This window comes from Lissotriton vulgaris, chromosome 8, assembly GCF_964263255.1.
Source record: "Lissotriton vulgaris chromosome 8, aLisVul1.2, whole genome shotgun sequence".
In the NCBI taxonomy this organism is placed as follows: Eukaryota; Metazoa; Chordata; class Amphibia; order Caudata; family Salamandridae; genus Lissotriton; species Lissotriton vulgaris.
In genome coordinates, this window is record NC_141696.1 from 1465552418 (window position 1) to 1465624506 (window position 72089).

Consider the following 72089-nt stretch of genomic DNA (forward strand, 5'->3'; position numbering starts at 1 on the left):
CAGTACCAACAATGACACCATCCTCACTCCTCTGTTGACAACCAAGCTTTTTCCACCTTTCCTTTTCCTCTGGTTCTGCGGCAGTCTGCAAATCTTTCAGTTCCTCCCAAGTTTGCACCTCCTCAAACACCATCAGTTGGCAGCTGTTTCTGATTCCCCCCAATTTTATATTGACTGACATTTTGTGTCTTGCACAATGTTGGGCTAATTGGTCAGCATATCTATTTCCGGCTGTCACATCATCATTGCCAGATTTGTGAGCAGCACACTTGACCACTGCCAATTCTTTTGGTAACTGTATTGCTTCCAGTAGGTTCTGCACCACTTTCCCATTTCTGATTGGGGTACCCAAGGAAGTCATAAATTCTCTTTGCAGCCACAATTGGCCGAAGTAATGCACAACCCTGTAACCATACTGGCTATCAGTGTATATGGTTACTCTTTTGTTTTTCCCCTCTTTACAGGCTCTTGCCAATGCAACCAATTCGGCTACTTGTGCAGACTTTACTCCATATAGATAGGATGCTTCTACTGTTTTTTCTAGAGGGACCACGGCATAGGCAGCACTTAGATCTCCATCCTTATGTCTCATACATGAGCCATCTACAAAAAATTCAAAATCTTCTATAGGCAGGGGCGTTTCCTTCATATCTGGGCGTGGTTTTGTACTAAATTCAGTCAGGTCAATGCAATTATGCTCGACCTCTCCCTTTTGCTTCTGCAACTTGTGAATCTGGCAATAGGGTAGCTGGATTCAGTATGTTACATCTTGTGATGATTACATTTGCTGCACCCACCAGAATTCTTTCATACTTAGTCAGCCGACTAGGTGTGAGATACTGAGTTTTGGTTCGGGTGAGTAGGATTACAACTGCATGTGGAACGTACACAGTTACGGGATGTCCCATAACAATTGATTCACTTTGTTCAAGACTCATGCAAGTCGCAGCTACTGCTTTCAGACATCCAGGTAATCCAGCAGCCACTGGATCTAAGGTAGCAGAAAAATATGCTACCGGACGTTTAGTCTGACCATGAATTTGAGTTAGGACCGAAAGTGCACAATTGTCTTGAGTGTCACAAAACAGTGCAAAATCTTTCGAGTAGTCAGGCATTCCCAATGCGGGAGCTGTGCATAGACAGTCTCGTAATTTCACAAAAGAGGTCATGCTTTCGTCATCCCAATCAACTGGGTCTTTGGCTCCTTTCTTTATCATTTTTATCAATGGTTTTGCTAGAACTGCAGATCCCACAATCCACTGCCTACAGTACCCTACTACTCCAAGAAACATTCTGATTTCTTTCTGAGTGCGGGGCAGATGCATGTTTTGAATGATCCTAATTCTTTCTGAAGTGACTTTCCTGATACCTTTTTCTATCTGGTGCCCCAGATATTTGACTGAATTTGTACAGAACTGTAGTTTGTCTGGTGATACTTTATGTCCTCCTTCACCTAAAGGGTTCAGTAAGACAATGGTGTCAATAACACATTCTTTCCGACTTGTAGACGCCACCAAAAGGTCGTCTATGTATTGCACCAGAACGGATTCTCTAGGCAAAACCAAAGATTCAAGGCACTTTTTCAGAATCTATTAAAGATCGAAGGACTCTCCGTGTACCCTTGAGGAACACGATTCCAGACGTAGACATGCCTGTCAAATTCAAATGAGAAAAGAAATTTGCTGTCTGGATGCAATGGGATCGAAAAGAATGCGTGACATAAGTCAATGACGGTAAGCCATGCAGCATTCCATGGAATTTGGTATAAAATCACTGCAGGGTTTGGCACAATAGGACAGCAAGGGACAACAATTTTGTTTATCTTTCGCAGGTCCTGCACTACCCTGTACTTCCCACTAGGCCTCTTAATTCCCATTATGGGCGAATTACAAGGACTGCTCATCACTTCTTGTATGATGTTTGCTTCCAATAATCTTTGTATTTCAATGGCAACCCCTGCTTTCACTTCTGCACTCATTTTATACTGCTTGGTATTTGGATAAACTGAATTTGCTTTTATGGCTATTTGGATCAGGTCTACATTTGCCATTAATCCTACATATTTTCCAGTGAAATCCCACACCTCTGGTTTCACTGCCTGTTGTAGCTCTTCAGGTAAGTCTTGTATTGCCAGTTTCTTAATTTCTGAGTCAGGCCTTATCAGCATTAATTTGTAAAGTCCATCTTCATCTGGGGTCTGTATTTAAACGCCTTTTGGTGTGCAAAAGATGGTACAGTTCATTTTGCACAGCAAATCACGTCCCAGTAAGTTTACAGGACTGGTATCACAGACGACAAATCTGTGCATCTCTTTAAAATTCCCTATTGTGATTTCCATTGGCTCAGTTACTGGGGTACTAATTATTTGATTCGAAACACCCACTACTTGGATCGCTTCTCCCGAGAGGGGTAGGTTTGGAACGTCTGCTGTTCTCACAGTAGAACAGGTAGCACAAGTGTCCAACAGAAAGGTGACGTCATTTCCTTCAACCTTTCCTTCAATGTATGGCCCTGTCTGGTCTACCGGTAAGGAGGCGACAAGCACTCCTCGTCCTCCCCCCTCAGGCCCCGTCAGTAAGGTTCATCACAGAGGAAAGTGTCATTCAACAGGAATTGCGAAGTTGCTGCATTTCTATCCTCCTTTCCTTCCCGTATCTCTATCTCCTCACCCTGCTGTGCTTTGCTCCTATAGTTTGGCCTAGGTGCACGAGGCAACTGATTCTGTTTTACCTGTTGCTGGGTCTTTCGTGGCCCCTCTTTCTGCACCTGCGGATTCAAATCATTATTTTGTATGTTACCACTCTGTAGCATGGGACACTAGTCTCTCCAGTGCCCTATCTGACCGCACCCGTGGCAGGGGAATTTCTTCCTAGCTTCCTCTCGACTCATTTTTACTCAGGGTTTCCCTCCTCCCCCAGAGCTTGTGTTCATGGTATTATTATTCATTTTATCTAACTGCTTTTCTTGCTGTTCTGCCAATTTTACTTGAGCCCACATGACCTTCTCTTTTAATGCTTTCCGTTTATTTTCCATCTCATCTTCACAATACTTGGCGTATTTCAAGACCTCATCTATAGGTTTCCCTTGCCAACAGATTTTATTGTCTCTAATCCACTGTGAGATTTCAGGTCTCAACCCCAACACGAATTGATAAATGAAATGGGTCATATCCTTCATTTCAAAGTTATTGATTCCACTGTAGGTTTAGAACACCTGTAACAGTCGTTCATATTATGAATGTACAGTTTCATCACGATTTTGGGTAGTTCTATCTATGCGGGTCCAATCAGTTTCTTTGGCTGGCACCTTTCCTTTTAGGTGCAGTATTACCTTGTCGTATTTCCTCATTACATCTGAAGAGGGAGGTCTTGTCCTCGGGTCTCGGGGGTACTCTTCGCTTGTCCAATCAACAGCAATTTTGCATTCTGTCCATAAATCTACGGGAACTACAATGTCAAAGAACCCATCTAGATCTTTCAGGAGGCATTTTTGAACCTTTATAAACCTCTCAACCTGTCTGTACCACTCTACAGGCTTCTCTCGTAATTTCGGGAAATCATTTGTAAATGACACAATATCCTGTCGGGACCATGGAACATGTACATATTTCCCACCTGGTACTTCTCTCATAGGATACAAAGTTTCTGCCTTGTCAACTTCTTTCAGAACATATTCAGAAGTCATCTGTCTGGACTTATTGTCTTCCTTTTTCTTGCCCATCTGGCTTTCCATTTTTCTAAATCTCCCCATTTCTGTAATAGATTCAGCAATTCTCTTATCTGTACCTTTTTCCCTGACACATTCATGTTTTCTAAATCCTTGTCAGAGAATTCTGCTCTGTAGGGCTTCTGCAATACTTTGGATCTGCTAACGTCTATTCCCATATTAGCTGCTGTGTCCATTAGTTTCTCATGGAACACTCTGGTGTTTCTAGTAATGCTCTTACAGATGAATAATAACTCTTCCTCACTAAGGGTGTTCAACCTGTCTAGTCCGACGTTTCCAGCCATTAGTTCTTCCAACTCTATTCTTAGCTAGTAAATATCTAATGGTTTGGGCTGAGGCGTTTCCTTTTCCAATTCTCGAGTCCATTGATCTATTTCTTCCGGAGTCACTACTGTGGCACTTCGAGTACCTGAAGCTGTTTCTATCAGAACTTCCCTTGCACTAGTCTGAGTTCTCGTCCGTGGTACACTGCTTTCCGGTTCCCTTATGGGCAGATCCATCAGGGAGATCACAGATTCGCATTCACTTGCCTGATTATCAACTATGAGAGGCTCTTTTCTGGGATGTGCTACAGCTGGTGTAATAACTGGAGTTTTTGGACTAGCCTGTCTATCCCCATAAAGAGGAACAACTGGACCAATAGTTACTAAAATTTTCAGAGCTTCAGGACTGGGATTTAACTGGGATATTTTCTGAATGAGTTCATTTCGCTGTTTAATTAGGGCATCCTTTTCTCTTTCCTGTAAAACTCTTTCAATTGATGCATCATGAATTACTTGTGCAACCAAAGGAGGGTACAGACTCGGGGCAGTTGGGACTGTCATACTGGATCTTTCATCACCAAATGGTCTATAATTTGGGACAGTCGTATCGGGCATGCAAAAGTTCCCTTTACTATTAGACCTATTACCTATACCTGCTGTATCTGTTTCACTGGCCATTCTACTTCTAGGATGTCTGGAAAGTGGATCTTGCGAGCTCCGGGACCTAGGCTCCTCATCATACGGTGGCGAATTTTTCATAAATAAATCCCCCAGGTATTCATCTTCTGAATCACCCGCAGCCATTAGGTGTCGGGTTTTCTCTGTCCTTTTTCCTCCTACTGGTTCTTCTACAGGAAGTACTGGAAATAGTCCCTCGACCATCATATTCTGTCTCTACTGTTACATCTTTTTCTCTTTGGTCTCTCTCTGCATTTTCGGGTACCATTTACTTATTCCCTTATCCATTCTGGGTCTGTCTCGCTCCAAGGCCTCAATCTCCCATTCTTCTAAAGCCTCATATTGCGTCAATCTTGGTCTGGGGTATAAGTCATTCATTCGGGTCCTTAAATTAAACAAAATTCTACTGTTAAAGGTACCATCTAGGGGAAATGCTAAAATTCCGTAATCTTGGGTGTATCTCACCCAATTTTCCAACCATACACAGGTATGATACCCTTTGTCAAACATCATAAATGATGCGGGAGTATTAGGAGGTGGTATAATTACACCTTCTCTGGTTTTAATGGGCTTGTCTTTCTTGAAATAATTCTTGACTTTGTCAGCGAAAGTCATTTTTCTCTTGCTTCCGTACATATTGTAAGGTCTGCCTCTTAGCATCTGATCCTTACCAAAGCCTAAGTATTTCGGATTAGGTAAAAATTCTGGATGCCACATATACTACGTAAACTTGGTTTGCGTGTAAATTACGTATTTCTTTGTTTACAATCCTCTTCCAATGCTAGCGCGTCTTTCAATTTTCAACAACCAATCAACAATGTGGTTGCAAATAATTTCGACCAATGGGTGCGCAGCCTTTTTCGCGAGATGCGGTCTCACGCTCCGGCACTCACCCCTCCTTTACAATACCAGCTCCGTTACACACCCGCTGTTTCGACCAATACCAGCGCGGCTCAGAGTGACGTCAGCGCAGCTTCGCGACTGACTCCCTCCTTCACAAGGTAACGGACACTTCTGTCTACTTTTCATACACTGCGGATAGACCCTTCTGCCTACCCTTCACACAAGCATTAGAGAACCTGCTACTTCTTTGACTCATCCATTCTTTCCGGGATATATACTAAGTCTAAAGTTTCACCAGCGAACTCCTTTGCTATCATCCAAGCTCAGATGAACCTACTACTCCTTCCTCGTGTGACCCTTACTAGGTAATATCACAACTGAAGTTTCATTAGCAAACTCGTTACTATCAGTTATTCAATTATGCATATGAAAAACCCTAATTAGCGCTTCCAGTTCTACCTAACCATGCACTAATTTTCCTCGAGCCACTGACCTCACCGCGCAGTGGATTCTCCTCACCACTCGCTATTCTTTTCCCCGGGGACTTCCAGACAACATATAACACTCACTAACAATTTGTTAATAAACACTTAATATAGTAACATTTCATGAAATTTCTAAAACAATTTATAACATTTAAAGCAATATCCGATCTGTTTTGAAGAATAAACATTTTTAGCAGCAATAACATTTTTAGCAGCACTTTTAATTTTCACAGTTTTTATCAGCAAGTAATTTATCTGCCTGTCTTAACTAGTCCTAACCATCCTCTCTGCTACCAGAAAATTACTGATAGAGCGCACAGGTCACCCGACTCTTATTTACCAAATATGCACACTTGGGCCCATAACGTGTTTATCACTGTATTTTATAAATCAGGTAACCTACACGCCGCTATCAGTAATTGTTGTATCTTTCTATTTATTTCCGTATACCTGAGTTACCAACCCTTGAAACAGGTACCTAAAATCACAATGGATCAGGAGCTAAGATTTAAGATTAGGTAAACAGCACAATACCATATACATTTGAATTATTTGTACTTTTGTAATAACCACACACGCAAGAAGTTTAAAAAAACCTTTATCTAATCATCATTGTCTTCATATGCCATGAGAATGAAATTTACACAGATTAGACTATCAATAACTAAGATCAGAAATATAGTGTAACTATGAATCAAGGTAAGAATCATTGAAATTCGAAATATAAAGGAAAAGGGAAACAAGGAACACGCTATTTATTCTAATTGACCTTCACAACGTCACTAAAGGCGGGTAAAGAAAGGGGACATTCTAATCAAAGTAAGCTTTTCCTAGTCTGCTAAGAAAAAGTGCAACTCATAAGGTTTCTATATCAACAAGTGCTTATTTTTTATAGGGAGGGTAAGACTGGAACATACTATATATGTGAACAGTTCAGTGGTTTGACTAAAGGTAGGAAGAAAATATGGAACATGCTAATAAACACTTTGCATGAAAAGTCAAATTTATATAAAGACAGGGAAAATAACATAGGCAAGTTTGCTTTATTAAAGATAAGAGAGAGAGAGAGAGATTTTGAGAGATAAACACCCACACAGATTATATTTACCTAGGACAGGATGGAGACTAACCCTGGCCACGGGTCATTTGGGAAAGGCGGGAAAAGGACCCTCAAGGACTTAGGATGCCAGTAGGCGTGAAGGTACAGCTCATGGACAGTCAGGACAGGATAAGCCCAGGATTTAGATCGGGACCGGGCTCATCAAAGGGTACGACCAACACCTGCAGCTTCAGATACAACGCCTGCACTACTCCCTCACTGCAAGGAATCTGCCAAAAACCCCGATTGGGTTCTCGAATCTCCCAGCAAAGTGCTTCGCCAGCACTTAAGGTTTCTTCCACCCCAGACTGAGTTTGTGGAAATTACAGACAGAGTGCTCCGCAGCTCTCTGTATCAATCAACTATAGAGTTTGTAGGGTCAGTGACAGGTCAGCTATTCAGACAAGTCGGACAATTTCTCTAGCTAAACCTAGGCTAGTTATACAATTTCAGGTCAGTGTACCACCCACAAATGTTGCAAGTGGAAGGATCCCCAACTTCTGATTGGACACGGGAGGTGGGTAGCTCATTGTACCTCCTTATTTAAGACAGTCTCATAATGAATATCTAATATTTTGAACCCACCCTCTATATTCCGGTTCCCATGGCACATGAGTTTAAGAAGACAATAGAGCACACAGTACAGTTTTACAATGTAACTAATGCAGGTATGAGTTCGAGTCTTCTCGCTGGGGCGTAGGTCAGTTTCCCAGGAGCATCTCAGCTTCGGCGGGCCAGCTGGCAGGTTTCCACTGCTGAAAAACTCTCTTTTCCTTCATCACGTGATTAGTACCACACGGCTTTAAAGATGGAAAGGCGCACCTCTCCCTGGCCCTCATATATCGATACATGAAAAGTAAGCGAAAACAATTTAGAAACACAGTAAAAATGAATACACTGTATACCATGATTGGCTATACTACACCCCTTACTTTATAATATCTATAGCATTAGGAGTTAAGCAGAACAAAACGGCTGAGCAAAAGCAGCGGTGGCAAGCGAGGAGCATGTTAGAAACAAAGCAGCCATCTTTAGCAGTACTGCGCATGAGCGAAAAGTTCCCTCCAGAACTGCGAGTGCGTCACATCACATAGGTATGACCGACGCATGCGCAGACTAGAATCCCGCATAGCAGTGACCATTTTAGAGGCAAGCGTAGTTAGGATTAGTAAACACATAGGCAAGCGTCACTGGGACACCCGCGTGTAGTGTGAAAGTGCAATATTAGCAAGACAAACATGTTTGTTATGGCGTTAATGTTTATTCGAGGTTCATGAGTACAAGCAAGTCGCATAACGTGCGAATCCTTGCTCCATCACTTACACCCTCCAGAATGTTAGGACAGGATTTACAAGTTGAACAGTTAACTGTTCCTTTAATTGGTCGATTCGTATCAATTGATTTTTGCACGAAGGTTTCCTAGTTTGACAATCCTGTGAAACGAGAATGAACGATCTGATCTTTAATGTTCTTGTTCCGCCGGTGGACGAACAAAGGCTTATCTAATTTCTGATCACGGGTACAGTTGCTATTTAAAATGTGCCAATTTGAGTTTGTTTCACTTTTGCATCCAAAGTGGAGTGTCTAGTGATACAGACTAATTGCTTGTTTTCTTTATTTACCTTAGGTCTCAACAGGCAATCCCTGTCGAAATATCTGGCCCTTTTATAGGAGTCCCTCACCAGCCGGTGAGGGTATCCTCTGTCTAAAAATTTCTTCCTCATCTCGCTGGCCTGCCTATCAAAATCACTCAGGCCAGAGCAATTCCGCCTGACTCTCAAAAATTGAGAGAAGGGGATACTCTGCTTTTGGTTGCAGGGGTGGAAACTCTGAAAGTGTAACAATGTGTTCCTTGCAGTGGGTTTCACAAAGAGGTCCACCTTCAATTTCCCCTTGTCATGGAAGATAAGAATATCCAAAAACTCCACTTTCTCATCACTTACATGGGCTGTAAATTTAAGGTTGTTATCGGTGGCATTTAGCCAAATCAAAAACTCGGAGAGAGTCTCTCTCCCATTGGTCCAGACAAAGATAATATCGTCAATATATCTTGAACAATGGGAGACAGACTCGTAAAAAGGGGCAACTTCATTATAGATAAATCTCTTTTCAAAAGCAGCCATATATATATTGGCCACAGATGGAGCCACGGATGCGCCCATACTTACGCCTTTAATTTGGCGGTATAATCGTTCTCCGAATTTAAAGATGTTCTCAGTAAGGACTATCTTTAGGCATGCAAGAACGAAAGTTTTTGGACAAGGTATCTTCTGTTCATCAATGAACCATTCAGTGGTTTCCATGGCTTCAATCAGTGGAATATTACTATGAAGAGATTCAACATCTAGGGTAACCAAGAGGTCTCTCGAAGGATTAAAATTCAAATTTTCTACCTTCCCAATCATGTCTCCTGTGTCTTTAACATATGAGACTATGGGACCCATTATGATTGCGGATAATCCACATCCTCCGGGCCGGCGGAAGCCACCGCCGGGCCGGAGGATGCGGATTAATCGCTGCGGACTGAAGACCGCCGGTCAGATTAGGATGGCGGGGGGATTTTTTTTCAGTCCGCAGCTTTTCCGCCGCAGTCGCCTTCCGACCGTGGCGGAAAAGCTCTAACATGTCTGGCGGTGTCTATCAGGCACTGCCAGGCATATCAGGATGTCTCCAGTACTATGCCTTTCCACGGCGGCATTTCCACCGTGTGAAAGGCATACGGTCTTTTGTTTGGGGGCCCGTTGCGGGCCCCCAAGGGTGAAGGCGGGGTGGGGGTTGCACATGGGGGGGTACCTATGGTACCCTCCTGCCTTTGCTTGCACGAAGCGGCAGGCACCACACGGTGCCTGCCGCGTCGTGCATGCAAAGGTCAATATGCATTTTTTAACCTTGAAGCAGCATCCGCCGCAATGTTAAAGGTAGGGGATGTGACCGCCAGGGTGGCGGTCACATCCTAATTGCCATGGAGGGACCGCCGCTGCCCATGCGGACGGTCCCTCTTCCTCGGGGGTGGTGGACGGACACCATCATAATAGGGCCCAAAGTTTGGGATATAAGGACGAAGGTGAAAGTCAATGTACTTAGATAGGGGCTCTGTGATGGTACCTATAGTAGATACTATGGGTCTGTAGGGCGGGTTCGAAAGGTCCTTATGTATCTTTGGAAGCCCATAAACACAAGCCGTTTTACCTTGATTATAATTGAGGTATTCATATTCCTTCTGGGTAATGTCGCCCATTTCTAACGCCTGATGGGTCAGGCGCTGAATCTCCTTACTAGTACTATTTATGGAATTAGATCTAACATTCATATAGAAGGAAGGGTCATCTAGCATCCTGTATTTTGTTCATGGTCCAAAGAGACGATTACAACTATACCACCTCCTTTATCAAAACTTTATATAGTTACTGCTTTATTAGTTGCTGGAGATTTAAGAGCACTCTATTCATCTTTGTTTAGATTGTAGAGCGGTTTAGGAACAAAGGTGAGAGCTTGTTCTAATTTTTGTAACACTACTAACTCAAAAGTCGCTACTTCAGGTCCTAATTGATCTAGCGTGGGACTGAAAGTGGAGGGGAGAGATAAACTTTTGATGTTATTGGAGATGGATTCTGAAACCTCATCACAATTAAAAAACTTTTTTAGACATATTTTCCGGAAAAAAAAAATAATGTCACTATGTAATTCAAATATGTTAGCATTAGAATGCGGAACATATGAAAGACCTTTTGAAAGGAGGCTGACATTATGTTCATCCAAGGACAGTTTAGACAAGTTAAAAATGGGGATTACATCCCTCATTTCCATTATTGGCGACTGCGTGCCTCCCTGAAGAATTGGGGTTCTTCCTGTAGGTAATGATGTGGTGGTTTGTTACCCCCTCTGTTTTGAACCTGGAAACATACTCTCGGAAGTCCCGGTTCATCACTCGGTTGCCTAAAAAAGGTTGAACCTGATTACGTTTTGCCTGCATGGAGTTGAAGTTACCATCAGGTTCATAGTAGGCCTCATTAACATCACCATCGCAATCTGACGTTTCCAAGAATGTATTAACCCTTTGTTGTTGAGGTCTATTCTCATCTACGTAATGGTTTTGTTTATAGAATTCCAACCTTAAGTATGGATACGTATTCTCGATGGAATAAAATCTTTTATCTTTTGCAAGTTTGTCATTCTTGCGCTTGTCCAAATAATTGGAAAAAGATTCCAGTTCTTTATTAGATTCCTCCAGTTTTTTTAGGGCCTCTTCTATGCTACCTACCTTTTTGATTTTTTCCTCTAATTCTTCTACTTCTGTTTTCATTTCTATAACTAACTCCTTAGCAGTTTCCACAATGAGGATCATTAAATCACGCGAGCAAATGCTCGCGATCATACTCCACTTTTCTAGGAAAGCTCTATGGTGAACAAATAATCCTGGGATGTTACGTACTCGAAGACCGGTTGGTATCATACCTGATCTTAAATACGCCAGCATAAATTGACCATGTGCTTCCATCCTCTTTAACTTCTTTTTAAGGTCTATTAATTTCTTAAGATTATCTTGATTGTGACTGGTTTCATTTGAAACATTTCCAAAAGAGCTAGAGGTACCCACTAGGAGGGCAAATTCTTCATCCGTAAATCTGAATGTTTTCAGTTGGGCCATGCTGAATAGGGCGAGGAAGAAGAAGGGTTATTATTAGTGGCATTTTATCAAATGAGCACTGAAGTAACTGTCAAGATAGCACAAACAGTTGTTGATACAAAAGAGAAACAGCCCTACACAGACAAGCTGTGGGTATAAACAGTGTATATAACAAGGACCCCCTGAACAATAGATAGTTCAATTCCTAGGTCAGGGATAAATATTTGTGTGAAAAAGCAACCTAGGCAAATATATTTACTTGTCTATTCAATGATAAATGGGAGAAAAAAACACTTCCAAGGTTAGAGTTCAACTTTTATTGTCATTACTTCAAGACTTTTTTTCCTCTAAAAAAAAATATATATAAAATAAGGGAACACTTTTTTATACATACATCATATAAAAAATTGTATAAACATACAATCAATAACAATAAAAAACACAATATATAAAAACGAAATACATCAGATTTTGATCATAATGAGCATTGAAGTATAATACCTATAGACTTGATCTGATATAAAGTCTTACTTGTCCATGTATGGGAGAAAATATATATTTTCCAGGCTGTTTATTTATGAGTTCTTATGTCAAGTATATTGATACATGTATCTTATATGGATTAGGTGTTTTTCCATCTGTTTGCTTGCGATGAGAATGTTTAGATGTTTAGGTAAATTATTACAGGTATCGTCATTTGAATAACTGTACTTCATTATGTATTTTTTTGTCTAGGTAATTTAGTGGCTTTTCCTGAAGAAGGCGCTGGTTCGCCGAAACGCGCGTCAAATGTATTATTGTGCCACATTTTGTTTTTATATTTCCCTTTTCTGATGTATTTCTTTTTTATATATTGTGTTTTTTATTGTTATTGATTGTATATTTATACAGTTTTTTATATGATGTATGTATAAAAAAGTGTTCCATTATTTTATATATATTTACTTAGAGGAAAAAAAAGTCTTGAAGTAATGACAATAAAAGTTGAACTCTAACCTTGGAAGTGTTTTTTTCACCCATTTATCATTGAATAGACAAGTAAATATAATTGCTTAGGTTGCTTTTTCACACAAATATTTATCGCTAATGACATGCAAAGTGGGCGTACCCAACCTGTTAGCGACTGAAAGCAGTCGCTAACGTCGCTATCGCCTATTAGCAAGGCAGGCGTAGCGATGGAAATATTCCCGCTATCGCCAAAAACCAACGCCTGCTCAGACCAGTTCTTAGCCATGTTATCCAATGAGAGGTGGATAACATGGCTAAAAGCATTTCGTCGCTAATGCGTGAATATCGCTGCATTCTCAGCTATATTTACGCATTTCGCCGCTATCGCTGGATATTTTAGCACAATGGAGAAAAACGTTGCTAATAGCATGTTTTCTCCGCTAACATATCCAGCAATAGACAGCGATAAAAAAATCGTCGCTAAGCCTATTTAGCGCTAAATATTGCTACTTGTTGGTAATATGCCCCCAGTCTCTTTAATATATACATGTCACCTCTGGATCCGTTGGCCGAGAGCTTAGGGGCTAAGGTTCTTACCTATGCCGATGACTCACAACTTCCCACCCGAATCGGTAAATTTACAGAATCGGTAAAATACCGAATCGGTATTTTTACCGATTCGGTAATTTCTGAATGTAGGTGGGACTCTTCTGAGTCCCAAAGGCCTTTCATATTCGGTATTTTACCACCCAATCCAATTGGGTGGGAAAATACCGAATCCAGCACACCTATGCCATGTGACAGACAGACATGCCCTTAGGGCATGTCTGTGTGCCACATGGCACACATGCCTGTATTTGGGTTGCTAGAGGGTGTCAAAGTGACACCCCCTGCACCCTTGCAAAAATCGGTATTTACCGATTCTGTAATTACAGAATCGGTATTTCCCATTGATTCCTGTGGGCTGAAGCCCACAGGAATCAATGGGAAATACCGATTCTGTAATTACAGAATCGGTAAATACCGATTTTTACAGAATCGGTATTTCAAATACCGATTTTACCTACATCTCCCACCTTCTATTTTACCGATTCATAAATACCGAATCAGTAAAATTCGGTATTTATGAGTTGGTAAAATAGAATTACCTACATCTGGCCCAGAGTGGCTTTTAAGTCGCTTGTGTTGGCCTTCAGGGCTCTGCATAACAGGGGGGCTCAGTATATCAGGAAAATAATCTTGCCCTATATTACAGCCAGGGCCCTGAGGTCATCAACACAACATCTGATGTGGGTGCCTAAATTCTGCTTGGCCAGGAAGGGCGGACTCTCCTTCCAGGTGGTAGTGAGCAGAATGTGGAACAGGCTTCCGTTGTCTCTGAGACAAGAAGCAGAGCTCCTGAGTTTCCGACGCCAGCTGAAAACCTGGTTGTTCCATCAATAATTTGAGTTTCGTATGAGTAGGAGTAAACGTTGGTCTCTCTCTTCTGGATCTTTTGCTTAATCTTCTTCAGCATCGGGACACTCCTTGAAGTAGCCGTGCGCTTGTACAAATACCCTATACCATTAACATTAACATAGCCTGCATACACCAAAGCAGACTAACAGTGACCAACTCCAATGCCCCCGCCTTATCCGCTTGCGAATACCTATGCTTAACCATCGCCAACAACAACAAACAAATATGCTCTCTACACACTAGAACAAAAACAATACCCCAACAGGTAATATTCTAAAGACAATTAAGTGTGTGTGCAGGAAGAATTACAGGTACAGAAAAAAAGGAGACTTGAATCAAATTAAGTTTTGGTTGTTATTCATCATATATTTTTACAAGAATCACGTAGAGGCAAGTTTATACAGTTATAGCAGCACTGTAAGCGAGAATTCAATAACAACCCAATTGCACTTGGTGCTAAGGTATGTGCAAGTGACATAAGTGGCGACGCAAGTGACAAGGTGGACAGCGTGAATGGTGCAAGGTGAACAATTGTGTAAATAATATACAGCGAATGGCTCAAAGCTAGTATCAATTTCAAAAGAGACTGCATAGGATAACTAGCAATTCATAATGAGCCTTTGTGAAGGGTGCGCCTTGTATTGAGATGTGTTGTCAACGATGTTTCGATCCTCATCAATTGGGTTTGTCTTCAGGACGGGGTTGTCTGGTTTGAAGGGTGCTGAAGGAATTGCAGTGAAAGATAATGCAAAACCATAAGGCGGAGGCGAGCGGCGGTATAGAGACAAAATATCGACTCCAAAATATCGACTGGACATAATATCGAGTTTTAAATATAGACTGGACAAAATATTGACTGGACATAATATCGACTACAAAAATATCGTTTTTCAGGTAAGTGAAGTAATATCGACTGTATAAAATATAGATAGCAAAAATATCGATTTATTAATAATATATAATATTTTATAGTGTATTTTTATGTAATAATATGTGTGAATAGTGTGTATTAATGTTATAAAATATTTTATTAAATGAATTTTGTTTTTATAATAATTGCGTAATGTAATTCTGTAGCGGGTTGTGGGTTTATAGGGGAATAGGGTGGGAAGTAATTTAATACTAATTAATTAATTAATATATGTTTGTTAATATTTTTAATTAATAATTAATTGATAAATAATTAATATTAATTAGTTAAATAATTAATATAATTTTGAACATATTTTGTATTAGTAAATAATTGTTAATTAATTAATTGTAATTAGTTAATTACATTAATTAGAGTACATTTTTAATATATATAATTTTGTGTTATTTTTAAGTAATTAATTTGGAAAAAATAATATTAATTATTAAAATAATTACTGCTAATGTTCTAATATATTTACTTTATTGTTATTGTTAATTAATAATTAATTGGTAATTAAATAATATTGATAAATTTTGGGTAAAGGAGCATTTTTAGGGTTCAGGGTCAGTTTTCAGTTCAAGGGTAAAGGGGTATTTTTAGGGTTCAGGGTCAGTTTTCAGTTCATGGGTAAAGGGGTATTTTTAGGGTTCAGGGTCAGTTTTCAGTTCATGGGTAAAGGGGTATTTTTAGGGTTCAGGGTCAGTTTTCAGTTCATGGGTAAAGGGGTATTTTTAGGGTTCAGGGTCAGTTTTCAGTTCATGGGTAAAGGGGTATTTTTAGGGTTCAGGGTCAGTTTTCAGTTCATGGGTAAAGGGGTTTTTTTAGGGTTCAGGGTCAGTTTTCAGTTTTTGGGTAAAGGGGCATTTTTAGGGTTCAGGGTCAGTTTTCAGTTTTTGGGTAAAGGGGTATTTTTAGGGTTCAGGGTCAGTTTTTGGTTTTTGGGTAAAGGGTTTTTTTTAGGGTTCAGGGTCAGTTTTGGGTTTTTGGGTAAAGGGGTATTTTTAGGGTTCAGGGTCAACAAATAAGATTGTAAAAAATTATTTTTATTATTTTCATTTATTATTTAATTATTATAATTTAATTTAAGTAGTTTTAAGTATATTTTAGTAATTAAAATTTAATATTAATTTAATTTAACACTGTTTTTAATAAAGTCGATATTTTTTACATCTATATTATTGTTAACGATATTTTGTACTCGATATTTTTGTACTTACCTGTTTGTAGATACAAACTCGATATTTTGACTGTCGATATTTTGTCCACGATATTTTGGCAAGTCGATATTTTGTCCCTCGATATTATTTCAGTGATCCGCGAGCGGCGTCTACCGATAAATTTGGGAAAATGCGAGATCGGTGAATAGAGCACCGTCAGAGGACGTCTCCAGTTTAGGGGATCTGAGACGTTCGCGGGGTCGAGGCTGCAGATCCTGAATGGATCGTGGTGTCTGCCACGGAATGAATCCTGCTGTCGTTTCAGTTTGGCGGCAACTCACGACAAAGGTGCAACTCTCGACATAATAATCTCCAAAGTTGACGCCACTCTGCTCGACTCAATCCTCCCCTGCGACTGGTCTGACCATCATGTCAATACATTCCATACCCTGGAAACTGTTAAACGTCTCCCAATACAACCCCCTGAGAACTAAGATATTGAAGAGGAACCTGAATAATGTTGGCTCTGACCTTATAGGATCAGCTAATTCAAACCATCTTTGTCCCCCGGAAAACCTTGACGATGCACAGGGGCTTACCAATCACTACTTTCATTCCATGAACATCCTACTAGACAAATAGCCTACTTCAAATGAAAAAAACCCTACAAAAGACTCAAAACCTTGGTATGATGGGAGACTAAATGAAGACTGATGCTCTCTTAGAGTCATTGAATGACGATGGAGAGCTGCCCCCTCAGCTGACCACCTCAAGCTTCTTAGAATTTCCAGAAACACTTATTTTAGAAAGATCAGAACATCTAAAACCATCTTCTTCAGGTATCAACTAGACCTAGCCAAGAACCGCCTGGAAAAGCTATTCGATCTTATCAAAGCCCAGACCAAGAGCCTACCAAGTCTCCCTAATGCTTTACTACTTTCTCTACCCAATTGTGATGAATTTGCCTCCTTCTTCGCCTCTAAGACGGAATCCATTAAATCAGATCTACTCAAAGACCTCCAATACTTCTCAGACTTGGAAAAGAACCCATCACTGCCCCGGGCTGGTGACCAAGCTAATGACCTCACAAAATTTAAAGTAAAAAAAGAACGCTACTTGGTCCCACTCAAACACCTACAGTGAAGATACCATTTTAAAGACGCTAACCGTTCTGAAACCCTCAAATCATTTCATACACCCGCTCCCGGCAAATTACCTAAAATGCTTCATTCCTCTGTTACTACCCCTCTGGACTAAGATCATTAATATGTCCCTCCTTCGAGGATCCATCCCAGACATCTTCAAATCAGGTCAGGTTTTGCCTATCCTAAGGAAACCAACTGCTGACCCCTCGGACCCTTATAAATATCTTTTGATTAATAACATTTCCATGCTAGCCAAACTCCTGAAAAAATGTGTTAACATACAGCTGAACAGCCACATTAACCAATTCAACCTACTTAACCAATTCCAATCAGGCTTCAGATCAGGTCACAGCACTGAATCAGGCATGACACATGTATTAGACGACGCCCTAAAAATCTTACATCAACACGAAGCTTGTCTACTAATTCTACTCGATCTGTCTTCAGCCTTTGACACCGTTAAGCACGGCAACCTGCTCGATCTCAAGAAACACAGAATGGGAATGTCTGGAACTTTATTTAATTGGTTTGCCTCTTTCTTCCATAATAGATCCCAAAGAATCAAGGTCAACAAATTCCTTTCCAACCCCATGCCAGTCCTTTTAGGAATTACGCAAGGCTTCTCCCTCTCACCCACCCTTTTCAACCTTTTTATGGAAACAATTACCGATCTTCTCAGCCTCGCCAAGATTCACTTCCACATGTATGCAGACGACACCCAAATCTACATCAAGATCCACTCACTTGATGACATCAAATCACTCAACTCCACACTACAAAAAACCCAAACATGGTTGGCCGAAAACCATTTGAAACTAAACTCCCTCAAAACGGAATTCCTCTTAATCGCTCCCCCTAACAAAACTCCCACTATCCTGGAGTGGGTGAAACCCTTAACAGACCTTAATGGTCAACATCTCATTGTGGACTCAGCGAAATCGCTAGGGGTAACGCTTGACAGTAACCTAACCATGCAGAAACATATCAGCACCTCAACCAAAGGAGCTAACGTCTACCTGAAGACCCTGCGAAAACTGAAACCCTTTCTGCCCGTCTATGATTTCAAACAAGAATTTCAAGCCCTAGTAATCCCTTGCGTGGAATATGGGGCGGTAGCCTTATACGGCCTCCCAACGTCATCGACAGCCCCGCTAAGAGCCACAATCAACTCAGCTGCAAGACTCATCAAGGGCTCTAAGAGAAACTCTCACATATCCCCAGACTTGAGAGCCCTCAACTGGCTAACATTTGAAGCCAGAATCCATCTGAAAATCGCATGTAATACGCACAAGGCCCTCTACCACAGCACCCCATTCTACCTAGCTCAGAAACTAGTGCTCTCTGCGGGCATTAGAGCCTCCAGGAGTGCCAAGACTGTTCTTCTCAAACCAGAACGATTTGCCAAGAAAAAAACCTATAACCAATCCTTTTCTGGTATGGCTCCTAGGATCTGGAATGCTTTTCCCAGTTAAACAAAAATGAACCCTTCCTCTGCCTCCTTCAAAAGAGAAGTGAAAGCGATCCTCATGGCTAAATTCACGTGAACTCTTTAACTGTTTACTGTATTGTATTTGTATGCTGTTTCTACGCTCCATAGTCAACCTTCTGTTAGCTTAGTCTGTACGATTATTAGCTTTGTATAACTTTTTTTACATAGATAGTGTTATGTTACTCCGTTCTTTCCACGTATGACTTGTAAAGCACTCTGCTACTCATAAGAGTCTTGTTCGCGCTATATAAAACCTTCAAAATAAAAAAATAAAAAATAAAATAAATTAAACCACGTAAGTCATGCCATATTGGTCTGATGCTGGGAGCAGCCCTCCAAACCATTCTCTTCAACTGGAGTATATAGAAACTCCCATCCCACACTTAATGGCATATCCTTGGTATGAAACAGTTAACACTTGACTGACCAGATGAACTCATATAGGAAGCTGTCGGTACCATACATTGCATTCCTCTCTACTGAATTCAAAGACTTATCTTGCTCTTGATACCTTCGCTTTCTGCACTTGACTGCGGGGGTATCGGATTAATGGATCAGAGCAAAAGGGGCCTCTATTTCCCTCAGGCACAATCCGTTGGAGTGAGTACCTGAGGGAGAGGGTGTAGGAGTGGGGTGGTTGAGGCTCTTTTACCCCTCGTTGGTCCAGTTTACTGTCCAATACCACCATTCGAATTAACTCCCGTCAGCTGTCTTGTATTTTATTGTTCTGTGATACTGAAATACAGTAAAAATAGATTTGAACCATTAAGAAATTCACAAAATATGTGGAGAAAAATCTAGGGGTGAATGGTAAACTCCACTCTATCGGTGGAGTTTGAAGAGCATTGCCACTCTGCTTGGAATGCGGAGGATGGCAAAAAATCTGCCAAACTGTTGGTGGAGTGGAGTTTACCAGCGGGCTTACTCCTAGTCTGAGCAATACCACTGTGGCATTACTTGTGGCAAAAATAGGGGTTCTTAGCCCCCAACGACCCTCAGCAACTAAGGAGACAAGAGGATGTGGTCTAATGTCTAGAGCGGTCAACTTCGAAGCTGGGGAACTGGGTCCGAGTCTCGGCAGGGACGCTCAACATCCTGTGATTCTGGGCAAATCACTTAATCTCCCAGTGCCTAACAAAATGAATGTGTCCGTCTGCAACGCAACTGGTGCTCATGTAAAGCGCTCTGATATCTTTGGGTTGAGGGACTTACTTGTAGCAACAATAGGGGTTTTTGAACCCCAATTACCTCAGTAGCCAAGAGGACTTCATCCCCCAACCAGTAGTGCGCAAGGAGGCCCACTTGTAGAGTGGTTGAGAAAGGGAGGTGGGGTCTCTGACGACATCTCAGCAATCACGCTGTGGAGGACTTACTTGTGGCAACAATGTGGTTTCTTGACTCCTAATAACCCTCAGCAGAGAAGGGTACTTCATCCCCCAACCAATTGTGAACCAAGAGGCCCCTTTGCAGAGTGGTTGAGAAAGGGGGTGAGGCCTCCGACAATTTCTCAGCAATCCCGCTATGGGGGAGTTATTTGTGGCACCTGCTCAACTCCACAGAATTCCGCAGAGTGAAACTCTGAGAGCTTAACCTAGGTCTAGCGATAATATCACAACACTCAGAACAATACAACTTTACACAAATTGTTATGTAGGGAAAAGTAAGTGACTTAACTGACGATCAGTGAAGTAATTGTAACAGGAAAGGACGTCATGGATATAATACGGACATGGAAGCGTGTTGTGATTGGAGGACTGCTGTTATGGACACTCTTGCTCCAGTGGTTGTTGAAGGTTGTAGTTCTTGTGTTTTGTACAGTCCGTCACAAAAGTTCATGGCCATATGCACAGTACATTAGTCACGTAAAGGTACCAAGCATGGAATCACAGGATATGGAATCAATGTACGCTAGAATGCAGGCCCTTCCCAACTACAAACAACCATGTCCCCACCCTATCCCCTCCAACCCCATACCTGACGCCATGGGGGTTGTAGTTCTTGTTATGTTGATTTTTTGTTAAAGTTGTTCTTTGAAGGCGACTGATAATTATTATAGTGAAGAAAGAAATGCATAATCCTCACCTCTGGTCCTGACATAGTATTTCTGGAAGCTCTCATATAGGAAATAGTATTTGATGAGCACAAGCAAAAAAGTTCATTTTTGCTTTTTTATTATTCATGGGTTTCAGGACGCTTGTTGACTATTCATTTTATTATCAATTTGGATCATTTGTCTTAATGAAGGTGTGCTCAGAAAGTTAATGTTAGGTCTGTTGTACATCAAATAGAAACATTACACCCTAAAAATATCATCACGCTCATGTAAATGAAACACTCCTACATTTCCCATGATCCTCCGGGCTCTACTCGCTTCTGGCACTAACAAAGAACCAATAGTACAATAAAGTCTTATTCTGACTGGTGCAGGAGGAGTCAAAGCCTAATATGAAAATGTAACCCCTCCAAGGACCTCTATTGGATGCCAGTGGCATTGCAGCCTTTAGTCTCTTTTGCAATCTTGAGTAGAAACTTTGAAAACAAGCTTTGGCAAATCCAACATAGAGTCCTGATCTCGACATTTTGGGTCCATGCTTTATCTATTTGACTTGTTTTCACAACATAACATGGTTTTCAAATGATTCTCTTTGTAAAGATTACAAGTTCCACTACTTCCTTGAATTGTGGTTTGTAGGTGTTTGGCTGGACACGTGGTTATTGTGCAGGTGTTTTGGATTTTTGTTTCAATGTTTTTCTTTGGCTCTTGACAGTTACTTATGATAGTCACATCATCATTGTTTCAATTTCTTCTAATTTCCACATCTTCTGTCCATGTACATTAATTACTCTGTGTCCAGATCTTCCTCGTTAGTCCTGGATTTCCTGCTCTCTGAACTCATACCGGTCCAGACCACAGGGATGAGCTTTGGTAAAAATTAGGAAGAGGCGGGGCAATAGGGGGATTATTTGACAGACAGCAATCAGGGCATCAATATGCAATAATCCCAAACATGGCCAAGAAATGTTAGCACATGTTCTTTTTTTTTTTTAATTTTTATTTATGGTATGAGAAATCGGAGAAATACAAAATCATTTTCCAATAAATAGCGACAACTATCTTTCTTGGTGGCGACAGTTGCGTACTTGCAGCCAATGCATTTGGGCCCAGATTTATAAAGGTTTTGCATTGAGTTTGCATAACATTCTTAATGCCGACCCGATGCATTATACTTTTTGGTATTTACAAAGTAACGCATATGGCTATTTGCATTGCTTTGAAAATAAAAGTAACTAAAAGTAGCACTTTGAGCTGCCTTGGGTTATTTTTAATCAGAGAGGTATTCCACAGGTGGTGCATGAGTATTCCTGTGCCCTATCCATGTCTTGCGATGCAAGTCTATATATACAAAGACTTGTAGACACAGATTTGCACCAAAATTCTGTGCCCGCCTGAGGCTGGAGTAACGAGGAGCAATGTCTTTTTTTTGTTCTTGTTATTTCCTGTTTGCATGTGTGCAGCTTTGAAAGCAAGAAGCCTCAAAGTATAGTTTTTGTGCAGGAAGGCGTTCCTTCCTACACAAAAACCAACCTGACCATAACACAAACATGCAGGAACTATAGCGCAAGGGTACCCACATTGGTGTAAGGCAGCACAGAGTGCGCCAGAGTACAGAGAGAGCAGAACTGTGCCACTCCCCAGATTTTGTGCCATTTGATGGTACATATGCAACCAAGAGTATGCTGGATTCGACATTGCAGGAAATCTCAAGTGAGGCCATCGTAAATATGCAGAGTAAGTAATGCAATTCTACTGACTTCAAATAGAGGTGCTTGCTGTGGGCACCTGCTCTTCCATTACCTTCATAACTGTTCTCAATTGGACAGCTCTGATGGTTCTTCTGTAGCCCAACCGACTCTAGGACAGGCGGAACTCAGCCCTTCCTCATCATGGGCAGACAGAAACAACAGAGCTCCGAGCTGAGCTGCTGATAGAAATACACCTATCCCTGTACAGGGTTCACTGACACAACATCAATGTAAAAAATATTGATGTTAAAAATATCGAGAAAAAATATAGACAATAAAAATATTGACTCCTATACTTAAGTAAGAAATGTTGATTACAAAATATCGATGTAAAAAATATAGATGTATAAAATATCAACTTTGATATAAATATAACATAAATTAATATATATTAAATATAATATTACCATAATTAAATAGATTTAATATACATTTTAAATAAAAGCTAACAAATAAACATAATAAAAAAAGATAAACATATTAATGTATACATATATATTTACTTTAAAACAATCATTAAACTATTACTTTTATGTTATATTAAAAGTTTAAAATAATATAAAATATAAAAATATATATTAATGATTTAATATAAAAAACAAAAGTCTACAATTAATTAAAAAATACAATCAATGCAACAGTAGAGAAATTGTTGGACAGCAGAGGGGTAAAAATAACTATTCCCATTCCAGTGAGTGCAACAGTAGGGCAAGTGTTGGATAGCGGATGGGTAAAAATTACTATTCCCGCTCCAGTGAGAGCAACAGTAGTGAAAGTGTTAAATAGCGTAGGGGCAAAAATTACTATTCCCACTCCAAAGAGTGCAACAGTAGGGCAAGTGTTGGATAGCGGAGAGGTAAATACTTTTATTCCCACTTCGGTGAGTGCAACAGTAGGAAAAGTATTGGAAAGCAGAGGGGTAAAAATTGCTATTCCCACTCCAGTTAGTGCAACAGTAGGGAACGTGTTGGATATTGGAGGGGTAACATTAAATATTCTCACTCCAGTGAGTGCAACAGTAGGGAAAGTGCTTGATAGCGGAGGGGTTAAAATTACGATTCCCACTCCAGTGAGTGCAACAGTAGGGAAAGTGCTGGATAGCAGAGAGGTAAAAAGTACTATATCCACTCCAGTGAGTGCAACATTAGGGAAAGTGTCGGATAGCGGAAGGACAAAAATTACTATTCACATTAAAACAGTAAAAAAATTATATATATATATATATATATATATATATATATATATATATATATATATATATATATATATATATATATCACTGCTCCCAAGTTTCCCGAGATATCGCTCATCCGGTAACGAAACATCGCTGCCAAGAGGGGGGTTCAATTCAGTTTATTATTGAAACCCTTCGCATAGTGTGCAAAGGGTTTCAATAATGAACTGAATTGAACCCCCCCCCCCTTGTGAGTGCTGTTTCGTTACCGGATGAGCGATATCTGGGGAAACGTGGGAGCTGTGATTGTCAAGCGGGTACACCCCCGCTGAACGAGCACCCGCTATCTGAGTGCAGCAGGCTGGTGTTTTTGGGAGCGAGTATATATATATATATATATATATATATATATATATATATATATATATATATATATATATATATATATATATATATATATATATATATATATATATATATATTACCTACTGGCTATCGCCAGTAGGTATATATAGTTAGGATTATTTCCCTATGGGATTTCTGAAAATTCTATGTCTAATAACTTTGGCGTTTGTGGACGGAATCGGCTGAAATTTTCAGGAAAATGGCACATTTTGTTTCTGAGCAGCCCCTGAAAATTTGGTGGGGTTTCGTCAAGGGGGGGCCGAGAAAAAAGGGGGGTCCCAAAACGCGTTTTTCCCATTCATTTTTCCATAGGGCCTTTGGCCTCACTTTTAGCTCGAACGGCTGAATGGATTTGCACGAAACTTGGCAAAATTGTAGGGACTGTTAGCCCGATGTGCCTTTGCTAGGTCTCAATATATGTGCTTCAGTGGATTTTGAGAAATTAACATTTAAATCAAGATATATATCTGTAACAGCGCTCCGGGCAGCGATCCGGTCCGCTTACTTTTCGCTTATCGGAACTTTGCGCGCAGAAAGCTGATTGGCTCTCCGGTGTCTGTCAACATTCTAAACAGTCCGGAGCGGCCGCCATCTTGTCTCTCGGTAGGATCGAGAGAGAAGAAGAGGTGAAAAACGAAAGGGGAATTTAATGAAAGGGGGCAAGGTATCCCCCTCTTGACCCCCTAGGATTGTTGTTGGGGTTATTAAAGGGTCCCGTGGGGAAAATAAAAAAAAAATTATTTTTCACGGTAGAAGCGTTTCCCGGGGCGCGAACTGGGCCGCAAACTGGTAGCGAAACGAGAATTCGCCATTTTGTGCTTCGTTTTAATTGTTTAGAGACAAAAATTATCGCCGCACATCGGCCACAATGCATGAATATCGTTGAAAAGTCAGCGATATTCATGCATTATCCAGCAAATGCTCTTAGCCGTGTTATCCACCTTCCATTGGATAACATGGCTAAAAACTGCTCTGTGCGTGTTTTTTTTTTTTTTTTTTTTTTTTGCTGCGTGACGTTTGTTAACGTTCGATTCGATGGAAATCAGGAAGTGGTGACCACCATTTTGTCACTGCGAGTAAATATTTTGTTATAAATGAATCCTTATTGATAAACATTGTCTGCGCCATCTTGCGTTTTGTCCAATGCCACAATTTTGTCGTGCACGGCAGCCATTTTAGATGCCTTGACCAGGGCCACTCTCTGCACGCCGCCGATTCTCAGCATGGCTCCCCACCCTCGCACGCATCTCCCCCACGCAATGGTCACCCCCGCTCTCTCTCTCATGCATGGGCCATATACTTCCCCCCATCTGCGCTGCTCTTCTCTGAGAATCACACCCTGTGCCTGCCCGACACCTCCCTTTCACCCTATTCACTACCGCACCCTCTGACACTCCTCTTCCTCTGTGTCCGATTGTCCAGGCCGGACCTAGGCTATCACGTAGCCCTGCGAATGTAGTTTATGACCCCAGCTGTAGAGTATCCAGACATGCCAACCCTCCCGATTCAGGCGTGAGACTACTGATTTCAGTGCTAGTCTTTCGCTTCCTGATTCCTGCAAGGAAAAACCCGGGGGCATATTACCAACAACTAGCGGTAATTTTGTCTCTAACTTGTTTAGAGACAAAAATTATCGTTGCACATCGGCGAATTATATTGCACATAAACTTGCTATTAGCAAGGTTTATCGCAAATGCGATAAAAAACGGCCGCAATGCATGAATATCGTTGAAAAGTCAGCGATATTCATGCATTATCCAGCAAATGCTCTTAGCCATGTTATCCACTTCCCATTGGATAACATGGCTAAAACTGCTCAGGGCAGGTGTTAGGTTTTGGAGATATTCGCTCTTAGCGCGAATATCTCCAAAAGTTGGTAATAGGAGATAGCGATGGTTAGGGACTGTTTCCAGTCGCTAAAATCTTGGCACGCCCACTTTGCATGTCATTAGTGATAAATATCACTGATATGCAAAGCGGGGCTCAAGATGGTCGCTATCTCCTTTTAGCTGTCACTAACTGGTGTTAGCGACAGCTTGGTAATAGGGAGATAATTTTATCTCTTTTTTTTGGCTTTTAAAGCCAAAAAAGTGAAAATAAACCCCCTTGATAATATGCCCCATGATTTCTCGGGGGTTTTAGCTGACAGGGCTTGGTATTGTGTTACGTGCTAATTCTTCCAGGAAACGTCAGAGGGTCGATGCAGGGGTTATAGAAGGGGTGATAAACCATTTAAGCCTCATGAACAAGCGCATGGTCTTTTAAAGATTTGTGAAGTACTCGGGGCGGCTGTGTGTGTGTGCCCTCTTTCAGGAGCGGGCGGGGGGCACTGCCAGCAACTTGCCAGGCCAGGCAGTGTTCAACACGTGCATCACCCTTTCTCTGCCTGCTATTGCGCTCCATGCTTCGGAAAGGTAAGAAAAAGAATGTGCATTTGAGTTTGAAATGTCCGATCTTGTAGCAGTACACTTGCAAAGCCCACACATGACAATAACCCGATTCAAGGCCCCATTCATCCGATTTTTTAAACATATATAGCACTCCAACAAAGTTAGATTTTAAAACTTTATTAACATTTAACTATAACGAACGCAACAAAAACTGTAAATATATTTAACCATTTTTTGAAATTAACCAGAACTATAACGATAACAACAACAAGAACAATATTATAACTTTTATGCCTAAATTACACAAACATTTAGCTAATCTGCTAAAGGGGGGAGTCGCCATTTCTTTACAATAATCAATAATGAAAAATCCACATCAATAGGGTTGTCCGTTTTCTCGATGCAGCACTATAGTGCAACATAGACAGCACCTGGGGTGTCAAGAGTGAACAGGTCTTTCTTTGTTCCTTAAGATGTTATTTGTGTCAACCTCTTCCGAGAATGCTGATGCGTTAGGGATTTCCTTGTGACAGCTGCTTCATAGACAGACGATATCTTTGTTAAGTCATTAGTGTTAAGTGTGTCTGAAACTCCAGTGCCCTTCTGTTTTACTTTCCACAGACACTACAGAGTTTTGTGTGTTGTTCTTCTGAGCGACAATTATTCCAGAGGTTTCAGGTTTACTTGTTTTGTCCTGCAGTGAGTTAACAGCTTTAGAGACTTCATGTTTATTTGCTATGTCCTGCTGTTCGTCAACTGCTTCAGAGACGTCAGCCTCATTTGTTATGTTTGACTAGATCCTGGACCTGCCCTGCCGCGCCCAAAATGGCGCCGGTGTAAATGGGACTCGTAACTGCTTGTTGTGTACTTTTTGCCCAATCTTGATATCACGAGATACATATGCAGTTTTGAAGCACATGGCGGAGGCTCGTCTACTGTAGTGGGGCGCCCCTTTATCGTTTCAGTCGCCATTCCGCCCGCTTTTGCTACACTGTGCATTTTCCGCCATTCAGCTGTTTACCGCCCGCTCTTACGGCTACAGCGTCTCGCTCCCCATGTAGTTGAGTTGCTCCCACTCTTGCTGTGCAGCGATAGGCGGCTTCCACAGGACTCTTAAAATGGCGGCCGGCTCTTCGGATTTGGGCCTGGTCCGGTACAATGGCCCTGGGACACCTTGGAACTCGGACGCTTGTCTGCCATGGCTTGGGTTCCATTCTCGAAAGCGTCCCCTCAGCCTTGAAGATTGTACAAAAGTCTTGGGGGCCGTCGACTCCCGCAGGCTTCCGGTGGGGAGCGGCTGCCATGATTGCTTGCGAAATGGCCATGACGGAGCTACGAGATGGTGGTGCTCTCATGGTGACGCCAGCTTCAGTCTGAAACATCCAGAAACAAGGTGGGGCTTTCATCGTTTGGGAAAAAAAATGTTTTAATCCAATGAAAAGTGTTATTTTTAGGTCACATGACCTAGTCTTACATCATTAGGAAAAGAAAAGTAAAATGAACCAATGACGTTACGTTACGCGCTGCGCGGCGCGGTCTGGATCGTTTCCGGGAAGCTGCGCCTTGCGCACCGGAGCACTTCCGGGTGCGCTAACGCGTCGCATCATATGACGCATTACGCGACAATGCAGGTCCAGAATATAGTCAAAATGTCTCCACCAACCAGCGGTCGGAATACAACCGCTTTCAGCAGTCCAAAAAGTTCGGTTAAATCTTAAGAGCGGGAGCAACTCAACTACATGGTGAGCGAGACGTTGTAGTCGCAAGAGCGAGCGGTAAACAGCTGAATGGCGGAAGAGGCACAGAGTACCAAAAGCGGACGGAATGGCAACTAAAACGGTAAAGGGGCGCCCTACGACAGCGTGTCTTCAGGTGAAACGGATTGTGGGACAAGGTCCAGAATGAAAGATTCTTCAAAAGGGAAAAAATTCCGCCAGACCCTGGGAGCCGGCCGCCTATGCCGGGGGCGATCTCAGGCCTCACCAGGGCAACACGACTTGGGGAGGGGGCAGGAGCCAAGCGCCCCCTCTCAGTCCGCGCCATCTCACCGCCCCTCGGGGGCCTCCGTCAAGCGGTTTAGGGAGGCACCGTATCACATTGTTTTCCAATGCAGTCAGGTCCACAAATGGACCCCACTTACTTTGAATAGTGAAGCTGCAGCAGGTGCAAATAAGGTTTAAACAGTGTTACAAGAGCTGCTTAGAACTCTGAAGTATGGCACTCTACAACCAGGACTTATGCCATTTATGTAAGGCAGTGACATGGAAGCAAGTCAGGGACAAAAAGCATGAACGAACATTCACGTATGAAAATCTTATTTGGAGAAGGGGTAGAATCCAAACGCCCCCTGCCAGTTCGCGCCACTACACCGTATGTGGAAAATCTGAAGCCATCATTCTACAAACTCTCAACGCTTGTTATCAGTGCATGAGTTTCATGCTCGATCGATTGAGCTAGCCGGATCGGGCAATAAAAAGTATAAAATAGTTATGTAAATAGTTCTTTAATAAAATGTTTTACTCTGTTTCTTTGCTGGTGTGTTGTGTATATTTATAATATTTGCATAGGGTTTGCCGTTATTTTGGGCGGTGTGGGTGGCGGAGTCGAGCTGTTTTGCAGCCCTCATGGTGTGGAGCTCAGTTCATTTCACTATTTTCGTATTTCTCATGAAGGGTTATTCCTAATGTTTGTATTTTACCGAGGTCAAAAAGAGATTGAATTAGTGGTCTACTGATTTTGCTCGATTACTTTTATTTTTTTACACGATTTTTCACTATCTGCAAAGACTAAACAGAGTATTGCGACTTTGTGCTTGTTTGTAAATAGAGAATGATCCAAAGAGAACCAATTGTAAAACAGTAAATGCTTGGATAATAATCAATCAAATGGAGAGACAAGCAGGTACGACGGATTACAACAGGGGTAAAGGTCTGAGTTAACTACCGTTCACTATCTGCAAAGAGAGAGTACTACTAAGAGAAAAGAGGGGAGTGGGGGGGGGGCAGCGTTCAAAGCACATCAGCGTGCATAAACACGAAAACGTTTTTACCTATCACGTACTTGACATTTGACAGCTTTTGATATTTGCTATTAAAAAACCATTGAAATTCACAGAAAAAACCATAGGTTATACTCCATATATAGTTAGGAATTTGCATTTACAAAACCTTGAAAATTCAATGAAAAAACCATTGGTTGTAGGCCATATATAGTTAGGGATTTGCATTTAGAAAACCTTATTTTACTCGCATAAAACCATTGAAATTCCATATATAGTTATAAGCGCTAACTATATATCGCGCACCCGCAATCCACTGCTGATGATGTCACATATTACATCATTCATGACATGGTTAGTGACATCACTGATGACATCACTGATGACATCTCAAATGACATCACTGATGACATCACTGATAACATCTCATTTGACATGACTGATCACATCACTGATGATATCATTCATGTGATAATACCATGAACCTCTTCAGACTCTAATATAACCTTAGATACAATCAGTGTAAACAGACAGTCACTCATCCATGGAGTTACTCACACACCTAGTCAGTTATGCCAAAAATTAATCACACCTCCATTTTCTCAACTATACAGTTATACACACCTTACTTATTCAAACATATACTAACACATATTTACTTTACTCTCTTATACAATCTCTGATACATGTTCACAATGATCCATACAGCCACTCACACATTCACTAGCTCTTATGCACAGTTATTTATAGATGTCAACTCTCACATGTACTGTGTTTTACATATGTACTTAATTTGACATGTAGCACTGAGATATCCATTCACTCACTAATACACTCATGCACAGTCAACCGCCCATACAGCTGTTTCCACATGCAGTTTTGAATCTATACATATAGTGAATCAACTACTCACACATCTATGTACAGAGTCACACACCTCCCAGCCACCCATACACACACACTCAGTTTCCCATACAAATACTTGGACAACCAATCAATAACCCATACAGTTACTCATATAGCTACTGATCAACATATGCAGTAGTTTGTAGAACAACAGATATAATGATGCACAAATTAAAACAGTTTAGTCACTAACCCATGCACTCAGTGAGACACATTTAATCACTCACTCAATCAGTCAGTCATGCACCTAGTAAATCCTTCATCCAGACACTTATACATGCACTCATTCTTCAATATGTAAAACATGTTTTAACTTTACAGAAACATACAGTCACTGGATGTTGTAATCAGTGATGTCATCAGTGATGTCATTTGAGATGTCATCAGTGATGTCATCAGTGATGTCACTAACCATGTCATGAATGATGTAATATGTGACATCATCAGCAGTGGATTGCGGGTGCGCGATATATAGTTAGCGCTTATAACTATATATGGAATTTCAATGGTTTTATGCGAGTAAAATAAGGTTTTCTAAATGCAAATCCCTAACTATATATGGCCTACAACCAATGGTTTTTTCATTGAATTTTCAAGGTTTTGTAAATGCAAATTCCTAACTATATATTGAGTATAACCTATGGTTTTTTCTGTGAATATATATATATATATATATATATATATATATATATATATATATATATATATATATATATATATATATATATATATATATTCACTGAAAAAACCATAGGTTTCACACCAGTTATAGTTAGGAATTAGCATTTAAAAAACCTATTAAATTCACTGACAAAACCATAGATTTCACACCATTTATAGTTAGCTGGAAATTTTACTGACATAAAACCATTGAAATTCCCACGTTATAGTTAGTTGGACTCACTATAACTTGCGCGCCTGTAATGCACTGCTGATGACGTCACATATTACATCACTCATGACATGGTCAGTGACATCACTCATGACATCACTGATGACACCATCCAGTGAATGTGTGTCTTTCTGAAAAATAAATTTGTTTTATATATGTATTTGTAAAGGTCGATGGAAGAATAAATGTTTAAATAAGTGTGTAAATGGATGTTTTTTTTAAAAAAAATTGGTTGGGTAACTGGCTTATTACGTGTATCTTAGTGAATACATATATTAGCGAGTATTGTTTAAATATTTAAATGTTTGTATCAGTGTTTCTCTTTGTGTATAAGTGGCTGCAGGGGTTGGTGACTGACTCACTGTTTGTATGTGTTTTGAAGACAGCATATGTGCAGGACTGTATGGGTGGATGAGTGTGTATATGTGTGTGTTAGTGAGTGAATGACTGTCTCACTAGTGTCTTCATTAGTAACGACATATGTTTTAATCTAGTATATGTGAGTATTGATGTATATAAGTGAGTATAGTATATATAGTGAGAGATTGTAGGAGTTCCTGTTTAAATAAGTATGTGTTTCTATAAGTGATTGTTTAAGAGAGTAAGTATGGGTAAGTTTCCTTAGAAGTAAGGTGGTAGTGTGTGTATAAATGTATATGCAAATAAATGGATGTTCAATAGTTTATTTGCATGTGTGAGTATGTGTGTGAGTAACTTTTGGATGACTGCTGATGTGTAACAGGATGTATAGGTGTATCACTACATATGATGAGTGAGTATATATATGAGTGACTATATAGAACTGTTGGTGAATGAGTGGATGTGTATATAGATGGTGGAATTACTGAATTGGTTGTTGTTACTGGTTTGGGTATCTCCATTTTTTTGAAAATGTTTGTTTCTATTTTTGAATATGTGTTTCAAGCGTTACATTACACTGAAATTAGGTCTGTCACTCTGTCACAAGGATGGTGTCATCAGTGATGTCATGAGTGATGTCACTGACCATGTCATGAGTGATGTAATATGTGACGTCATCAGCAGTGCATTACAGGCGCGCAAGTTATAGTGAGTCCAACTAACTATAACGTGGGAATTTCAATGGTTTTATGTCAGTAAAATTTCCAGCTAACTATAAATGGTGTGAAATCTATGGTTTTGTCAGTGAATTTAATAGGTTTTTTAAATGCTAATTCCTAACTATAACTGGTGTGAAACCTATGGTTTTTTCAGTGAATTTCAAAGGTTTTTTAAATGCTAATTCCTAACTATAACTGGTGTGAAACCTATGGTTTTTTCAGTGAATTTCAAAGGTTTTTTTAATGCTAATTCCTAACTATATAAGACCTGAAAGCCCACCAGGAATCTCCAGTATGCGCCAGGGGACTGCATTGCAGAGAGGTGTAATGAAGCCACAACCCTTTTTACACCTCTCTGCAACGCAGCCCCCGTGCATGTTTGAAGAGGGGGAACTAATTCCCCTTGCATACTGGGGGCCCGTGGGGGCCAATTAGCCCACCTGGAACCTCCAGTATGCGCCAGGGGCTGCATTGCAGAGGTGTAATGAGACTATGCCCCTTGTTACACCTCTCTGCAACGCAGCCCACTGCCGCGTTTGCAGAGGGGGAACTAATTCCCCTTGCATACTGGGGGTCCCTGGGGTCAACTGGTCCACCAGGAGCCTCCAGTATGCGCGAGGGAGCTGCATTGCAGAGAAGTGTAATGAGGCCACACCCTTGTTACACCTCTCTGCAATGCAGGCCACTGGCGCGTTTGTAGAGGGGGGACTAATTCCCCTTGCATACTGGGGGTCCCTGGATCATATCTGCCCAAACACCGATATTCCGAACGATTGTAAATTACTTTTCTTGAGAAACATTTGGATTTGGATTATCATGTCCTATACTTTGGAATTTTTGAAAGACTGACTTTGAGGATGCTATAAATTACTTAAGTCTGCCCGAATTATGTGGGTAAAATTGATACCTAGTCACTTTGAATAAGAATATACTTATGTCTCGTCTAACATTTGGAAGAAATATCTAGTTATATGACAACTGGATACCGACATAACTTGAAGGAAATAAGAACGCCCTGAAGAAGTTCTGTTGTACAGAACGAAACCTTTCGGCTGGCTGTGGTACATAAACTTAAGGAAAATAAAAGCATTTGAATATACACCAAGATTCAGCGCTTCAATAAGGACTCTAAGTGATATGATTTGATTGGACTCATTGTGAAAGTGGTGCTGTGCCAAACTTTGGAATATTCTCCACTACTCTCTACTACTTACTCTCTCCTACTCCACTACTCTCAAATACTCACTGTCTACTACTCATTCTCTACTACTCTACTACTCTCTCTCTACTACTCACTCCCTACTACTCGCTACTCACTACTCCCTACTACTCACTATCTACTACTCTCTACTACTCACTCTCTACTACTCTCTCTACTACTCACTCTTTACTACTCACTACTACTCTCTACTACTCACTCTCTACTTCTCACTCTCTACTACTGTCTACTACTCACTCTCTACTACTCTCTCTCTACTAGTCTCTACTACTCACTCTACTACTCACTCTCTACTACTCACTACTATTCTCTCTGCTACTCATTCCCTACTACTCTCTACTACTCACTCTCTACTACTCACTCTCTACTACTCACTCTTTACTACTCTCTACTACTCACTTTCTACTGCTCTCTACTACTCACTCTACTACTTACTCTCTACTACTGTCTACTACTCACTCTCTACTACTCACTCTCTACTACTCTCTACTACTCACTCTACTATTCACTCTACTACTCTCTACTACTCACTCTCTGCTACTCTCTCTACTGCTCTCTACTACTCTCTACTACTCACTCTCTACTCTCTATTACTCACTCTCTACTCTCTACCTCTCTACCTCTCTCTTCTTCTCTCTCTACTAATCTCTACCTCTCTACCGCTACCTCTCTACCTCTCTACCTCTACACCTCTACCTCTCTACCTCTCTCTACACGCACACATATACACATATATGCATATATATATATGCATATGCATTTATATATATATGTATGTGTATGTATAAAAAAAAACAACAAAACATTTTTTTTTTAAACAGCTACTTTTAAAACTGTCATTCTTTTTCCCCATGGTACACTCCCCGGTACGCTTACCGGTGCGCGTACCGGTGCGCGTACCGGGCGCTCACCCCGCGAAAATCAAAAAATTTTTTTATTTTTTTTTTGCTCCGCGGGGCCCTTTTATGGCCCCCACATCAAACCTAGGGGGTCAAGGGGGGTCTACTCTGCCCCCTTATGGTCATTTCCCTCTTTGTTTTGGCCACCTCTCGTGTCTCGATCCTACCGAGACACAAGATGGCGGCCGCTCCGGACTGTTTAGAATGTTTACAGACATCCCAGAGCCAATCAGCTTTCAGCGCGCAAGTCGCGGTAAGCGCCCGGTGCGCGTACCGGTGCGCGTACCGGAGCGCGGCTATAGATATATATATTTTTTTGAACCTTAATTACTCAAAATCCACTGGAGCACATATCTTGAGACATAGCAAAGGCACATCGGGCTACCAGTCCCTACAATTTTGCCAAGTTTGGTGGAAATCCATTCAGCCGTTCGGGCTAAAAGTGAAATCGACCGCCCTATGGAAATTAACATGGGGAAAACGCGTTTTGGGACCCCCCTTTTATCTCGGCCCCCGCTTGACGAATCCCCCCCAAACTTTCAGGGAAGGACCGGAACGCCGCGAGGCCATTTTGAGGAAATTTTCAGGCAGATTCGTCAACCGGCGCCAAAGTTATTCCAAATAGAATTTTCAGATTTAACATTGAAAAAAATCCTAACTATAACTACCTACTGGCGACCGCCAGTAGGTAATATATATATATATATGCATATATATATATATATATATATATATATATATATATATATATATATATATATATATATATATATATATATATATTATATATATATATATATTCACTGAAAAAACCATAGGTTTCACACCAGTTATAGTTAGGTGGAAATTTTACTCGCATAAAACCATTGAAATTCCCACGTTATAGTTAGTTGGACTCACTATAACTTGCGCTTGCAATGCACTGCTGATGACGTCACATATTACATCACTCATGACATGGTCAGTGACATCACTCATGACATCACTGATGACATCTCAAATGACATCACTAATGACAACATCCTTGTGACAAAGTGGCAGACCTCCTATCAGCATAAAATAACCTTTGGCACACACATTCAAAAATAGAAATTAACATTTTCTTAAAAAAGGAGAAACCAATACCAATTACAACAACTTATTAGGTAATTCCAACATCTACATACACATACACTCATTCACAAACAGTTCTATATAGTCACTCATGCACGTACTTACTCATCATATGTACTCATACACCTATACATCCTGTTACACACTAATACTCATCCATATAGTTACTCACACACAAATTCACACATGCAAATAAACTATCAAAAAACCATTTACTTGATTATACTGCTATATACACACCACTACACATACTTCTACAGAAACTGACACATATTTACTCTCTTAAACAATCAATTATAAAAACACATACTCACTAACCCACTCATACACACAATCATCCACCCATACAGTCTTGCACACATGCTGACTTCAAAATACATGTATGTATGTATGTATAAACCATTTTATAACGCGCTCCGTTACTTGAGAGTATCCTGGCGCGAGTATGGGAGAGGCAGAAAGCAAAACAGCAGGAAGGCATCTTAAATTACACTCTTGAATAAATGTGTTTTTAGGTTTTTCTTGAATAGAGCCACAGTTTGCATAGAACGCAGGTGGAGAGGGAGAGCGTTCCAGGCCCGAGCCACGATCACAGAGATCGATTGGCCGCCGAGCCTAGCTCGTTTAAAATGGGGGAGAGACAGTTTGAACAGAGTGGATGATCTGAGGGTACGTGCGGGGGCATAGCAAGTGAATCTCTTTCTCAGATACAGGGGGCCTTGATCATGGATTGCTCTGAACACAAGCACCAGAGATTTAAACAGAATGCGCTGCGCAACAGGAAGCCAATGAAGAGTGCGCATCTCAGCGCGTACGCTCTTCCATCTAGGGATGTTAAGTAGTAGACGGACAGCCGCGTTCTGAATAATTTGCAGGCGTTTCACCAGGTAGGCCGGAATGCCACTGAACAGTGCATTCGCGTAATCCAGCCTTGCCAGTATGAGAGCCCGAGAAACCGTCTCCTTGGCATCCCTAGGGAGCAAAGGGAAGAATTTGCGGAGCATTCTCAACGTGGCAAAGCAGGTGCCTGTCAGCTTTTTAATATGGTCCTCAAATCTGAGGTCCTCTGCAAACCAGATGCCAAGGTTTTTCGCAGGTCTCCCCATCTCTTTCGGGCTGGGAATATTGGGGGGCCACAGTGTGTTCTTGAACGAGGGGGGAAAGGAACCATAAAAAAGCACTTCGGATTTGTCCTCGTTGCATTTCAGCTGGGCCTGGGTTAGCCAGCGAAATACAGAGGACAAACACAGATGTACTGCCGACGTGTCCAGATTGTCATCTAGTCAGGTAAACAGCAATTGGGTATCATCTGCATACCCTATAATCTTAGCCCCATACTGTTCCGCTAGATAAACCAGGGGGGTGATGTAAACATTGAACAGTAAGGGACTAAGAGTGGATCCCTGAGGGACCCCCGTGAGAAGTGGTTTGGGCTTAGAAGCGTGGGGAGGCATCCAGACCTGCTGAGACCTGTCGGAAAGAAAAGAGGACAACCAGGCCAGAACAACTCCCCCGATACCAATAGCAGACAGCCTGGCGAGGAGAAGCTCATAGGGGACGGTATCGAACGCGGCAGAGAGGTCCAATAAAATTAGGACCGCTCTGCCGCCTCCGTCTAGACAGTCCCAAATCGCCTCAGTCATCTCCACCAGCGCAGTCTCAGTGCTATAGGCGGCCCTGAAGCCCGAACATACAAATAGTGAGTCACTCATTCATGCATCTGTGCTCTAAGTAATATCCCCCACCGAACCATACAGATACTGATACTGATACTCAAAAAAAAACCTAATAACCCATATACACACTTATGTAGCTACTCACCAACCCATGCAGCCACTTATACACAAAGTGAGACACAGATACAGATATTTAAATATTTAAACATTACTCACTAATATATGTATTCACTAAGATACATTTAATAAGTCAGTTAACCAATCAATTTTACACAAAAAACCATCCATTTAGACATTTATTTACCCATTTATTCTTCCATCAACCTTTAGATATACATATATAAAAAATATTTATTTTTCAGAAAGATACACATTCACAGGACGATGTCATCAGTGATGTCATTTGAGATGTCATCAGTGATGTCATGAGTGATGTTACTGACCATGTTATGAGTGATGTAATATGTGACGTCATCAGCAGTGCATTGCACGCTCAAGTTATAGTGAGTCCAACTAACTATAACGTGGGAATTTCAAAGGTTTTATGCGAGTAAAATTTCCACCTAACTATAACTGGTGTAAAACCTATGTTTTTTTCAGTGAATTTAATAGGTTTTTTAAATGCTAATTCCTAACTATAACTGGTGTGAAACCTATGGTTTTTTCAGTGAATATATATATTACCTACTGGCGGTCGCCAGTAGGTATATATAGTTAGGATTTTTTCTCTATGGGATTTTTGAAAATTCTATGTCTAATAACTTTGGCGTTTGTGGAGGGAATTGGCTGAAATTTTCAGGAAAATGGAACATTTTGTTTCTGAGCAGCCCCTGACAATTTGGGGGGGTTTCATCAAGGGGGGGCCGAGAAAAAAGGGGGGTCCCAAAACGCATTTTTCCCATGTTAATTTCCATAGGGCGGTTGGCCTCACTTTTAGCTCGAACGGCTGAATGGATTTGCACGAAACTTGGCAAAATTGTAGGGACTGTTAGCCCGATGTGCCTTTGCTAGGTCTCAATATATGTGCTCCAGTGGATTTTGAGTAATTTAGGTTAAAAAAAAGATATATATCTGGGCGGAGCCTAACCACACATCTGATCTGATTGGCTGTCAGCACTTCATCCAAGAAGTGTTGGCAGCCATCTTGGAACCAATATACATGATAGCACCTCATTAAAAAGCATTGTAGTTAATAGAGGGTTTTAGGACTTTAGTTACATTATAAATCATTTGTTGATGGTACCATACTCGTTTTAGGAATTGTGGTTGGTTCTAAGGTGATTTTACCATGTGAAAAAACCTTCTGCTGTGATATCATGAATATTGTTTGAAAGAAAACTAATATCTCATGATTTTCCCACAGTGGTTTGGAAGGGGATCTATAAGCTAAACTGAAAGCATATTTTCTGTAAATTCACATTATCTTTCTCAGTCATGTGAAAATGAAGTCTGACATTCTCAGTAAAACATGTACATCCAACAAGGACAGAGACTGTCAGTTAATTCCTTTGTGTTCTACTGCAGCCTCCTAGAGTGTTCTAAAGAACAACTAGAGCGCTAACAGTCCTACTTATTACAAAGGTATGGCACACCTGAAGCCATCTTGATTGGAATAAAGTGGTAACTCTTAAAACATTTAATTTAAAAAGAAACAACATGAGGGGGTATATTTTGCCATAGAAAGTATGATTAGTGCTGCAGAATGAAAAATTAGGGCACATTTTGAGTGACTTCTCAAATCCTTTTCTATTTCATTAAAACATTCTGACATGCAGTCTCCCAAAATGGCCACCAGAGACAAAAGAGCCCAAATGTAGCCCAAATATCACCCAGATGTAGCCCAAGTATAGCCCAATGACAGAATGTCCCAGAGTGTTCTAAAGAACAACTAGAGCGCTAACAGTCCTACTTATTACAAAGGTATAGCACACCTGGAGCCATCGTGATGGGAATACAGTGGTAACTCTTAAAACATTTAATTTAAAAAGGAACAAAATGAGGGGGTATATTATGCAATAGAAGGTATTATTAGTGCTGCAGAAAGAAAAATTAGGGCACATTTTGAGTGACTTTTCAAATCCTCTTCTATTTCATTAAAACATTCTGACATGCAGTCTCCCAAAATGGCCACCAGAGACAAAAGAGCCCAAATGTAGCCCAAATATCACCCAGATGTAGCCCAAGTATAGCCCAAAGACAGAATGTCCCAGAGTGTTCTAAAGAACAACTAGAGCGCTAACAGTCCTACTTATTACAAAGGTATGGCACACCTGAAGCCATCTTGATTGGAATAAAGTGGTAACTCTTAAAACATTTAATTTAAAAAGGAACAAAATGAGGGGGTATATTTTGCCATATGAATTATGATTAGTGCTGCAGAAAGAAAAATTAGGGCACATTTTGAGTGACTTCTCAAACCCTCTTCAATTTCATTAAAAAACTCTGATGACATACAGTCTCCCAAGATGGCCACCAGAGACAAAAGAGCCTAAATGTAGCCCAAATATCACCCAGATGTACCCCAAGTATAGCCCAATGACAGAATGTCCCAGAGTGTTCTAAAGAACAACTAGAGCGCTAACAGTCTTACTTATGACAAAAGTATGGCACACCAGAAGCCATCTTGATTGGAATGAAGTGGTAAGTCTGAAAACACTCAATTTAAAAAGGAACAACATGAGGGGGTTAATTTTGCCATAGAAAGTATGATTAGTGCTTCAGAAAGAAAAATTAGGGATCATTTTGAGTGACTTCTCAAATCCTCTTCTATTTCATTAAAAAAATTCTGACATGCAGACTGAAACATGCACTTTGAATACCAGCAGCAGACGTCCCTGGTGAGCAGTAGCTTTACTACAGTGATCTAATGTGCAACTAGAGTGCTAACATTCAGAATTTATGGCAAATGTGTGACACATCTGAAGGCCTTCTTGATGGAACCAAAGTAAACAAGCATTGAAAATGCAATAGATCTTGCCCTCGTTTAAGTTAAAGCCATTCTGTTTGTAATGAGGTGGCTTTTTAGCTTTGCTTTTATTAGTGTTTTTTCAACTTTCATGTAAATAACATGCATCTGTATGCATATAAGTATATGTATGCATGCATTTATGTTTGTATTTATATAGATATACAGATGATATATGTTTATATATGTATGTATATATATATATTCACTGAAAAAACCATAGGCTATAGACCATATATAGTTAGGAATTAGCATTTACAAAACCTTGAAAATTCACTGAAAAAACCATAGGTTATAGACCATATATAGTTAGGAATTAGCATTTACAAAACCTTGAAAATTCACTGAAAAAACCATAGGTTATAGACCATATATAGTTAGGAATTCGCATTTACAAAACCTTATTTTACTCACACAAAACCATTGAAATTCCATATATAGTTAGTTGCACTAACTATATATCGCGCACCCGCAATCCACTGCTGATGATGTCACATATTACATCATTCATGACATGGTCAGTGACATCACTGATGACATCACTGATGACATCTCAAATGACATCACTGATGACATCTCAAATGACATCACTGATGACATCACTGATGACATCTCATTTGACATTACTGATCACATCACTGATGATATCATTCATGTGATAATACGATGAACCTCTTCAGACTCTAATATAACCTTAGATACAATCAGTGTAAAGAGACACTCACAGACTGTCACTCATCCATGGAGTTACTCACACACCTAGTCAGTCATGCAAAGAATCAATCACACCTCCATTTCCTCAACTATACAGTTATACAAACTTTACTTATTCAAACATATACTAACACATATTTACTCTCTTATACAATCCCTGATACAAGTTCACAATGATCCATACAGCCACTCACACATTCACTGGCTCTTATGCACAGTTATTTATATATGTCAACTCTCACATGTACTGTGTTTTACATATGTACTTACTTTGACATGTAGCACTGAGATATCCATTCACTCACCAATACACTCATGCACACAGTCAACCGCCCATACAGCTGTTTCCACATGCACTTTTGAAACCATACATCTAGTGAATCAACTGCTCACACATCTATGCACAGAGTCATACACCTCCCAGCCACCCACACACACACTCAGTCTCCCATACAAATACTTGGGCAACCAATCAATAACCCATATAGTTACTCATATAGCTACTTATCAACACATGCAACAGTTTACAGAACAACAGACATAATGATGCACAAATTAAGACAGTTTAGTCACTAACCCATGCACTCAGTGAGACACATTTAATCACTCACTCATACAGTCAGTCATGCACCTACTAAATCCTTCATCCAGACACTTATACATCCACTCATTCTTCAATATGTAAGACATATTTTAACTTTACAGAAACATACAGTCACTGGATGTTGTCATCAGTGATGTCATCAGTGATGTCATTTGAGATGTCATCAGTGATGTCACTGACCATGTCATGAATGATGTAATATGTGACATCATCAGCAGTGGATTGCGGGTGCGCGATATATAGTTAGTGCAACTAACTATATATGGAATTTCAATGGTTTTGTGTGAGTAAAATAAGGTTTTGTAAATGCGAATTCCTAACTATATATGGTCTATAACCTATGGTTTTTTCAGTGAATATATATATAAATATTACCTACTGGCGATAGCCAGTAGGTATATATAGTTAGGATTTTTTCTCTATGGGACTTTTGAAAATTCTATGTCTAATAACTTTGGCGTTTGTGGACGGAATCGGCTGAAATTTTCAGGAAAATTGCACATTTTGTTTCTGAGCAGCCCCTGAAAATTTGGGGGGGTTTTGTTAAGGGGGGCCGAGAACAAAGGGGGGTCCCAAAACACGTTTTTCCCATTCATTTTTCCATAGGGCGTTTGGCCTCACTTTTAGCTCGAACGGCTGAATGGATTTGCACGAAACTTGGCAAAATTGTAGGGACTGTTAGCCCGATGTGCCTTTGCTGGGTCTCAATATATGTGCTCCAGTGGATTTTGAGAAATTAACGTTTTAAAAAACAGATATATCTGTGACAGCGTCCCGGGTAGTGCTCCGGTTCGCGTACTTTTCGCGTTACGGAACTTTGCGAAGCGAAGCTGATTGGCTCTCCGGTGTCTGTCAACATTCTAAACAGTCCGGAACGGCCGCCATCTTGTCTCTCGGTAGGATCGAGAGACAAGAGGAGGAGAAAAACGAAGGGGGAATTTAATGAAAGGGGGCAAGGTAGACCCCTCTTGACCCCCTAGGAATGATGTTTGGGTTATTAAAGGGTCCCGTGGGGCAAATAAAAAAAATTTGATTTTTCGCTGTAGAAGCGCTTCCCGGTTCGCGAACTGGGTCGCGAAACGGGAATTCGCCATTTTGTGTTTCATTTTAATTAAATTACAATATGGAGGAAAAACAATGTGAGAAATGGGTATAAGGGGGTACGGGAGACGTATCCTGACCCCCTATTTTTTCTGAGGGTGGCTGAGGATGCTCATATATGTTGATACATGTCTTCCAGCGGCTGCGCGTGAGCCGTTTTTTTTTTTTGCTGCGTGACGTCTGTTAACGTTCGATTCGAAGGAAATCAGGAAGTGTTGACCGCCATTTTGTCCCTGCGAGTAAATATATTGTCAAAAATAATTGTTATAAATTAATCCGTATTGATAAACATTGTCTGCGCCATCTTGCCTTTTTTCCAATGCCACACTTTTGTCGTGCACGGCAGCTATTTTAGATGCCTTGACCAGACCCACTCTCTGCACGCCGCCGATCCTCAGCATGGCTCCCCACCCTCGCAAGCATCACCCCCACGCACTGGTCACCCCCACTCTCTCTCTCATGCATGGGCCATAAACCTCCCCCCATCTGCGCTGCTCTTCCCTGAGAATCACACCCTGTGCCCGCCCGACACCTCCCTTTCACCCTATTCACTACCGCACCCTCTGACACTCCTCTTCCTCTGTGTCTGAATGTCCAGGCTGGTCCCAGGCTATCACCTAGCCCTGCGGATGTAGTTTATGGCCCCAACTGTAAAGAATCACCCCTCTTCAAAGGAGTTACAGTAGATCAAGGCCCCCACCCCATGAGATCCGTCACACCACACACGTTCCTACTATCTGATAACGATCCTGTATTGTGATTGGGGAGGGGATTCTAACTGTAAGGGTGTGTGGGACCGAGCCTGAAGCGGAAGATTCCAGGGATGCCTTTTTGTACATCAAAGTCTTCACAATTATGTGTCACATTAAAAATATATAGCACTCCAACAAAGTAGAAGGATTATAACACTTTAATAACTTATAAATATATACAATGCTCCAACAAAGTAAACACGTTAAAAAAAAAACATTTTAAACAACTATTTACGTGGCAGAATGCTGCAACATCCATCTCAAAGCAACAATGGGCTGCTTTGGTCTGTCTTTTAGTCTGCAAAATCCGTCGGCCTGTGAGGTGGCGTCAGTAGCGGTCCGTTGTGCGAATAGGCCGAAGGCAGCACAATGCGCCATGATCCGGATGGCACCGAGGTGGTGTCCAGTAAGTTGCCGCACTGGTCTGGCCATCCTACAATGCTGCGCCGAAAAACGGCGTGGGGCGTTTCAGTCGCCATTCAGCTGTTTAGCGCCCGCTTTTGCGGCACTGTGCCCAGTGTTCCCTGTAAGCCGCGCGCGCGCGCGCACCTTGCTTACACCGAGCGCGCAGAGTCCCGAGGGAAGCGCGCACACATCCTGTGAGTGCTTTCGCGCCGCCGCTTTTAAAACGCGAGCGGCGCAAAAACGGTAATTCCGGCTGTGGCTGCGGGCTGTTTGTGACCCTTCGTGAAAACATTTGTTAATGGCAGCCCCGTCATGTGCTGCAATTATCAAACATTTTCACAATGGTTCACAATCAGCCCCCAACCGCGCTCCCTTAAGAGAAGACATTTAGCAAGTCCAAAAGCACGGACTTGCTAAATGTCTTCTCTTAAGGGGGAGCGGTTGGGGGCTGATTGTGAACCATTGTGAAAATGTTTGTTAATTGCAGCGCATGACGGGGCTGCCATTAACAAATGTTTTCACAAAGGGCCACATGGTTTGTGATGCGAGAGGGGAGGGTTGAGGATGAGATCAGGAGACACATAGGGCAGATAGCAAGAGGGAAACATACACGCGATTTCGCAAGGACTGACTGTGCAGCATTTATAAAGCATTCTCAAAGCTGCCAAGGTTTCAGATTACTTTTGTGTGACTTTTTCATAATTTCAGTGTAAATATGAGTGACATTAGACGACTATGAGTGACACTTTCTTTCGAGCAAAATCAAGCGATGAAGACACAGGAACAATGGATCTACATGCACTCACATAGCAGCTGCATTAAGAAGAGTAAATTGAAAGGGAACTGAGGTCATTTCAGTCACTGGGGTTTCGAAAAAGAATGCAAGGCCTAGGTGTATCCAGTCATATAATCATAAAAACGTACTTTTTAAATAGCACTTCCTTTTGCATTTCTATAAAATATGGATTTTGGTGTAACAACTTAACAACGCTCAATATACAGGCCTCTTGAAGAAGGACACTTTCATTTGCCTCTTTCGGATTGCAGGTAGTGGTGTTTAAATTACTCCAGTGTTTACAAGCAAAACGTAACTCGAGTAGCTGCTGTACAAACACGCCTCTCAAATAGTCAAGCTCTGACTATTATGTAGAATACCCGAACCCCTCTATGTTTGCTGCAATACAAGACTCATACCTGTTACTCAGCTGTGAAACGTTGGCACCGTCGGCGGGTACTAGCCCAGGGTGCAGAGGAGTACGCTACCAACAGTGCTATGGCCCAACCCTTGCCTGCTCTATTGCTTGATGCTGGTCGCCTACTTCTTGTTTCTGATGTTTCGGGGGCCAGGCCTGGGCTTTCTCGCTGCTGGAGCAGCCTTGCGAGGACGACGTGTGAAGGGCCACTCACAAAGCATTGCTCACCGATCATCTCTGCGTGGCCGATACCGAGCTGGAGTCGTGTCTGGTACAGATGCTGTAGGCCTGCACCATGGGTGTGTCCGTGCTGCGCAACATTTTGGGTGGTGTGCAGAGGCCTCTGCAATTTGAATTTACAACACCATGGTCAAATATGCATTGGCCTAAATGATGGGTATTGAAAGCTTTTCCTGTTTCTGGAGTTCGTGTTGCACAGAATGTAAGATTTTATGATCATGGTGAGTTTAAATATTTACAAAGTATGTAAAATGCTACAGTGTCCAGAAACACTGATGGCTTGACTGAAAACAGATGTCAGCAAACATGGGCAGGACTGTGTTCACATTTAGAGCACAGTCACACACACACTCGGGTGGCTGCAGCACTGCACCACTCCTGTCTTACTTCACATCACTTGTTGTAGCTCAGGCCGCAAGCCACCACCGCAATTACCGTTTGAGCCTCACCTGGTCACAGTCAGTGAGTCCTCGAGTCAGCAAAGCCTGTCGTGTGCAATCCAGTGACCGTCCGTCAGTCAAGTGTCCCTCTCGGTGAAGGCAATTGAGATCGCCGGGGCCCGGGTAAATTTACTGCAACTGCACTGACTGAGGCAGCTGAGCCACACGGCCGAGGCAGCCTGCACGCTCACTCAGATTCCCCTGCCGACTAACTTCCTGTCAGTTCCTGGCAGCAGACGTGATGCAGGAGTACCGCACATCCGGATTTTATTAATCCCGGCCCCCTGGTGACACCGGTGATCATGATTGGCTGCACGTATCGGGACTAGGGCAGGCAGCCCGCACCGGCACAGAAGTGCTACTCCGATACATTGTAGCGCCGGCTCTCAGAGAGCTGCGCACTGCTGTTAACTGTTTGCTGGGACACAGGCGGCCGGCACCTCGAGCAGCAGAGAGAGCCACACCGTGACGGGCACAGTGACAAGCACCGTTGGCAAAATGCGTGACATTTCATTTCAGTGTGGTGATGCGGATCACAGCACCGAAATGCGTGGGCGTCACACATGTTGCGTGACGCTTGGCAGGACAGCATTCTGCATGCTGCACTGTTCTTGTCTGGCCTGCTTTAACTCAGGATAATCGTCCTGAACATATCCGCCTTGGACTTTCCTAGCCCGGGTTGAGGCCATCTCAGTCCTTGGCTTCCAAGGCACTTAAGTTTCTCGTACTCGCTGAATATGTTTGGACTGTGGTTCTTAGAATACCTGCAAACCTAGGTATGGTGCACAGAAGATCAGAGCATCTGCAATAATTACAGACCTGCGTGGCTACCACTACAGAGTCACACAATATGACGCACAATAACTATGCCTCAAGCAAGGGTGAAAATAGGCACTTCCCAGCATTACTGGGCGAGGCCTGTCTGTGCTGAAGTTGTATTTCAAAGGTGTGACCAGGAAATACTGTAACTCTCCTAAAAGTTCCTAGGTCAAACTGTACCTATCTGAGAACTGTCACAAGCTCAGCCTCCTTAAGCCTGCCATTGCCTTATCTTTTCCCCATTGACAGCATGCCACTCTTACAACCATCCCTAGACACGGTCGTGCAAAATGAAAGCAAACTGGTTTCAACAGCTTGCGACTGAATGGTAGAACCTTCAAAAGCAAGTACAAAGAAAACGAACACGCTACTTAATTAGTAATAAAAAACAAATTACATAGTAATAATGGTACTGCGTGAGCGCAGGTAAAGATGGAGACTGAACTCTCTGACAGACAAGAGCAGGTTTCCTACTGGCTGTGAATATGGCTATGAACCAAAGGAAGTATAGTGGAATCAGCACATGCTTTCAAGGTTCCTTAAGTTCCAACCAGAAGATGGATGATCTCAAATATTGGACTTGCTGTTCCTCTACCTGAAAGTAAGAGAAGCACTGACAGCACACACCACTAGTGACAACACAATCAAAGAATCCTCAACCCTGGAGGGTAGGCTACTAAGGGAACCATTGGCTAAGAAAGCCATCTCCCTAATACATTGAAAAATAATGTCTAATTCGCTGGAGGGAATGTCCACACTAAGGACTGCTTGGGAAAAAGATGTGGACACACTTGAGGATGGGGAGTGGGAGGAGGTGCTCCAGGCCCAGAGGGTGATAGCGATAAGGCCAGAGTTACATCTGGCGCAGCTGCAATTGCTGCACAGGGCATACAACAACGGGGTTTTCATCTATAACATGGGTAGGGCAGGCTCCAGTGTGGGCAGCAGGGGATGCGTCACACTTAGAGTTCCTACACACCATGTGGGCTTATGAGAGAATCCAGCCCTACGCCGTTCCAGTTGGACAGGGCTTCTACAGAGCAACAGGGACAAAAGTAGAGAATACGTCAATATGCTGATACTCCGTATGTGAGGTGATGATGATCCTCTGCAGCACACCAAACTGCTGCTAATGGTGGTACTGGCAGTGGCTAAGAGGAACACAGCCAGAAGTTAGGGGGGTGGGAGTGCCAAGCACAGACATTCAAGCCTGGGCGGAGGACTGGGCAAAGGACATGGACTGGTGCATGATGGCAGAGAAACCGGTACATACAGGAAGGGGATGCTCAAAAAAATGGAAGGTGTGGAACCCATGGAGGAGGAACAGGGGCATTGATAAGTCTTCTTGACCAGGGCTAGAAGGGAGCATGCAGATGGGCCTACTGGATGGGGGTGTGTCTAAAAAAGTGTCGGACCTCTTCGCTCAGTCAGGAAGCTAAAGAAAAATACAAATTAGGAAGTAGAGTAGGTAGTCTCCTGATTGCATTGCCAGCTCTTACACTGAATTAAAGCCCTGGACTTGCCACAGCACATGGCAGCGGAGAAGCCCCTCTCTGGAGGTAAAGTTAAAATACTTGCTATTCGTGCCTTGCTTTTAGATAACTTGTATGGGGGCTTTCCAAGAGTTATTGTTTCGTAATTTAGATTGCGCTTCCAACCAAAATTTGCTCCTGCTAAGAGGTCCTAGGTGCATAAGATTACCTCAAGATATGCCTAAAGGTTATTCCTTTATTAGTGAGTAGCAGTACCACAGACACTCAAGCATGCACTGTGTACCTCAGACACCTACGAATGCACCGCATGCCACAGACACCTATTCATGCACCGTGTACTGCAGACACTCGTCCATGCACTGCGTACCACAGACACTTGGGCATGCGCCATGTACCACAGACACTCATGCACGCACCGTGTACCACAGACACCTGTGCTCGCACCGCGCACCAGAGACATTATGCATGCACTGCGTGCCAGAGACACTTATGCATGCACAGTGTCTCACCGGCACCCATGCTTTCGGCTTCTGCTATTGTTTGATACTTATGCACCTTCCTCGGCAGGCACAAGGCATCTGTCCTCAGGAGGAAGGAGAGCGCACTCTGGAAGCATTTTCCTTTTCTATTCAAAGTGAGATTTTCTTGTCAACCAGAGGTAAACATCCGAAGCCACAGAGAAGAGATGTATGAAGGCTTGTCGAAGAGTTCACATTTCTGCCCCAACCTCTGGGGCTGATCTGTTCTATGTCTGTGTGGGCCCACATGGGCCCCTTAAACCCTTGGCTGTTGCCAGCCAGGACTCTTCTGCAGGAGGGTGAGAGGGTGAACCATGCCCCTGGCACTTTTGGCTAGTGCCAGCCAGGACTCTTCTGCAGGAGGGTGAGAGGGTGAACCATGCCCCCTGGCTGTTCTATGTCTGCTGTGCGGTCTGAGCCCACGTGGGCCCCTATCAGCCTTGGCTGGTGCCAGCCAGGGCTCTCATCCAGGAGGGTGAGACAGGCCCATGCCCCCTGGCTGTTCTATGTCTGCTGTGCGGCTGGTAGTCAGTTTCCAAACACAGCGTGTGCTAAAGTACGCGCTGCGTTTGGAAACTGTCTCTACTTTTTTATTAGCAAAGCGCGGGGCAGAATGTAGCCTTTTGTTTAAGTATTGCTGTTAATCGGAGCCCGTGAAGGGGCTCTGATTAACAGCGATACCTAAACAAAAGGTCACAGCAGCTGGGGAAATGAGCAGAACAGAAGGCAGGAGGGCAGAAAGGCACAAAAAAAGAGTGAGACATAGGCCAGAAAGGCACAAAAAACAAGGGAAAACGAGTGGAACAGAGGGCAGAAAAGCACAGAAAATGAGGGAAAAACAAGTGGAATAGAAGGCAAAAGGGGCACAAAAACGAGGGGAAAACGAGTGGCATAGAGGGTAGACGGGCACAAAAAACGAATGGCACAGAGGCAAAATACAGAATACAGAAATATAGGGGCAGCTTAGAACAGAAGGCAGAACGGGCAGAGAGACACGGGGCAGCTAGGGGTACAGAAGGAAAGACTGGGCAGAGAGAGCACGGGGACATTTCTCCACCCAATGAACTGTGCTCCAGTTAAGAATATTTATTAAAATCTTATGATGGTACCACCATTGAAGTCTTGTGCTTTTCTAAACTTGAAGTATACTTGCCAGTGTAACCAATTCATGTCATGGCGTGCTTATCCAATTTGCAAACTGCTCTTAAAACCCTTATTGTGGCGCTGTATGTGTGAAAATGCACCATCTTTTCACTTTTTAAAGTAAACTTTTTGAGTGCCATTTGGCGCCGCAGACACACGCGTTTTGGTTCCTGGCGCACATAGCCATGGTTGCAGCGCACAGAGACCCTCCACTGCCGCACACAGAGGAAAAAAATTAGAGGGAACATTGACTGTGCCTCATCCGCCATTCAGCTGAGTTGCGCCCACTCTTGCGGTGCAGCGATAGGCGGCTGCCACAGGACTCTCAAAATGGCGGCCGGCTCTTCGGATTTGGGCCTGGTCCACTAAAATGGCCCTGGGACACTTTTGAACTCGGACATTTGCCTGCTAGGGCTTGGGCCCCATTCTCGAAAGCGTCCCCTCAGCCTTGAAGATTCTACAAAAGTCAACGGGCCCCCGACTCTCGCAGGCTTCCGGTGGGGAGCGGCTGCCATGATTGCTTGCGGAATGGCCACCAGGGAGCTACGAGATGGTGGTGCTCTCATGCTGACGCCAGCTTCAGTCTGAAACATCCAGAAACACTGTAGACTACCAATTCGATGACTTCTGGTGGAGCCCCAACGTGACCCGGTAGGGAAGAACTTGCCCTCCCCTCTTTTGACTGATGGTTCTTGTAGCCTGTCCCCTCTGTTGTCATCTAACGGAACCTTTTTGGACTGCAGAGTGAGAAAAAAAAAGGTGGGGCTTTCATCATTTGGGAAAAAAAAATGTTTCAATCCAATGAAAAGTGTTATTTTTAGGTCATATGACCAAGCCTTCCATCATTAGGAAACCAAAAGTAAAATGAACCAATGAAAAGTTTTACAAACAAGTCACATGACCTGTTATGCGGCTGTGGGCTATAAAAAGCCTACAAAATCCGTTGGCCTGTGAGGCGGCGTCAGTAGCGGACCGATGTGCGAATAGGCCGAAGGCAGCACAACGCGCCGAGATCCGGATGGCACCGAGGTGGTGTCCAGCAAGTTGCACTGGTGTGGCCATCCTACAATGCTGTGCCGAAAGACGGCGTGGGGTGCCCGGGGGGGTGGGAGGCGGCGCGAACGGGCCTCTCCCGCCTCCCAGGTGGAGGCACCTCATCTGCAGTGCGGCGCCCCTTACCGTTTCACTCGCCGTCCAGTTGAGTTCCGCCCGCCCGCGTTGTGCGGCCGAAGGCAGCACAACGCGCTGAGATCCGGATGGCACCGAGGTGGTGTCCAGCAAGTTGCACTGGTGTGGCCATCCTACAATGCTGCACCGGAAGACGGCGTGGGGTGCCCGGGGGGAGGGGGGGAGGCGGCGCAAACGGGCCTCTCCCGCCTCCCCAGGTGGAGGCACCTCATCTGCAGTGGGGCGCCTCTTAGCGTTTCACTCGCCGTCCAGCTGAGTTCCGCCCGCTCTTGCGGCACAGTGCCTCACCCGCCATCCAGCTGAGTTCCGCCCGCTCTTGCGGCTACAGCGTCTCGCCCACCATCCAGCTGAATTGCGCCCACTCTTGTGGTGCAGCGATAGGCGGCTGCAACAGGACTCTCAAAATGGCGCCGGCTCTTTGGATTTGGGCCTGGTCCACTAAAATGGCCCTGGGACACCTTGGAACTCGGACGCTTGCCTGCTAGGGCATGGGCCCCATTCCCGAAAGCGTCCCCTCTTTTGACTGATTGTTCTTGTTGCCTATCTCTTCTGTTGTCATTTAACGGAACCTTTTTGGACTGCCGAAAGGGGTTCTGGTCCGACCGCTGGTTAGTGGAGACATTTTGACTATATCCTGGACCTGCCCGGCCTCGCCCAAAATGGCGCCGGTATAAATGGGACTCGTAACTCCTTGTTGTGTACTGGTTGCCCAACCTTGATATCACGAGATACGTATGCAGTTTTGAAGCACATGGCGGGCGGGGACGAGTACTGATTGAATATTTGGACATCCCTATTGATATTAAGTTCTGATGTGTTATTGATTACTGTACTATTGAAAGTTCGAATTAACGTCACCCATGGTACTTACCCGCAAATGTATATCTAGATAATTTTATTGTAACTGGCTCTGTCGTACTTTAATAATAAAATGTACGTCCACCGATTCCGCAACTGTTAGACAACTTAGTTCTTGCAACCTAATGGCCGCCCGTTACGTTCTTCTACAGTGTACATGTCCCCTCATCATATACGATTCCAGTTTGCTCCGTGGCCGGCCCACGTGGTTATAGGCCCGTATTTGTACACTGACATTTTCACAATAAAGGTTTTTAAAACAAAACATGGTAGTGGTACCTAGATTGGTAAAGTTTTGAATAATAGCCACTGTTTTCGAATCAGTAAAAGGCAAGTGAAATAAAGCAGCCCGATTACTTGACGGATAAAAGGTATAATACGCAGGAACGCAGTAAAGATAAATGGTCAAGGGCTGTTGTGTTTTCCACTTCTGCAACATAAAGTGATCGATAAGAATCCGATATTCAGGCCTATCAGCGACTAGGACAGCAGGCCGAGCTTGTTCAATGGCTCCCTCATGGGACGAAGAAACGCCCTTTTTCTCGAAATAGGAATATTTTACTTGCAGGACAGTTGTACATTTCCCGGGAAAATACATTAGCCTGGAACATTGTTAGTGATAAACTGTAAATGCATCTGGGTCCTTTGCTTTACAAGTCAGAGTGAGAAAAAAAAAAGGTGGGGCTTTCATCATTTCGGAAAAAAAAATGTTCGAAAGCAATGAAAAGTGTTATTTTTAGGTCATATGACCAAGCCTTCCATCATTAGAAAAACAAAAGTAAAATGAACCAATGAAAAGTTTTATTAACAAGTCACATGACCTGTTATGCTTACGTTACGCGCTGCGCCCTGGATCGCTTCCGGGAAGCTGCGCCTCGCGCACCAGAGCACTTCCGGGTGCGCTAACGCGGTGCGTCGTATGACGCATTACGCGACAAGGCAGGTCCAGAATATAGTCAAAATGTCTCCACCAACCAGCGTTCGGAACACAACCCCTTTCAGCAGTCCAAAAAGTTCTGTTAAATGACAACAGAAGGGACAGGCAACAAGAACCATCAGTCAAAGAGGGGAGGGCAAGTTCTTCTCTTCCGGGTCATGTTGGGGCGCTACCGGAACTGATCGAATTGGTAGTCTACAGTGTTTCTGGATGTTTCAGACTAAAGCTGGCGTCAGCATGAGAGCACTACCATCTCGTAGCTTCGTCGTGGCCATTCCACGAGCAGACATGGCAGCCGCTCCCCACCAGAAGCCTGCGGGAGTCGGGGGCCCCCAAGACTTTTGTAGAATCTTCAAGGCTGAGGGGACGCTTTCGAGAATGGGACCCAAGCCCTATCAGGGAAGCGTCCGAGTTTCAAGGTGTCCCAGGGCCATTTTAGTGGACCAGGCCTAAAACCGAAGAGACGGCCGCCATTTTGAGAGTCCTGTGGCAGCCGCCTATCGCTGCACCGCAAGAGCGGGAGCAACTTAACTACATGGTGAGCGAGACGCTGTAGTCGCAAGAGCGGGCGGTAAACAGCTGAATGGCGGAAGAGGCACAGTGTAGCAAAAGCGGGCGGAATGGCAACTAAAACGGTAAAGGGGCGCCCCACTACAGCGTGTCTTCAGGTCAAACGGATTGTGGGACAAAGTCCAGAATAGAAGAGTCATCAAAAGGCAAAAAGTTCCGCCGGACCCCGGGAGCCGGCCGCCTATGTCGGGGGTGATCTCAGGCTACACCAGTGCTATAAGACTTAGGGAGGGGGTCGGAGCCAAGCGTCTTCTCCGAGTCCGTGCCATCACACCGCCCCTCGGGGGCCTCCGTCAAGCGGTTTAGGGAGGTACCATATAACATTGTTTTCAAATGCAGTCAGGTCCACAAACGACCCTCACTTACTTTGAGAATAGTGAAGCTGCAGTAGGTGGAAATAAGCTTCAGACAGTCTTACAAGCACTGCTTTTGTAAACATTTTTAGATTTTTTTGTATTTTTGCACAGTTTTATATTTTTTTTTGTTTTTGATGGGGGGGAAACAACAAAGCACAGGCATTGAAAAAGGCTCAAACTCAGAACTCTGAACTATGGCACCCAACATCCAGGACTTTCCATCCGGATCTTGGCGCCTTGTGCTACTTCCGACCTATTCACACATCGGTCCACTACTGACATCATCTTATAAACCAACGTTATGTAAATAGTTATTTAATAAAATGTTTTACCCTGTTTCTTTGCTGGTGTGTTGTCTATATTTTTAATATTTGCATAGGGTTTGTCGTTATTTTGGGCGGGATGGGTGACGGAGCCGAGCTGTCTTGCAGCCCTCATGGTGTGGAGCTCAGTTCATCTCACTAGTTTCGTATTTCTCATGAGGGGTTGTGGTTAATGTTTCTATTTTAGCGAGGTCAAAAAGAGATCCCATTAGTGGCCTACTGATTTTGCTCGATTCCATTTGTTTTTTTAAACGATTTTTCACTATCTGCAAAGACTAAACAGAGTATTGCGACTCTGTGCTTGTTTGTAAATAGAGAATGAACCAAAGAGAACCAATTCTAAAACAGTAAATGCTTGGATAACAATCAATCAAATGGAGAGAGAAGCAGGCACGACGGATTACAACGGGGCAAAGGCCTGCGTTAACTACCCTTCACTATCTACAAAGAGAGAGTACTCCTAAGAGAAAAGAGAGGGGAAGGGGGGTGCAGCGTTCAAAGCACATCAGCGTGCATAAATACGAAAATGTTTTTATCTATCACGTACTTGACATTTTAAAGCTTTTCATATTTGCTATTAAAAAACCATTGAAATTCACTGAAAAAACCATAGGTTATAGTCGATATATAGTTAGGAATTTGCATTTACAAAACCTTGAAAATTCAATGAAAAAACCATTGGTTTTAGGCCATATATAGTTAGGGATTTGCATTTACAAAACCTTATTTTACTCGCATAAAACCATTGAAATTCCATATATAGTTAGATGCGCTAACTATATATCGCGCACCCGCAATCCACTGCTGATGATGTCACATATTACATCATTCATGACATGGTCAGTGACATCACTGATGACATCACTGATGACAACTCAAATGACATCACTGATGACAATATCCAGTGACTGTATGTTTCTGTAAAGTTAAAATATGTCTTACATATTGAAGAATGAGTGGATGTATAAATGTCTGGATGAAGGATTTAGTAGGTGCATGACTGATTGTATGAGGGAGTGATTAAATGTGTCTCACTGAGTGCATGGGTTAGTGATTAAACTGTATTAATTTGTGCATCATTATATCTGTTGTTCTGTAAACTGCTGCATGTGTTGATCAGTAGCTATATGAATAACTATATGGGTTATTGATTGGTTGCTCAAGTATTTGTATGGGAGACTGAGTATGTGTGTGGGTGGCTGGGAGGTGTGTGACTCTGTGCATAGATGTGTAAGCAGTTGATTCACTAGATGTATGGTTTCAAAAGTGCTACATGTCAAAGTAAGTACATATGTAAAACACAGTACATGTGAGAGTTAACATATATAAATAACTGTGCATAAGAGCCAGTGAATGTGTGAGTGGCTGTATGGATCATTGTGAACATGTATCAAGGATTGTATAAGAGAGTAAATATGTGTTAGAATATGTTTCAATAAGTAAGGTGTGTATAACTGTATAGTTGAGGAATTGGAGGTGTGTTTGATTCTTTGCATGACTGTCTAGGTGTATGAGTAACTCCATGGATGAGTGACAATCTGTGAGTGTCTGTTTTCACTGAGTGTATCTAAGGATATATCAGAGTCTGTAGAGGTTCATCGTATTAACACATGAATGATGTCATCTGTGATGTTGTCAGTGATGTCATTTGAGTTGTCATCAGTGATGTCATCAGTGATGTCATTTGAGATGTCATCAGTGATGTCATTTGAGTTGTCATCAGTGATGTCATCAGTGATGTCACTGACCATGTCATGAATGATGTAATATGTGACATCATCAGCAGTGGATTGCGGGTGCGCGATATATAGTTAGCGCATCTAACTATATATGGAATTTCAATGGTTTTATGCGAGTAAATTAAGGTTTTGTAAATGCAAATCCCTAACTATATATGGCCTAAAACCAATGGTTTTTTCATTGAATTTGCAAGGTTTTGTAAATGCAAATTCCTAACTATATATCGACTATAACCTATGGTTTTTTTCAGTGAATATATATATATATAAAGTTTCTATGTCAAAATGAAACCCCTCATTTTGTTCCTTTGCAAAATAAATGTTTTAAGTGTTAACACTTTATTCCAATCAAGATGACTTCAGGTGTGCCATACTTTTGTCATAAGTATGACTGTTAGCGCTCTAGTTGTTCTTTAGAACACTCTGGGACATTCTGTCATTGGGCTATAGTTGGGCTACATCTGGCTGATATTTGGGCTACATTTGGTTTTTTAGTCTCTGGTGGCCATCTTTGGGCTACATTGGGCTACATTTGGGCTCTAACATATATATAGCCCAATGTAGCCCAATATATATTTTTTCAAAGTTAATTTTCGTAAAAACCACTGGAGCATATATCTTGAGACATAGCAAAGGTACATCGGGCTACCAGTCCCTACAGTTTTGCCAAGTTTGGTGGAAATCCATTCAGCCGTTCTGGCTAAAAGTGAGGTCGACCGCCCTATGGAAATGAACATGGGGAAAACACGTTTTGGGACCCCCCTTTTATCTTGGCCCCCGCTTGACGAATCCCCCCCCCAAACTTTCAGGGAAGGACCGAAGCGCCGTGAGGCAAATTTGAGGAAATTTTCAGGCAGATTCCTCAACCGGCACCAAAGTTATTCCCAATTGAATGTTGAGATTTTGCATTGAAAAAAATCCTAACTATAACTAACTACTGGCGACCGCCAGTAGGTTTTATATACATATATATATATCCCTCCCCGCAATCAAACGGGAATCAGGAAGCAGCACTCACAGGGTAAATTCACAGTTGTTTATTTTCTCAAAACGCGCTTTCGGCACTCGTCCTTCCTCAGTAATGAAACGGGGAACGCGGCAAACACTTTTCCTTTTAAACCATCATGTGTCATATCAACTTGACATAGAAGTAGGACTCGGTGATGGAAAATTGGCCACCATCTTGGAGTGGGTCTGTTCCTAGTTAATAATATTACATATATTAAGAATACAACAAGATACATACATTTCATAAGTATCTAGAGATCAAATAGATCGCATTATGGCTCAATAAAGTATACCATCAGTATAATGCCCAAAATGGGCTATACAATGTACACACTGCTGTCATCAGACCCGCACCAACGGTGCTGTTATGCTGCCCTGTAGGGGCTAATAATCATCCCAATCAAGATAACGTTATGGTACAATATAACAACCAAAATATGTATAACATTCAATAATTTATCATAGAAAATAAAAGGAAGCAAAGGTTATAGTTAATCATCCACAGTTCATGTATATCATTTCAGTTATATTAAATGGACAGCCAAGTCCTCATGCATGTTAAGTCCCATAGGCATTTTGCTTTGCAGATCGATTATATATTGCCATTCAAGTCGCCTGAGTTTTTGTAAACTGTCCCCCCCTCTCACACTAAAGGGGACAGAATCTAGACAAAAGTACGATAACAGATCCCTGTTACGTGCATGTTCTTTATCAAAATGTCTAGCTACCGGATAGCTCACATCCGCATTCTGGATCGCTCTTTGGTGTTCTAAAATTCTCAATTTCACTGGATTCGTTGTGCTGCCAACATACCTTCTGCGACAAGGACATGTCAGACAATACACAACGTATGGCGTGGTACAGGTGAGAAATTTTTGTATTTTTCTAGGCTGTTTCACCCACAATATATTGTAAAGTGCATTTACTTGCTTTACACGCCTTGCAGCGACCACAAGGAAAAAAACCTTTCATGGGTTCTGACTTGGGTTTAGGTTTGAACTCTTCATGGTGACTATGGACTAAATAGTCTTTCAGTGCTCTCGCTTTCCTAAAAGTCACCAAAGGATAAGAGGGTAAGTCTTGTTTTATGACATTATCCATCATCAGGATATTCTAATGCTTACGCATTATGCGTTTGAGATCTGTAGCATTGCTGGAGTAGGTCGTTATGAGTCTGAACGACCCCCCATCAGTTTTTTTGTCTTTTTTGTCTTCTAGCTGCCCTTTCCTTTCTAGATTATGAACCTTACTCAAAGCCTGCCTGAGTACCCCATCTTTGTACCCCCTTGCTTTGAATCTTTGTATGCTGCTGCTCGCCGCTTTACGGAACTCCTGTTCCTTGGTGTTATTCCTCTTTATCCGAAGTAATTCTCCATAAGGTATACTATTGACTAAGCTCTTCAGGTGGCCGCTGGTCGCAAAAAAGGTGGAATTCCCAGCAATCGCCTTCCGAAAGAGCTTAGTTTGCAAACTGCCATTCTCAACAAATACTGTTAGGTCAAGGTAATTGACTTCAGTTCGACTGATTTCTCCCGAGAACTTCAGATTATTGTGATTAGTATTAAGTACCTCCATATATTCTTTGACCAATTCGACTGATCCCTCTATGGTTATAAATAGGTCGTCGATATACCGGTACCAACATTTCACAAGATCATTCCATTTCTTATTAGCAGGAGACCAGGCCACCTGCTCCTCCCACCACCCCACGAATAAATTTGCGAAGCTGGGGGCGGAGCAGGTACCCATCGCCACTTCCGTAAGCTGTTTAAATAAGTCCTTACCAAAGAGAAAAATGTTGTTGTTTAGGCAGAATCGTAGGAATTCGAGAAGCATCTTACTATGCTCCAAATATTACACTGGACTACTCTCCAGAAACCAGGAAATAGCCAGCAGCCCTTCTTCATGCGCAATACACGTGTACAGGCTGGTAATGTCAATAACCAACATAGTATACCCATCACACCAATTTATGCTTTCAATACAGTTCAAAAAATGTTTCGTGTCCTTCAAATATGATTTCAGATTAACCACATGTGGAGAAAGAAAAGAGTCTATATATATCGACAAATGTTCTGTGAGACTACCTTGAGAAGCTACAATGGGCCTACCAGAGGGATTCAATAGGTCCTTATGTATCTTAGGTAGGTAGTAGAAAGTAGGAGTTACTGGATTTAGGCATCTTAAAAATAAATGTTCATCACAACTCAGCATATCACTATTATACCACTTGAGAATCATATCATGGTATTCCTTAATGCTGGTATTGTATACAGATTCCGTAACTTTCATGTATGTGGTAAGGTCATTAAGCTGACGTAACGCTTCCTTTTCATACTGTGACTTAGTGAGCAAAACAATATTCCCTCCCTTATCCGAGGGTTTGCACACCAAGAAAGAGTCCTCACATAACTTTTTAAGTGCCAGATGCTGTTTATTAGTGAAGTTCTGCTTCTCATGTTTAAATTTCATAGTACTCCTCAAATTGCGCAAATCTTGGATCACAGCCTCAGAGAAAGTATCTATAGCATCTGCCCCCATAACGGGCATGAAAGTAGAAGTAGGTTTGAAAGTCGTAGCACCACCTTTCTGCTGCACTTCCATATCCATAACAAGCTGTGTGTTCCTCAAATTAGAAGCTTCGTCCTCAACCGCCTCCATCCTAAGTTCTTCTAGAGATCTAATACCAGCCAGATCTCTACAGGTCAATGTATCATCCTCTGTGCTTCCAACAGCCATTGGTTTCACCGGTGGAGGTTTCAATTTAAAGTATTTATACAATTTCAGTTTACGGGTAAACTTAAAAAGGTCGATCCGTGTCTGTGTGAACTCTAAGTTTTTCTGTGGGCAAAATGTGAGTCCAAGTTTAAGGATGCTTTGCTCGTCATCCGTCAGGGTCTTAGGTGTCAGATGTCAGATTGACTATAGTTACATTGTCCGTAACTTCTACATCTTCTTCTTGTAGAAGTTCTTCCTGCTCCTGGTTAAGGGTGGCGAGCCTATGATGTTTCCGGCTCCAGCCCCCCCTCCTCGTCTTCCTCTTGGTCCTCTTTATTCCGGGGGTTAGCCCCTTCCCCCCTGGAGTTGTTGTTTCCGCATCACCTGATACTCCTCGTGAAAAGCCGACGACTCAGGTAGACCATCTTGGCCGTCTTCACTAGACACTTCCTCACCCGTAACTGAAGATTCTGAGGTTTCTGGAACTGTAGCAGTCGCTACCGGTTGCTTCTTTTTCAATTCCTTTCTGGGATTATCATACTTTTTCGAGAAAGTAAGAACTCTTCCCATGCTATAGTCTCTCTCGTCTCTTTCGAATTTTTCTTCCTTTCTTTGTTTAATCTTTTCTTCATATTTCTTTAAATGTTTTTTCATTGCTTCCCGTTTTTCTTCTAATTTTGGTTGATCTTCTTCTTTAGCTAGGTCATGTTCAATGTCTTTAATTTGTGCTAAAGCTTTGTCTCTGTCGCTCCAGGCAAAACGCACCAATATCGTTAGACTCCCCTTACAGGATTGGGCAGTGTGTTCAGCCCATGCATCCAATAATAAAGGGTCCGGATTTTCGTATGCCGGGATCGTATAAATCCTAAGCCCTCTCGGCACACGGTCAACGTCAATATTATTCTGGAGAGAGGTGGCCTCCCACCATTTTCTACATTCTCTCTCGTATAGACGTTCCAATATCATTAATTTGGCATTCAGATCCGTTGCATTTTTGTTTAAAGTTTCCGGTGCTCCTCCCTGTGCCCCAACAGTCTTGTTTTTATTTTTGAACATGCCTTGCTCAGCTTTGCGCCGCTCCATTTTACAAAACATTACTCCTACTCGTGGTCACAGCCGCAACCACGGTGTCCATATAGTGAGCCCTGATGCCAGCAACGATCTGACATTCGTTGATTGGTAACAAACGGAGATTCCCTTACCCGGTGTTGCCTTGAATCGCCACACTGTTCCAATCCTTCCGGAAGGCGATGGGCACCGTGTGGGGCTCCGATGATATCTCCAAAGTTGTCAAAGTTGCGGTGAGACTGGAATTAGTATTCACGCTCCACTTGCACCTGCCTGTCGCACTCATAGGCTGGTGCCTGCTAGTCGGGGGTGCACCCGACAACAAAATCGGCTCCAAAGTCCCTCCCCGCAATCAAACGGGAATCAGGAAGCAGCACTCACAGGGTAAATTCACAGTTGTTTATTTTCTCAAAACGCCCTTTCGGCACTCGGCCTTCCTCAGTAATGAAACGGGGAACGCGGCAAACACTTTTCCTTTTAAACCATCACGTGTCAAATCAACTTGACATAGAAGTAGGACTCGATGATGGAAAATTGGCCACCATCTTGGAGTGGGTCTGTGCCTAGTTAATAATATTACATATATTAAGAATACAACAAGATACATACAATTCATAAGTATCTAGAGATCAAATAGATCGCATTATGGCTCAATAAAGTATACCATCAGTATAACGCCCAAAATGGACTATACAATGTACAGACTGCTGTCATCAGACCCGTACCAACGGTGCTGTTATGCTGCCCTGTATCGGCTAATAATCATCCCAATCAAGATAACGTTATGGTACAATATAACAACCAAATTATGTATAACATTCAATAATTTATCATAGAAAATAAAAGGAAGCAAAGGTTATGGTTAATCATCCACAGTTCATGTATATCATTTCAGTTATATTAAATGGACAGCCAAGTCCTCATGCATGTTAAGTCCCATAGGCATTTTGCTTTGCAGATCGATTATATATCGCGATTCAAATCGCCTGAGTTTTTGTAATCTGTCCCCCCTCTCACACTAAAGGGGACAGAATCTAGACAAAAATACGATAACAGATCCCTGTTACGTGCATGTTCTTTATCAAAATGTCTAGCTACCGGATAGCTCACATCCGCATTCTGGATCGCTCTTTGGTGTTCTAAAATTCTCAATTTCACTGGATTCGTTGTGCTGCCAACATACCTTCTGCCACAAGGACATGTCAGACAATACACAACGTATGGCGTGGTACAGGTGAGAAATTTTTGTATTTTGCTAGGCTGTTTCACCCCTGGCACATTATATTGTAAAGTGCGTTTACTTGCTTTACACGCCTTGCAGCGACCACAAGGAAAAAAACCTTTCATGGGTTCTGACTTGGGTTTAGGTTTGAACTCTTCATGGTGACTATGGACTAAATAGTCTTTCAGTGCTCTCGCTTTCCTAAAATATATATATAAATATATATTAACAATTATAAAAATCATAAAGATAAATAAACAATATTTGAAAAATGAAAAAAGAAAATATAATATACATATAAAAAGAAAACATAATATGACATTAATTACATGTAACAAAAACCTACAAATATTATATCAAATAAAATAATAAATACAATTTTAAAAATTGTTTTAAACTACAAAATATTGACAAACACAAAAAATAATTAATATATAAATGTATTTATTTTATTTCCTAACCTAAAACACTTCACCAAAAACAAAACACTTCAACTTTTTAAATTAAATTTATTTCCATAATTAACATATTTAAGAGTCAATTAATTAAAAATTATAAATAAAAAACGAATAAATATAAATTGACTACACACACTTACTATAATAGCCACAACAGACACCTAAATTAAACGATAACATCATAAAACACAATTAAGCATATTTAAATTAAAAACTATTACTATTAACAACTAATATTAAAGTAATTAAAATGTATTTAATAACCATCCTTTACCCTTTTGAAAGTAAAAACAACACACACAAAAATTAACAATTACCCAAAATAAATATCAAATAATAAACATCAATTACCAACTATATAATAATTAATTAAACACAAATTAATTCCCACCCTTTACTCCTACAAACATCACAACACACACCTAAAATTAATTACACAATTACAACAATGAATTATTAATTAATTAATTACAAATAATCAATAACTAATTATTAATTCATGTATTAAAAAGTAATTACTTCCCACCCTTTACACCCATAAACACTACAACACACACGTACAATTATTTACACAATGACAATAATTAATTACCAATTAATTAATTAAAATTAATTAACAACCAAATATTAATTCATAAATTAAAAATAAATTACTAAGTATGGGTCGAAAATTCGTTCCGCTCGCGGAATTAGGGGATTTTCCTCAAATTGCGGAAAAATCAGCGAATCCGCGAGCGGGACAAATTTTTTCCAGGAATCACTTACAGCAGTGGTTCCCAAACTTTTGACTCCTGAGGGCCCCCATTGAGTCAGGACTGGAAGCCGGGGACACCCAAGCAATCTGTATGATTTAAATTTCAAACATTAAAACAGTAATTAAAAAAAATAAACACAGGTGTGCACACAAAACAAATAGTCGAATTACTAAGGATTTTAGTATTTTATATTGAAAGAATCTGCAAAAAACTAAAAACTTTATTGGGAAGGCTGGGGCTGCATCTCCATGACTAACTTTTAAATGGTTGGTTTTATTTTGCAGTACGAGGCTCCTGCTCCTGCCAGGGCCAGGTTGGAATCCCAAAGCAGCCCTGGCAAATGTTTTCAGACCAGTCCCCATACGGTGCACACCAAGCACACTGAGTGAGTCTAACCACTACAGAGGGGGCTTTGGGAGGCTCTCCACCCAAGAAAATTTGGGGAAAAATGGTGCATTGTACAACACATTTATCATTATATATTGAATTGCATTAGCTTTTAAAGAATTGTAAATGATGACCTTACTATGCACCTGGATATGTCAATCTTTGTTGGGGTTCTTCAATGATTCCCTTATTATCACCCTCCAACAGTGCCTCTCATCTCTACATACTCCCTCTGTCACATGTATACATTTGTTTTATAGCATCTCTCATACCATTGTAGGATGTCAGAGCACTTTGCAACAGACACATATAGGGCAGATTTACAAGCCGCTTGCGCAAGCAGTGCCTCACAAAAAGTGATGCTCCAGCAGCGCATTTTAGTGCCCCATATTTACAAGGATAGGAAAAGTCACCCTGCGTGACTTTTCCTGTACTTGTAAATATGGCCCCTTTGTATGCAGCACTTTGAGTGAAAGGTGCATTCCATGGGTTTTGCTGTGAGTGTTCCCACGCAACACCCATGAAACCAGACACATTTCCATATTTACGAGAAATCATAAATATGGAAATGCGTCTGAATGATACCTTCCCCAGGGGAGGCGTAACAAGATGAAATGTATTAATTTCTCCTTGTTTTTTAGAAAAATTAAATCCCCTCTAGTGATTGTTTGTGTGCAGAGAGGGAATCCTACCTGCACATAAACATTCTCCCCACAACGTAGGCATCCTTGCACCATGGTGCAAGGGTGCCTGTGCCGGCGCATGGCAGCAGTTTGTGCACCAGCGCAGGGAGAGCACTGAGGTGCAACATACTGTGGCAAACATGTTACATCCCTGTGCTTTGAAAGTGACTAAGTACGGCGCAGCCAAATGGCTTGCAGCACTCACTGAGTCACTTTCCTTGTAAATCTGCCCCATAGAGACAATGAATCATACATGTAAACCAGTGTATAGAAAATGTTACATAAGGCAAAGGCGACTACTAGTTGTAGGATTCACATGTCATTCATACTGGTAGGCATAACACAGTGGTTAGCATTAACTTTATCAATGAAACTTTATTTCCATTCAAATAAACCGTTTTAGCAGCATCAGGATAATGAAAGACTGGGAAAAAACATAAGTTACTAACTTGTACTCTGCAGTTTGCAAACATCTTTTTGATGCCAGTTTATACGTCATTGTGCTAGATCACGATTGTCACTTATAAACTGCACAGTAACTAAAGAATCTCTGTGACAAAAGCAGTTACCCACTGACCTATACAGATAAAACACATTTTTTTTAAAAATGCAGGTGCACTTTCTTTGCAATAGGCATATTAACTATCTGTGCTACATTAGATAAGTCAAGCTGCCACTAGACAAAACTCTCATCTCTCTCCAGCAGGAACATTAATCACTGGTGTTATCTTGACACTTGCTCGAAAACCTCGAATTATTCTTGGAACTTTGCAGTGCTTTTAAAACTGCTGCCTGAGGACCCCCTGGGAATATGTCACGGAACCCTAAGGGTCTGCGGACCACAGTTTAGGAAATACTGACTTACAGGGTTACAGCAGGTGCCCAAGTTGAAACTAATTTCTCTGTAACCATTTACAAAATGGTTACAAAGAAATTAACTTCAACTTGGGCACCTGCTGTAACCCTGTAAGTGCTTCTTGAGTGGCGCCTCCAGAGTTCGTTGCCTACTTGCAACTATTCTCCGTCCCTGCTCTGACCCTCGAAGCAGGGTCAGAGAATAGTTACAAGTATGGCACAAAAGGAAGCACTTACAGATAAGGAAGCAGGTGCCGGACTTGAAGCTCAAATTTAGTAACACATTAACCAGCCACAAATTAATTTGTCTCGGTTGAGGCTGGCTGGGCAGGTGTGCTTTCTCCCCATAATCTACAGTGGTGAACCAGAGGGTGCTGTGATGAACCAGAAGGTGCAGTGGTGAACCAGAGGGTGTCAGTGGTGAACCAGAGGGTGGCAGTGATGAACCAGAGGGTGGCAGTGGTGAACCAGAGGGTGGCAGTGGTGAACCAGAGGGTGGCAGTGATGAACCAGAGGATGGCAGTGATGAACCAGAGGGTGGCAGTGGTGAACCAGGGGGTGACAGTGGTGAACCAGAGGGTGGCAGTGGTGAACCAGAGGGTGGCAGTGATGAACCAGAACGTGGCAGAGATGAGATGAACCAGAGGGTGGCAGTGGTGAACCAGAGGGTGCTGTGATGAACCAGAGGGTGGCAGTGATGAACCAGAGGGTTACAGCGATGAACCAGAGGGTGGCAGTGGTGAAGCAGTGGTGAACCAGAGGGTGCTGTGATGAACCAGAGGGTGGCAGTGATGAACCAGGAGGTGACAGTGATGAACCAGAGGGTGGCAGTGATGAACCAGAGGGTGGCAGTGGTGAACCAGAGGTTGCTGTGATGAACCAGAGGGTGGCAGTGATGAACCAGAGGGTTACAGTGATGAACCAGAGAGTGGCAGTGGTGAACCAGAGGGTGGCAGTGATGACCCAGAGGGTGGCAGTGGTGAACCAGAGGGTGGCAGTGATGAACCAGAGGGTGGCAGTGATGAACTAGAGGGTGTCGCTGCTAAACTGCCCGGGAGCCCAGTGGGTGTGAGCCCCCGTGCTGCTGAGCTGCCCAGGGGTTGTGAGCCCCGTTGCTACTGAACTGCCTGGGGGCCCGGTGGGTGTGAGCCCCCGTGCTGCTAAACTGCCCCAGAGCCCTCTCAGTGTGAAAATCATTTGTGCTCAATTGCCTGGTAGCCCTCTGGGTGTGAGCACACATTGTGCTAAGTGCCCCCTGCCCCAGTACATATATACCCGTACCGCACAGCACCATTATGCTCTTGCACCATGAAGTCTGGTGCCTGGATGCTCCTGATCCATGTAGATGGTACCACCGTCTGGTGCAGTCAAAATAGTCATAACTTGCTACAAAGCACCAATAAACCTGTGTCCCCCCTGGCACCGGTATGCGCATGTACCAGGCGTGCAGCACCCGCATGCCACTGCACCCTACTGCCCGGCGCCAGCATATGCCTGTACGGGGCAGTTTAGTATGAGATGGGACATTATCCAGCAGCAGCAGCTGCATGCGCCTGAACCCACTGAGCAGGATCAGAATGGCTTTGTACCAACACGCGCAGCAGAGCATCTTGGACATCTGAAGGATTCTGGGGTCCTATGCCAAACGTATTTTTTGCATCCATGAGTTTCCCGAGCGCCATCCCCGTGTAGCTCCTGTGACCAGGAGGCTGCTTTCTCCTCATCTGCTGCTCTGCTCGGTCTCTGACCCTTTATAAACAAGATGAATGTGAACTCGCATAGAAGCCCCACCCGTTTGTCCCCGTCCACCACATACGAAATGTCTTCCCGCCCATCCCCACTATAATGGCCAACTCAATCAAGGGACATCGGTGCCTTTTGGCACGCTGGCAAAGTTACAGGTAACCCTGGGCGGAGTTGGCGGAGTGGGGCTTCGCGGAGCTACGCGAAGTGGGCGAGAAACTACGCCCACCTCCGCACTCCGCGTAGCCCCACTCCGCAAACACCACCCGGCCGCCAGCCCCGCCACCCGCCTCCCGCCTCCCTCCCGCCCTCCCTAAATACATTAAATTAAAGGAATACATTAATTTAAAATGCACTTACCTTGCCGGCCGCTGCCCGCCGCGTCCCCGGGGCTCGCTATCTTCCGTCTTCTTTCGTAATGCGCATGCGCGGGCGGCCGCGCATGCGCATTTCTCACGAGAAAATGCGCATGCGCGGGCGGCCGCGCATGCGCATTACGAAAGAAGACGGAAGACTGAAGATAGCGAGCCCCGGGGACGCGGCGGGCAGCGGCCGGCAAGGTAAGTGTGTTTTAAATTAATTTATTCCTTTAATTTAATGTATTTAGGGAGGGCGGGAGGGAGGCGGGTGGCGGCCAGCTACGCTCCGTCTGCGGAGCGTGCGTAGTGCCGCCTGGCTCCGCCGGCTCCGCAAAATGCGGAGTAGGCGGCACTACACACACTCCGCAGACGGAGCGTAGCTGGCCGCCCACCCCTAGTTACAGGCACACGTGGTCACATATTTGTGCAAATGGCAAAAAAATCTGCAAGTTTGCGGGATTTTTTTTGCCATTTCGTGGGAATTGGCGGACCGCGAATTCGCAAATTTTGCCCATAGTTATAAATTACTTCCCACCCTTTACACCTATAAACACCACAACACACAACTAAAATTGATTACTTAATTACCATATTTAATTACAATTGAATAATTTAAATTATTTAACATTTATTAAATAATTAATAATAAATTACTTCACACCTTTAAAAAAATAAAATCTCAATTAAACAAATATTAATAAATAAAAAACGATCAATTAATTTAATATAATTAAATTACTTCCCACTCAATCCCCCTATAAACCCACCTCCCGCTACGGAACAAAAAACGCAAAATTCAGTTAAAAAAAAATAATAACTATTTAAAATGTAACACATATATTAAAAATACAAATTCTTATACAAAAACATACATCATACACATACAAATATATACTAAAATATATAACATTAATTAGAAATTTATATTTTTAACAACTAGATTTTTGAAAATGATACTAAACACTACGATATTTTTAAAATCGATATTGCTTCCCTTAAGTTGATATTCTTGACCACAATATTCTTGCTGTTGATATTTCCGTATCACAATATTATTTACTCAATATTTATGCAACTCGATATTTTTTTGGACTGTCTGCAAATCACTGTACAGATGGGGCCACTCAGACACAGTGTTGCCAGATTGGGCCATTTCCGGCAATATGGGCAATATTTTTCACATTTGAGTGGGAAATACTCGGGACCACCATGTATGCGGCGGTCCCGTCTATTCAATTATGATGGGACTGCCACCGCTGTGGTTGGATTCTGCACCTTTAACATTGCGGCGGAGGCTGCTGACAGCAGCACCGCCGTGATGTTGAAAGGAGCATGTTGTGCATTTCACTGCACTATGTGGCAGGCACTACCATGTGCCTGCCACTTAGTGCAGTGAAATGTAGGGAGGTACCATGTCTACCCCCTCAGTGCACCCACAGCTCCCCCAACACAAGGTGGGCCCACAACGGGCCCGGAAGACATTCTCCGCTAACCTTTCAATGGCGGTTCAACCACCACGGAAAGGCTGACTACCACCGGCATCATAATCGTGGCGATTGCTACCGGCGGAAAAGCGGCAAATGGATTTTCTCTCCACCATGGTACCCACCACGAATATAATGTAGCGGGGGTAAATCTCATTACAAAATCAAAACAACAAATAAACACAATTATATGTTTTTTTGCAGCGGCAGACGATCTTTCCGTCCTCCTCGGTCCCCCCTGCCATAGTAATATTGCGGGGGGAATTGGGTGGCGGGTGGGGTCGGATCACGGGCATATCGCCACCGTCATGCAGGCGGTGGCGATCCACCTGTGATCCTAATTGGCCCCTATGTGTGCAAAATTCCTGAATGCGGCGACTGCGCCAACAACCAATATATTTCAGAGCTTCCAGACTCGGTGCCCAGCAGGCAGCCAAATTCTGCAGTCCTCTTGCATCCAGCAATTTCCAGGTAGCTAATACATGAGTTGGTGGAAGCAATCCCCACCTGTTTACAATACCAATATGGGGGCTCATTACGATGGCGGTACGATCGCCACCGCTGGGCCGGCGGTGGCAATTGTTCCACCATTGTAATGAGATTTACCCCCGCTACATTATATTCGTGGTGGGTAACATGGTGGAGAGAAAATCCATTTGCCGCTTTTCCGCCGGTAGCAATCGCCACGATTATGATGCCGGTGGTAGCCAGCCTTTCCGTGGCGGTAGAACCGCCATTGAAAGGTTGGCGGAGAATGTCTTCCGGGCCCGTTGTGGGCCCACCTTGTGTTGGGGGAGCTGTGGGTGCACTGAGGGGTAGACATGGTACCCCCCTACATTTTACTGCACTAAGTGGCAGGCACAGTGTAGTGCCTGCCACACAGTGCAGTGAAATGCACAACATGCTCCTTTCAACATCACAGCGGTGCTGCTGTCAGAAGCCTCCGCCGCAATGTTAAAGGTGCAGAATCCAACCACAGCGGTGGTAGTCCCATCATAATTGAATAGACGGGACCGCCGCACACATGGTGGTCAGACCCAATCACTGCTATGGTGGCGGGAAGGGAAAATCCGCCCGCCATCGTAATGAGCCCCTTAGTGCGGGGGGCCCTCAGCACAGTACATTGACTGGATCTAGGACCAAGGTGGTAGGTGGTGGTCTGGGGGGTGGCCTCCATGCATCTTACGGGGGTGTCCTTGCAAGCATTTTTATAACACTGGATTGCACCATCTATTGTAGGAATCTAGGTCACATTTAGACTACACATGACCCCTTACTCACCTCTTAGTTCACTAACAGCATTGTCATCATGGCAGGAGCAGGAATGTTTCTGCGCTTATGTTTAAAAACCTTCACTCTGATAAATTCTTCACAATACAATGTATAATTTGATCTGCTACAGTAAAAGGCTTCCAAGTGTTGTTAAAAATACACTTTTTAAATTGTGAAAATGTCTTATATTCTTACACAATGTTGCTCAATGTGGATTCCATGGGGCAGATTTACATGCCCCTTGCGCCTCTATTACGTCGCCAGTAAATCACTTTTGTGACACAGCGGCAGCGCAAAAGATTCACCATGGTGCGGGGTATTTACAACGTGACGCATCTGGGAGATGCGTCACATTGTAAAGCTCTGCGCCAGAAGGAGGCATTCCTGCGCAGGGGGGGAAGGGCGGGAAGGGGGTTCTGGCGCAGGAACGCCTCCTAAAAGTGGCTGAGTAAAATCTACAAGATTTCACTCAGTCACTTTGGGGCCCATGCTGCGTCAAAACCCTGCGCCTGCTTGAAGCAGGCGTAAGGATTGACGCAGCATTAACAAGATAGGGCCTCCAGAGCATTGCTGGAGCTGTGTCGCTCTTGCACGTCGCTCTTGCGCGTGACACATCTGTGCTGTTTTTGCCCCATGGTGCGCCGCATTGCCAATGCGCCGCACCCATGGTGGCAGAGGCATGACACACAATAAGTGGCGCATCCCTGCTGATATGCAGTGATGTGCCTCTTCTTGTAAATGTGCCCCCAAATATTTTACTGGCTCAGCTCAAGAACGCACCTTAGGTTAGGCTCTGGCTTCGCTCACACTGTTATTTTGTTGGCTCGTCCTCCTCCATTGTAACCTATGTAGATTGCTTAATGGGGAATCTATGAAGGGGGAATCTGACACATGGTTTCCCCCACTTTTTTCCTGGTGTTTTGATGGTTTTTGACTTAGTTTTGCTGGGAGACCTGCTATTCAGGTTCCCTGCCTAGCTGCTTCCTCTCTAAATTGATTCCATTTACTATAGGTACACTCCAGTTTGGTTACTGGGGTACTCTTGTGAGTCCCTAGCATATAGTACACTAGGTACCAAGGACATAGTACCCCACAGGCCTACCAGGGGCTGCAGCATGTATTATGCCACCCCTGGGAAGCCTTCCAAAATGACACCACAGGACTGCTACTGCAACCTGGGTAAGGTGGTGCATGCACCCCTTACTTAGATATGGGTTACCTATATCTGCCTTAAATTACTACACATATAAACCTATCAGTCACCCCTATGGCAGGCCTTATCAATCCTGAAGGCAGGGTGCTGGGTGTTGTGTGAGAGTGTACCCATGCATGAGCAGGGCCCCTCTGCAGCCTTTGGAATCTATTCTCCGGGGTTGGTCTGTGATGCACCCAGACCATATACTCTTAAGTGCATTATAATCCCACGGTAAATGCTAACTTTGGAATGGCTGCAAGGAAATTAGTTGTGTTTGGTGTCAAACGCTTTGGAATCATACACCCTGCCAGTCCTAGCGGCGGGTATGATCCCACCCTTCTAGAGGGAGGGACATGTACACACTGGCATACACGAATATTGCCTCCTGCTGCTGGATGAAACTCCGGTAGGGGAGGACTGGACAATAGGTTTCCTATAAAAGGGAGGTGTCACCACCTCCCAGACAGGCTTTAGTGTATTAGGGCTGGGTGGGTGCACTCCAAGAGTGCTTTGAAGTCTGTACTGGGGGCACATTTGGTGTTCCGGTGCATAGTCCAGTTCAAACCTATTGCAGGGGCTACCAGCCCCTGCTCTGGTGCGAAACTGGACAAAGGCACCCCTCTTTCCAAACCCTCCCATAGGTGGGTCCCCAGGATATGTCCAACCCCTTCCTTGAGTATAAGTAAGGGACCCCTGGCAACAGGACTTTAGATTACACCTGGGTGAAACTCTGCTACAGAAATCCTGGAACTTCGAGGATCTACACGACTAGAAGACTGAATATTCTCCCTTGGAGTAAAGGAGTTACTCCCTTGCTTGGCAGGCACCAACGAAGAATTTGCCAGTCTGCATTTCCGGAGCTTCTGACGGACTCCGAAGTATTTGCAGCCAGGAAGGTGGATTCCCAGACTTTTCAGAGGCTGACCCGAGTCCCCAGCAAAGCTGAGACCCGCAGCCCTCGTGAGTAATGTGGAACCAGAACTCCTGGACACCGGGCACATTTGCAAGTGCATCAGCTTCTTGACATTCCTTGAGGCTGTGTTTTGGGTTACTGTAGCCCAAGCCCGAGCACCATTTGCACCGAAGATTGCTGGCCTACACTCCACGAGCTTTCCGTGAGCCAGTTCTGAGTGTTTCC